The sequence below is a fragment of the Numenius arquata genome, chromosome 32 (assembly GCF_964106895.1).
Source record: "Numenius arquata chromosome 32, bNumArq3.hap1.1, whole genome shotgun sequence".
NCBI classification, from domain to species: Eukaryota; Metazoa; Chordata; class Aves; order Charadriiformes; family Scolopacidae; genus Numenius; species Numenius arquata.
The window spans coordinates 519,506-590,944 of NC_133607.1; the positions used below are offsets into that span (position 1 = coordinate 519,506).

The window sequence follows — 71,439 nt, forward strand, 5'->3', positions numbered from 1 at the left end:
TGGGGTGTTCCATGAGCCCATTACCCACTGGGGTGATGTCAATTTAGAAGTATGAATATACAAGACAGACCGTTTAGGAAACCATAGCGACTTAGAAACTGCACAACTTAGAACTTTTAAGTGCAAGACCTTGTGATTCAATTACACCATTTTATTTATGTATTAGAGAGAGAGGAAGTTAATATCTGTAGCGAGGGGGAAAATAATCTATGAGACCAGACCCTTTGCAAAGAAAAAAGACTAACGAACATCTATATGGGGCTCAATTCCCTTTCACTTAAAGATGAGACAGATTCTGCATACAGAAGTGTCGCAAACATGGGGCAACACCTAGGTTTGAAACTCTGGGGTTCTTTTATGGCTCTCAGCTAGGATCAATCATGTTGCAGAGCTGCCTGTCCCTCCTTTGATTGTAGAGGGAGAATAAGCATCCGGCTGAGATGAGAAACCCCACCTTCAAACAGCCAAGGTCACAGCAGCTTAATTGCACCTGAGGAATCCAGGACTGTGATTTCTTTAGGCAAATATGGTGGATTATCATATCATGAGATGAGTCATAACTCAAACTCCACTCTCTTTCACAATCTCAGGAAAATGATTGTTTGTTTCACATGAAGATTATGTCTGAAAACGCAGACGCCTCTCTCCACAGAGATGGCATTGAGGACCATCCTGATAAATTAATGGAAAGCTAAATATTGACCCATGGAGGTGGGCTCCCATTATCAAAATTTTGACCAAAACCTGAAGTTTTCTGATTATTTGCATATGTTCCCTCACACATGACATCCTCAAAAATATGCCAAAAATATTTCTAAAGTTTCATGTACACCATCTCTATGAAACAGAGAGATGGGAACTTAAAAAGAGGTACTGCTTTCACCAGATGCACTGTAAAAAAAATCTGTAAATGGTAACTTTTTTTTTTTTTTTCTAAAGAGTAACTCATCAGCTGTGGAAAAGAAAATACTGTCTTACTGCCCTGATAACCAAAGGGATTGGTTATTTGCCAATTATGCCTCCAGTGTGCAGCTGCAATTCTCTTACAAAACCAGTCAGCTCATCGTTTCAGAGGCACTACTAGATTCAGCTCACATTAGGTGATATCAAAATAGCAATCTGTTATCTGTGTCTGACAGCTTCTGATGAGTGACATCAAAATCTTCTCAGGAAGTTACATGCTAGTTCAGCAGAAAAGACCTGCTGTCAATATTTCTCCTTGCTGAGCCCAAGCATGAGTTTGCTTTGGTGGCATCTTCTTTTGTTTGGGAATTTGGACTTGTTTTCTCATAATTTGTAATGACAACAGACGGTGCAGTAGAAGTAGTAGAGTTCAAAAGAAACCAGTTATTTTTCTCAAAAATCTGTAGTGAATTATTATATTAAGCATTTAGATTATTGCAGTTTCAACATGTTCGCTGCTGTTCAGCTAAAGGCAGCCCAGCCATTGCCACCTTATGTCTTTATGAAACACATATAATTTTTTTTTTCTGATCAACAAACAAAGTGACTGACAGTTTTCTGTTTAACAGGTTTCCTTTCATACATCACATTTCTCATAATGCAAGTCATGTCTATCAGGAGAATTTGTCAGACCTACAATATTTCTGCCTTAATTTCTTCAAAGTTAAATCAAATTCAGCAGAACCAAGAAGTGGTGCCTACAAGGTCTACGGTCTTTAATCTGGGTCATTAAAAATCTCCCCCAGGCAAAATATTTCATTCCTGGGCATTGGCAGCACCATCCAAATGCAGATGATATGGGGAGTCCTGTTGAGATGCTGGGGTGATCTGGAACACCTTTCCTCCACCTGCATCCCTAAGGAAGATAACTCATGCTTTCTGTTTGCCCATTTTCTAGATGGGGTCATCACCGATGAAGTTGCAAGATGGACCTGTGGAATTCACCTCATCAAGGATGACACCATCTAGGAAATGTCAAGATTCACATGAGAAAGCATCACATTTTGCATTCTTGATGTCATGGTAGGCTTCATCATTCAACAGGTTCACTTTCAAGCAATCTCCTTCTTTCTTCAGTTTTTTCTCTGGAAAGACCATGTTGCAAAATTGTTTCCTACTCCTTCAAAAGTCTCTTTTGCAATGTGATTGTAGGATCTAACACAAATGCACCAGTACCAGATGTCCTAGTATAAAGATGTCTTGGTATATATTTAGTTATCTTGAAGGGTGTTTGAAAGTAGATTCAACTGAGTATTGAGCAAAACCCAACACTGAGTCGTGGGGACATTCTTTCTCTTTGTATCAAAAGTACCACAGGAGGTTCCAAAGAGGTTATTTTATTTTATTTTATTTTATTTCATTTCATTTCATTTTATTATTATTATTTATTTTCCCAGGCAGCATTTCAGCTATCCCAAAAAACACCCCAAAAACCACACCACCCAAAAAAAAACCAAAACCAAAAACAAAACAAAAACCAAAACCAAAACAAAGCATACTATTTTAGTGCCACACACAAAAGTTTCAGGACATCCTTTTTTCAATAATTTTGGGTACAGCCTGGAGGAGTGAGCATTCTCCTGAGAGCACTATTTGCTTGTTCACAGGATGGCCAAGAGCAGAAAAACTGAAGGATAAAAGTGAGAGGAAAGTTGACTGAAATTGTTTTCTTATCTTCAACAGGACATAAGAATAACAGTACAGAAAAAAATCCCAACGATACCAAGATCCAGATATATTTGCAAACAGAGGGAAACAGGTGAGTGTGTGATAGAAAAGAAGTACTGGACTGAATTTTCATGCCATACTTATAAGTCTTACTGCAGTGATTTCGGGCTAAATGTGAACTGAAGAGAGAAGGATTTTGCACTGGAGGATGAGGAGGAACATCCCTACCTTGTTCCAGCGAAGAGTACAGAGAGATGAATTGGGAAGCAAGGAGCTGTTTTGGTCTTGCAATACGAATCTTGGCAGTTACCTTTTCCACTGTCATACTCCCCAATCCTTTCTGATTGGATGTGGAAAATATAATCACAAGCTTCAGTGGTAATAAAGATATGAGGACAAAGGTTCACCACAACCATATTCCATAGAGAAGTCTTAAGGTTCTTACTATTCAGGTAAGAAATTATACGTTTGTTAAATCCATGAAGAAAACCCACTGCATTTACTATGATACTTGAATTAACTGGTATTATTTATTCAGTTGCACTGGCGGGAACGAACCTGCTTGCTGTAGGTGTATTAATGCCATTTTCAGATGGGAATACCTCTCTCTAACAGCGCTTGATTTTATCAGTGACTGGAGATGTGAGAAAAAGCACAGAAAATCAGAGGAAATTAGGAGCTGTTATACCTATAATTAAGTTGTGATGTGCCCTTTCAGCTCATCAGTCTGTTTGAGTTACGTGTCTTTACTGTGAGAATGCTGTGAGTATGGATTAGTTCAGCAGTGAGTTGAAAGCAAAGATCTTGGGAGAAGCTGGAGAAAGTCACACTTGTTAAATCACAAGTTTATCCTTAAAATGTTGATTGTTAAATCACAAGTTTCACTTTGAAATTTTAATGCGAGTCAACAGGGAGATCAATACAGTGACATTGCTCCTGGGAATTTACTCATGAGGTTTTTTGGGTTTTTTTACTAAGAGGATCCTGCTAATATCAAAAGACAAGATGAAATGCTTTAAACTCCTCACTGAAAGAAAAAGTTGCCAGTGAATGTAATAAAGAGATTATTGAAAACAAAGGTAAGGACGGACTAGTGAAGAGAGGAGACAAAAAGTATATTTCTCTTGCAACATTTATGTAGGTAAATTTGACAGGGAGATGAGGAAAGAAAAGATGTCCTGCACTCCTCTTTGCCATTGACAGCATCAAGCCCATTATCTGCAAGTTCATCCATAATTTTGTCTATTAATTTATCTCTGCAATTGTGCTTGTTGTTTTGCATTGAACATGTGAAAAGACTGAAGGAGTCACACAGGAATTTCATCTGGAAGCTTTGCTTTTGGTCCTGTGGATGATTAGGAAGCCTGGATATTGATGGGTTCCCCCATTTGGTGGCTGACAGCTATTCACATACTGACTTTTCAATGTAGATCATGCCTGACTACAGGTAAAGATAGCTCCATTTTGAATATATTTTAATGAAACAGTTTATTTCTGTACTGGTTCACAGAAATGTAAGAGTCAAAACTAATGAGTACACATCGTTCTTCTTTTTAACTTGGATGACATAAAGCATCAAATTAAAACACCACATAAGACCCTGGGGCAGTCTGATATATTTTAAGGTACTTGAGACATCTGCATAGGCTGAAAGACATGATAGGGCTGCAGGAGACTTATAACCCTCTAGACTGGGGAATGGAGGCTGGCTGGGAAGTCCCAGGGTAAGTCAGCACCAGATGGCTAGGTGTAGCCAACTGAACTGTGCCCAAGGTTTTGGATTTGGCTCGCAGATTTAGCTGCCTATGTTTAGCTTCCTAGAAGCAGGTGTCTTCATGCAAGCTCAGCATCTGGGACAAGATTCAGTTGCTCGTGCACTAACATCTACTGCTCTTTTAGATACTTCTTGCTTCTTGATGTTCCAAAATAGAACAGACCTTTCACATAGCCTGTGTCACAGTTGGTCTAGAGTACCTCAGGACATCAAAGATGGATGTTCAAAAAACTTCATCCTACCCAATGACCAGACTCACTGCCGATTGTAGAATGAACAGAACAGACTATTGGCTAAATCTCCACTGGCTATAGTAGGAATGTAGACAATCAATGATTGAACTGGAAGTGGCAAGTCAGTGGCAAGTCTCTCTCTCAGTTTATTCAAAAGTCAAGTTTTGCTTTTAGTCCTCTGGATGATTAGAAAGCCTCGACATCTGTTTTTAGGCTCCCAGTTCTGGACCTTAATCCCACTCCCTGTGTTATTCAGGGGTCTAACCACGGACATGTAGTATCATTGTAAATGCTCCAGCGTGTCTGAGATTTCCTGCTAAACAGAGGTATCAGATGTAACAGAAGAGCAGCAAAGGCCCTTCAGCCTTGATCAGATGCAACACCATATGGTGTAAGAAGTAACATTATATGTTTAGGAAAAGATACTGGAAATATTTCCTCAATGTTTCATGGTAGATTTTTAACTTGCCATAGAATAAAATCAAGTAACCTTGAAAGGAATTCTTTGCAAGTCCATGTTCGTTGCTATTTATTTTGTGATTTCCAAGAGCCTTTCTTCCATTCTGCTACCTTCTTCGGAACTGAAATGAGAATGACTGGTATCAAATGTCCTAGTTTTCCCTTTTTCTCACTTTCAAAGAGATATATTGTGGGCGGGATTCACCTCATTCATCTTTAGAAATATGAAAGCTGCACTTTTAACTTCAATATAGTAACACAAATTCATTAACTTCACCTTAACTTCAATATAGTAACAGCATTCAAAGAAAAGTTCTGGAAGAGAGAGTCATTGGCCCTTTAATGAAGGCTGATTTCTGAAGCTGCCTGTTTCTCCCCTTTCATTGCAAAGGGAACCTAGGACGTCTAGCTGAGAAGTAGATGACCAAATCATTGTACATGTGATTTGGGTGCCAACAAATAAATGTCTAGTGTCCTTGTAGGCACTGCTGTATTCTGGTCTGTTCCTCAGCTGCTCCTTCACATAAGTGCAGATCTGCTGCAGGTCACATGCCACATCTGCCAGCACCATAGGGACGCCTTGCATACCCTACGACGTTTCAGATGATACTAGGTACCAGCGTTTGGGCAATTAAATCCCAACTTTACTTTTTGTTAAATCGATCCTGCATCTTGTATTTGACCTTCTGCAGACTTCTCAGTGTTCACCTATTTTCTATTATTTCTCAGTTGCCATCACTTAATGACCACGAACTTGCCTAAGTTAATGTTCAAAGTACTGACAGATAAACTCCGTGAGCTGCACATGATGTGAACATTACTCACCTAAGTAATCTGCCATGTTATTTTTTTAGTTTTCTTCTACATTCCTCTCCTGCTGATAGTCATATTGGTTCTACTGATTGCCTGATACTGATTTAGTGTCGTGAAAAATGTGATACGGACAAACAGAAACAGCTGCCATTTTATCTTCACACAGGTCAATCTTTTAGCTCTCCTCCTAGTAGTTCCGTCATTGGAGTCATTGGAGAAGGGGTCCTTCTGCCCTGCCACGTGGTAGCCAATAACGTTCCTGAGGTATTCTCTGTCCAGTGGGTATTTCATGAACAGTCTCAAGAAATAACTGTGAGCAGATATGATGGGAAAACTGAAAAGGAGAAACAAGATGAGAGATATCAAGGCAGAACAGAATTCTTCCACAGTGACTTTAGAGCTGGCAACATGTCTCTGCACCTGAAGAACATCAGGAGCTCTGACAAAGGATCATACACTTGTGTGGTCTCTTTCAATGACACATACCATGCTATGTTGATTGACCTGCAAGTGGCAGGTCAGTGGCAATTCTCTCTCTTTTTATCCAAAGACAGAGCTGAGCAGAAACATCTATGTCTGTCACTGACTCAGGGAATTATAATATAGATTTAATATAATATGACACATAAAATGTCTTCATGGGGGGAATGTGTTCGATTTGAGTTAGTTTTCTCTAAATTAATGGCTATAACTGATATTTGAGGTAAGTTTTAGTCTTGTTTGAGATACCTTTATTTAGTCATCTGATCACATGCAGCTCCATGTGACCTGAGAGTATGATCTCCCGTCATACTTAATGAAAGCCCAGCCAGAAAGTTCAGGGAACCCTGCAAGTATTCAGCCGATCAATGTAAAGTTAGATTTATATTTCTTCTGCGTAATCAACCATTACTGAGCTGATTGTCCAGAGTTTCTCTATGGTCAGCATAACCAGTTGGTCCCACCCCGATACCTCACTGCTTACCTTGCTGCTTGCCTGCAGCAGGAGAACAAAGCAGTGGGTGGTGTTCATGGCTCCTGTTTTTAGCTCAGTATGTTAGATACCACATTCACAGGTGGCTTCAGTTAATGTGGTGGGCTTGGAAGTAGACATGTGTTCCTCTGTGTTTTCCCTCCTACTCAGGAAGAAAGTTCCGCTCAGTAGGTATTGTGGCATCTCATATTGCAGCCAAATTATCTCATATTGCAGCCTGAAGATGTCTTCTTAGCTTAAAAATTCCAAGTGAAACACAAGTTTAACACCTAAGTAACACTGTAATTCAGTCTTCTGTAATTCAGAGTATAAACAATACTTATTTTTTCTAACTGTAAACTGGATCTGTACCATGTCAGTAACAATTTTATTTGAAATTATTAGCTGGAGACACTAATATATTCTGTTTCATTAGTTGTTCATAGGCTTCCTGTAATCTGTTAATTGACATAATTATATGGATTTTTTTTTCTTTATTTCCAAAATTCTGGGAAATTCTAGCTCTGTTTGCTGCAAACTCCATTAAATTGTTCCTTATTCTCAACTCTGAATTGCTGACCATTAAGAAACTTCAGGGCCCAAGCCTCAGTCACAGTTTAAATTCAGAAAAGCCTTTCTATGTACTTCCATAGAAATATATATATAAAAGAAATGTTGAATTCAGGATAAACCAGACAATTTTCCATTCTCAGTGCTGGTTGAAATGAAGAATATGTATGCTTTTTCCTAGCTAAAGGTGGTGTGCCTTCTATTTTCCTGAGGAGTCACGAGAAGAAGGGCATTGACGTCAGCTGCCATGCAGCCGGATGGTTTCCCAAACCTGAGGTGATTTGGCTGGATAGCCAAGGACGGGTCCGGAATGAACTATCGACCACAAAGATGACAGTGATGCCTGCAGGTCTATACAGCGTTGTAACTTCCATGAACCTAAACCCAAGCTCTGACATGGAAGTCTCTTGCAGGATAGTCAACAATCTGCTAAATACAACGAGCGAGTCTCGAGTCCTGATCTCAGGTGGGCAAGCTCTGTAGTCACCTGCTTGTGAGATTAAAAAGACAGTCTAAAAAGATCCCATTTTTGTGTCATGAGCTGGCCTGATGATGTATTCCCAGAGTCAGTGTTGGAAAAAAGTTCATGAGCGCTTGAGTCTTCTTCCCCCTTTATTTCTATTTGACTGCACAGCTTTTGATAGTACCTGGTGAATTGGTTTCTCTGTTTAAGAAGGGGTCAGGTAGCATCAAGACTTTCTGAGTTCCCTTCGTCAAATTTAAGGTAGTCAACTTACTGGAGCTGAATGAAAAAGGATTAGGAATGTGACTGTATGCACATGCAAACATGCCTGTTTCCTTAGTTGAGCACTCTAAAAGCTTTCATTACCCAGAAACAGGTCACCAGGCCATTTAATAAGATGTGTGCTGGTGGGTTTCACAGAGCATAGCTGAAAACAAGTTAAAGTGATCATTTCAACATCTCACAAATGGTTTTAGTCTATGTTTTTATCTTCCCTCTTTTTTTATTACATGCTATGCTGTGTAATAGCAGTGTGGGTATTGTCACATCTCCCAGTACTCTGTAGAACCTTACACATTTCTGTTTGCTGAGTATATAGACAAGCATCAGGTAGTCTGAAGCAAGTCCTATAGGCCTGGACCTTCAGAGAACTTCAGAGCCAGTATGGCTGTCTTTTTTGTCACTCAAGAACTGTGGAAACCTGTCTACCTATCTCAGACATCTCTTTCGTAATTCTGAACCCGATATCCAGAGAAAGAGTCTCCCTGGGTTAGTCGTGCTGGGGAGGGCTGAGTCTCTTCTTCAGCAACATTACTAACAAAGTTCAAGTAAAATGCAAATTCACCATCTCCTCAGATGTATTAACTGTATTGTAGGTTATAATTGTCTTTATGTTTTATCATGAATAGAATATAACTACTTTTGGTCATTTTTACAGATATTTTCTTTCCCTACATTTCAAAATGGCTGATTATCTTCCTGGTAATTTTATGTCTTAGCATGGTCCTAATTTCAACTGTATTTTATAAGCTGAGAAGTAAGTATTTCTTCGTGTGCTATCTCTGTCAATATCTAGAAATATCACGCCAGTTCATATCAAATTCCACATCTGCAACAAAATCTCACGAGCAAAATCATCAGTGATTGTTTAATCACCAAACTCAGGAAATGGAACAAAAAAGGGGTGGGAAAGCACAGGGTCGGAACAAGCAGGAACACAAATTGCACGTCAGACTGCTTAAGGTCTGACGAGAGGAGCTCTGTGAGCTAAAGTGTCTGTGCAGTTTCCTATCTATAATCACTGGGGAGATAACCCCAGAGTGCTGGCAATGACACCAGAGCCTAAATGAAAAATCAGAGTGCTGATTTTTGTCAGCATTACTCTATAAAAACATGCAACAAAGGTATTTTTGCTCTTGTTTTAACCAGGTAGTCACAAGAAAACAGAAGGCGTAGGTAAGTAATGAGGAAGACGAATGTGAAGATTATGAAAATTTGTAAATTGGAAAGTTTATCTATATTAAATTACAGACCTAACTAGCAGTTGCATTTGGATCCGAATGTTTTGCAGTTTTAAATTTCATTTTTGCACTGCACAGAATCACAGAATGATATGGGATTGACAGGAACCTCTGGAGATCATCTAGTCCAACCTCCCTGCCAGAGCAGGTCCACCCAGAGCAGGTTGCATAGGAACATGTCCAACGAGTTTTGAATGTCTTCAGGGAAGGAGACTCCACCACCTCTCTGGGCAGCCTGTTCCAGGGCTCTGCCACCCTCACAGGAAAGAAATTCCTCCTCAGGTTTAGATGGAACTTCAAGCTTGTGCCCGTTATCTCTTGTCCTGTCACTGGGCACCACTGAAAAAAGACCGGCCCCATCCTCCCGACACCCACCCTTTAAGTATTTATAGGCACTGATCAGATCCCCCCTCAGCCTTCTCTTCAGACTAAAAAGACCCAAGTCCCTCAGCCTTTCCTCATAAGAGAGATGTTCTAGTCCCCTCATCATCTTTCTAGCCCTCTGCTGTACCCTCTCCAGCAGTTCCCTGTCCTTCTTGAACTGGGGAGCCCAGCACTGGACACAGTGCTCCAGATGTAGCCTCACTAGGGCAGAGTAGAGGGGGAGGATGGCCTCCATTGACCTGCTGGCCACACTCTTCCTGATGCACCCCAGGATGCCATTGGCCTTCTTGGCCACAAGGGCATATTGCTGGCTCATGGTCATCGTGTTGTCCACCAGGACTCCCAGGTCTTATTCCCCAGAGCTGCTCACTAGCAGGTCAGCCCCCAACCAGTACTGGTGCAGGGGGTTACTCCTCCCCAGGTGCAACACCCTACACTTGCCCTCATTGAACTTAATTAGGTTTCTGTCCACCCAACTCTCCAGCATGTCCAGGTCTCGTTGTATGGTGGCACAGCCTTCTGGTGTGTCAGCCACCCCTCCCAGTTTTGAGTCATCAGGAAACGTGCTGAGGGTACACTCTCTGCCCTCATCCAGGTCACTGATGAATATATTGAAGAAGACTAAACCCAGTACTGACCCCTGCAGAACACCACGTGTTAGGGACATCCAACTGGACTCTGTGCCACTAATCACCACCCTCTGAGCCCTGTCTTTCAGTCAGCTTTCAATCCACCTCACTGTCCATTCATCTAACCCACATCTAAGCTTACCTATGAGGATGCAGTGTCGAAAGCCTTGCTGAAGTCAAGGTAGACAACATCCACTGCCCTCCTTTTATCTATCCATCCAGTGATGCCATCCTAGAAGACTATCAGGTTAGTCAGACATGATTTCCCCTTGGTGAATCTGTGTTGACTACTTCTGATAGCTTTATTCTCCTCCAGATGCTTTGAGATGATGCCCAGAACGAGCCTGTCCATCATCTTTCCAGGGATGGAGGCGAGGCTGACCGGCCTGTAGTTTCTCAGATCCTCCTTCTTGCCCTTTTTGAAGACTGGAGTGACATTGGCTTTCCTCCAGTCCTCGGGCACTTCTCCTGTTCTCCAGGACCTTTTAAAGATGATGGAGAGCAGCCCAGCAATGACTTCTTCGAGCTCCCTCAGCACTTGCGGGTGCATCCCATCAGCACCCATGGACTTGCGGATATCCAGTTCACTTAAGTGTTCTCTAACTTGATCGTCTTCAACCAAGGGGAAGTCTTTCTTCATCCAGACTTTCTCTGTTACCTCCAAAGTCTGTGATTACTGAGGGCTGGCCCGAGCAGCAAAGACTGAAGCAAAGAAGGCGTTCAGCAACTCTGCCTTCTCTGCATCCTCTGTCACCAGGGCACCCATCTCATTCAACAATGAGCCCACATTTTCTCTTGTTTTCCTTTTGCTTCCAATATAGTTGAAAAAACCCTTCTTGTTGACTTTGACATCCCGTGCCAGGTTTAATTTCAAAAAAGCCTTGGCTTTCCTCGTTTTATCCCTGCATACTCTAATGGCATTCTCTAATCTTCCCAAGTGGTCAGTCCCTTAATGTGATGTTGTCATCCCCACAATGTGATAAGTTCCTGTATGGGTTTTTTCATTAAGCTCTAGTCATGACTACACAGTGACTGACATATGCTATAATGTCATATATATTCAAGCTTCGCTCAAGAGTTAACTAAATCCCTTAGAAATGAGAGGTGTCTTATTACAAAAAATATGAATTTTTTGGACTAACAAGAAGCCTTGGGAAGTTTATTAGGTTAAATTAAATTAAAGTTTTAACTCCACTTACTTCTGCTTGCACATAAAGTACACTGTTGTATGACAAGGGAAGTTTACAAGAATAATTAACATTATGATTCATTTTCTTTCTCTTTCAGTAAAAGTGAAGATGGAAATAGAAGAAGGTAAAAGTCTTTTGCATTTGAAATTATGCTAATCTTAGCAGACATCTCAAAGACATAAACTCAGGGAAGCAATTTTCAAATGTTGATTATCAATATAGTAATTCCAGGAGTGGCAGCCCTTTATCAATATTAGGGGAAGAGGGACAACCACACATCATACCCCACATGAGATCTGTACTCTAGTGAAGACTGCAGATGTTTATGAGGAAGTAACATGGGCTGGCAGTGACCTTTGTGAAAATTCAAACCAAATCCCTGCTGTTGGATGGAAAGCTTTTAACAAGCTTCTAGCTCTTCTCCTCTTGCTGATGACCGCTCTTCTGCCTTTCTAAAGATTATACAGACCTATCCTTAGTCAGCTGATCAGTCAGCTGTAAGCTCTGTGAACTTTATTCATGGATCTCCACTGGGAACTTGGATGCCTACGGCTCAGTCCACTTATGTATATACAGGTGCCTTGGAGCATTTGTGATGTCCTTGGTCATCCCTCTTATCTCCTAGCTGCCACCTGTGAAGGAAGCAGATTGATCTTTGACTGTACCTGATATATACAATTTGAACTAACAGAGCTTCCATAGGAGATCGGAGATCTTTTAGAGAGTCACCTACATGGCACTTGGGGTCCTCCTGGGTGCCTCAAATGTCCTGGGTGCTTATGCATCTGGATATCCCTCTTAAATGTGGTCAGTTAAGGCATGATCTAAACAGGCTTTGAAAGAAGACCTCTACCAGCAATACATACAAGTCTTGTTCCCACACTGCTTAATAAGTTTTTAAATAATAACTTAATGAGTTATATAAATATAATAAAGTTGAAAGAGTGTGATACACTCATGGATTAGGTTGTTGAATTGGAGTTACATGTACTTAACTCAAAGCAGTTGAGAGTGGAATCCAAGGATGCACTTGCTGTACAGTTATGTGCTTTGTATATTGGTATTGCTGAGCACGTCAAGCCACTCTGTCAAAGATCTTACACTGATACATGTCTTTTCTAGAAAAAAAACAACTGGAGTCAACATTAGGTAAGATGCTTTTGTTGTTGATTGTGTTTAATTGTCTTTGTGCTAAAGCTATGCCAACTTTGGGTTTTTTCTGGGTTGGTTTGCTTGTTTGTTCTGGTCTGATTACTGGGTTTGATGGTACCTTTTAATGTGGTTGAGCATTTAAAGTGAAATGCAAGGCTCAGCTGAATCAAATCATTTTCATGTGAAAAACTCCAGGCACAGTCTATTTAATTTGGGGGGATTTTTTGTTTTGGTTTTTTTTCAGAAAAGAAAGGTTTTAAGTATTGCAGAATTTTTATGTGGCTGCTTAGCTGTAAAACAAACTAATAGTTTTGGAATGATGTGTTTCCTACAAAAGTGACAAAAGTTTAAGGCTTTATGGAATGTCATGGCAGTGACCATGAGATGATAGAATTCAAGATTCATAAGGCAGCAAGGAGGGTGCGCAGCAAGCTGGCTACCCTGGACTTCAAAAGAGCAGACTTTGATCTCCTGAGAGATCTGATTGGTAAGGTAGCGTGGGAAAAAGAACTGGAAGGGAGAGGGGCCCAAAAAAGCTGGGTAGTATTTAAGGATTGCCTCCTCCAAGCTCAGGAGAGGTGCATCCCAAAAAAGAAGAAATCGGGCAAAATAGCCAGTAGGCCGGCGTGGATGAACAAGGAACTGCTGGACAAACTCAGGACCAAAAAGGAGGCCTATAGAGGGTGGAAGCAGGGAAAGGTAGACTGGGAAGAATACAGAGAAGTGGTCCGAGTCACCAGAAACCTGATCAGGCAAGCGAAAGCCCAGGCAGAACTAAATCTAGCCAGGGATGTGAAAAATAACAAGAAGAACTTCTATAGATATATCAGGGATAAAAATAAGACGAGGGAAGCTGTGGGTCCCCTCCGGAAGGAAACGGGAGACCTGGTCACCCAGGATATGGATAAGGCTGAGCTACTGAATGACTTCTTTGCCTCAGTCTTCACTGGCAAGGGCCCTAACCACACTGCCCAAGTCACGGAGGGCAAGAACAGGGGCTCTGGGAATGAAGAACCACCCACAGTACAAGAAGACGAGGTTCGAGACCTCTTAAAGAACCTGAAGGTGCATAAGTCCATGGGACCTGATGAAATCCATCCACGGGTCCTGAGAGAACTGGCGGACGAAGTTGCTAAGCCCCTCTCCATCATATTTGAGAAATCGTGGCAGTCTGGTGAAGTTCCCACTGACTGGAAAAAAGGGAACATAACTCCAATATTCAAAAAAGGAAACAAAGAAGACCCGGGAAACTACAGGCCGGTCAGTCTCACCTCTGTGCCTGGCAAGATCATGGAGCAGATCCTCCTGAAATCCTTGCTAAGGCACATGGAGAATAAAGAAGTGATTGGAAACAGCCAACATGGCTTCACCAAGGGCAAATCGTGCCTGACAAATTTGGTGGCCTTTTACAATACTGCCACAGACTTGGTAGACAAGGGCAGAGCGACTGACGTCATTTACCTGGACTTATGCAAAGCATTTGACACTGTCCCGCATGACATCCTGGTCTCAAAATTGGAAACTCATGGATTCGATGGATGGACCACTCGGTGGATAAGGAACTGGCTGGATGGCCGCATCCAAAGGGTTACAATCAATGGCTCAATGTCCAGGTGGTGGCCAGTAACGAGTGGTGTTCCGCAGGGGTCGGTACTGGGACCAGTACTATTTAACATCTTTGTCCGTGACATGGACAGTGGGATAGAGTGCACCCTCAGCAAGTTTGCTGATGACACCAAGCTTGGTGGCGCAGTTGACACACTGGAGGGAAGGGATGCCATCCAGAGGGACCTAGACAGGCTGGAGAGGTGGGCTCGTGCAAATTGCATGAAGTTCAACCAAGCCAAGTGCAGGGTCCTGCACCTGGGACGTGGCAACCCCAGGCACAAATACAAGTTGGGTGGAGAATGGCTGGAGAGCAGCCCCGAGGAGAAGGACTTGGGAGTGCTTATGGATGAGAAGATCAACATGAGCAGGCAGTGTGCACTGGCAGCCCAGAGAGCCAACCGTGTCCTGGGCTGCATCAGGAGAAGTGTGGCCAGCAGGTCTCGCGAGGTGATTCTGCCCCTCTACTCTGCACTCGTGAGACCCCTCCTGGAGTACTGTGTCCAGCTTTGGAGTCCTCAACACAGAAAGGACATGGACCTGTTGGAACGGGTCCAGCGGAGGGCCACGAGGATGATCAGAGGGATGGAGCACCTCTCCTATGAAGACAGACTGAGAGAGCTGGGGTTGTTCAGCCTGGAGAAGAGAAGGCTCCGGGGAGACCTTATAACAGCCTATCAATACCTGAAGGGAGCCTACAGAAGAGCTGAAGAGGGACTCTTTGTCAGGAAGAGTGGTGACAGGACAAGGGGCAATGGTTTTAAATTGGAAGAGAAGAGATTTAGATTAGATATAAGGAAGAAATTCTTTACAGTGAGGGTGGTGAGGCACTGGAACAGGTTGCCCAGGGAAGTTGTGGATGCCCCATCCCTGGAAGTGTTCAAGGCCAGGCTGGATGGGGCTTTGAGCAACCTGCTCTAGTGAGAGGTGTCCCTGCCCATGGCAGGGGGGTTGGAACTAGATGATCTTTAAGGTCCCTTCCAACTCTAGCCATTCTATGATTCTATGATTCTATGATTCTATGATTCTATGAATGTAGTGTGAAAGTCCACTAAGAAACTTTTAACTTCCAGTTAATATACAATAAGTACTCCGTTAATATTATTTCTTTTATTCTATATGCTGAATTTTCAGAAGAGGAAAAAACCAAACATCGAGCAGGTAAATCTCATTCTCACTGAGAATATTACATCTCTGCACTAGGTTTCTTCTCTCCCTTGTGGTTTTGTAGAATCATTTAGGTTGGAAAAGACCCCAAAGTTCGAGTCCAACTGTTAACCTGGCACTACGAAGTCCACCATGTCCCTAAGCACCATATTTCACCTGGACACAACTGCAAATTTCACGGAATCAAAACTCTCAGCTCAGCTTTCTCTTTCCCCTCTTCTCATGTTACTAAGAAAGAAATGTAGCTGCTTTTACTTGCAAATTTAATGACAGGAATTTCCGACATAAGTGTACACACTTCCCATAAGGAAGAACTAGTGATGTAATTCTAATGTCTTTCTCACAAATGTTTTTTCATTTTTGCCTTGAGTTTTTACATCACTCATTTATGCTATTCCTTTTCAGCAAAGTCAAAACTCAAGAAACGCTTTGGTAAGAAAACACATTTTATGTAAATCTGTCATTCTTGTCAAGTTTAGAAACAATATGACAAGTCTTCAGGTTACTATGGCTATGTTATCCCTGGATTTGAAGCTGAGTAATATAGGGAAATATCAACCTAGTGGAGAGAAATAGTCTCTTATTCCATGCTTGGGGGTTGTCCCATTTTGAAAAACGAGACTAAAAAAGGAAAAGCAAACAAATGTTAGTGACTGAAATGTCTTTCCTTTTCAGCTCGACTGAAAACAGAACTTGGTAAGTGGTTTAAAAATATTAATGATTATGCAGAATGGTGGTATTGGTGGGGGAAACCAAGAAAGGCCAAAACTGATGCAAAATCCCAGTGATGACAGGAAAATCCCTGGAGGTGTTCAAGGCCAGGCTGGAAGGGGCTCTGAACAACATGGTCCAGTAGGAGGTGTCCCTGCCCATGGCATTGGGGTAGGAATTAGATGATCTTTAAGATCCATTCTATGATCCTATGATTCCAATTGGACGTTAGCAGTCCTCTCAGTCTGAGAAGTACCTAACTGCCTTATAAATATAGTAATGCCCATTTTCTTTCCATAGATTTCTGGGAAGCCCGGAGCAATGCAGGCAAGTTGGCAGGATGAAGGGTGTGAAAATGCAGTGTCCATCTGTCCCAGTTATCCTGAAATGACAATGCCACAATGTCAGAGATACATCAACTGAGCTGGAGTCACAGGAATATGCTGCCTTGGTTAACAGGAAAAGGGGCTGGGATGTGGCGGTTTGGGAAAACCAAGAAACAGAGTTACTAAAAGGGGTCAAAATCTCGGGTGGGGTGTGGACGTAATATGTGGGATATAATCGGGAGAGGATGGATGTCACTATGGAAAAGAGAAAGAGAAATTTATGGTAAAGCATGTAGACTTTCACCCTGAAAGAGGACATGGCTGTGAGAGATCCAAGGCGCCTCTCGGTTCATCAGTGATTGCACGCCCTGTTCTGGGGAATGTTTAAATTCTTTGTTGAATTGCACCAGGTGATTGAATTGACCCTCAAACACTTCAACCCATAGCCCCGTGCGGAGGGAAGTCTCCAAGCCTCTCTGCTCATCAGATGATTCTCATTTTCCCCTCCAGTTCCCATTACTGTGAATCCTGAGTGCCGAGTCCTGGAGCTCCAGGTGCCAGGGGTTCCAGATGTGGAGAGCAACGCATCTGAATCTGCTGGCCTGAACACTCCCTCCACAGTCCCTGTCCTGGTGGGGAAGGAAGGCTTTGCCTCTGGGAAACACTACTGGGAGGTGGAGGTGGGCCAGGAGCAGGACTGGGTGCTGGGGGTGGTGAGGGAGAAAGGCAGACAGGAGGAGGAAGGAACCCATCCTAGGGAGGACTACTGGGCTCTGCACAGGTCCCAGGGAGAGATTTTCTCTAGCACAGGAGACCACAGGATTGAGAAGCAGATGAGTTATTCAGTGATCGGTGTGCTTCTGGACTTGGACAGAGGGCGAGTGAACTTTTATGAAGCAGAGCAGATACGCACCATGGTGAGAATGCCTCTAAGGCTTGGAATGGAACCCACAGAAACATTTTACCCATTTATATGCAAGAAGGAGGGGACATACACCCCTCTTATCCGCTCGGTCTCAATCCCTGTCCCTTTGGAGACACTGTAAAGGGAAACTTTGAATCAAATAGGTTGTAGAATCAAAGTTCTCTGCCAAGAGGTTGTGGTCAGAGGAGGAGAGATTAGAATGGCTTAGGACATAAGTAATTATAAAATAAAGGGAGTAGGATTGGGGAACACAACAGGAAAACCTGAAAAAAAGGGGAGAAGCAATGAGAGAAAATGACAGTGTCTCAGAATGGTAAGGAAGTAAGCCCTTTGAAGCAAAATTATTTGTTCTCAACCAAGAGAACAGAGAAAGCCTCTAATGATCCCTTTTTGGTGCAGAATATTCTCAAAGCTCTATGTGAGTTCCAAGACATGTATAAACCATCACCAAAAAAATGCACTCTTGAAACTAAGACCAGGACAAAGAGAAAATATCCTTAATTGTTCTTTCTGAATGATCCAAGAAGAATGGTTACACAGAAGAAAATCAGTGCCTGAAGTAACATCAGAACATCAGAAGAGTTTGATTATTTAGTTAATCCATTCAAATCATTATGATTATTAGGGAATCTAGTTTTTGCCCTGTAGAGGCCCAGATACATTCTCTGTTGTCTCTTTGATTAGAACATGGTCAGGTGACAAGGATACTTTTTTCCCCATTTGAATGTATTTTTTACTCCCCATTAATGCAACCTTGAGCATTTGTGAGACAAATGGATGGAGATAACAACCTCCTGGTCCAGTAGCGGCCTCTCCAGGGAAAGATTGTGAGTTGTTACTCATACAGTTAAGAAAGGAGTTATGGCTCCCCCTCTGAGCTGTTAGATTTCTGTGTTTCTTTTTACATTTAAACGTTGATTCAAAAGTGTGTTCTGTTCTCCGAGCACCTAAATGTGTGATATAACTTTCTAAATGGAGGTTAAAGTAAAGGGATTTGGATTGCTACCCACCTTGAATTTGAGACTGAGCCCTTTTGCTGCCAATAAGTCTTGGCAGAAGTAACACTCAAAGCTGGTTCTAAACAAAACCTCCAGTGCTTTACTTTGAGTTTCTTATGTTTCCCACATCAAACTCCAGCTACTTTCAAGACGTGATGAACTGAAAGGAGCAAAGCTAAGGGTCTGTGGAAAAAATCTGCCAGGGAGAATGGAGAAAAAGCGTGTGACTAAATGCCTGAAGATCTCATCAAACATGAAAATATTACACAAAACCTTTACAATAAATTGTATGTAAACTGATCTTCAAACCATCTGCACTTTCTATTCATTTCATTTCCTGTTTTCACACCTGTTGGTTAAACTTTGACAGGCTGAGGGGAGAACTCTCAGTCTCTGAAGTGTTTGTTCTGAAAAGCATTCAGAGCTGTTATGTCAAAATGGTCAAATCCCAGTTAGAAATGGTACTGGGTTTACATGGCAAAGTTTTGGTAGCTGGAGGCGGGGAGGCTGCAGGGGTGGCCTCTGTGAGAAGAGGGTTGTCGGCTCCAGAGCAGAGACTCCTCTGCAGCCCACGGAAAGTTTGGAAGAATCCGTGATGGAGCAAGTATTTTCCTGCAGTCTCTGGAGACATCACACTGCGTCCCATGGAAAACCCAACTCTGGAACAGGTGGATATTCCCTGAAGGAGCTGAGGTCCATGGAGAGCCCATAGTGGAGCAGGGTTATCCTGAAGTACTGCAGCCTGTGGAGAACCAGCCCAGGAACAGGTTGATCCTGAAGGACTGCAGCTTGTGGAGAGCCTACCCTGGAGTAACTTCTCCTGAAAGGAACTGCAGCCCATGAAGAACCCAAGATAGAGCAGATTGATCCTGAAAGATTATAGCCATGGAGAGGACCCATGCTGGAACAGAAGAGCTCATGTGAGTAGGAAGAAGTGGCAGAGCAGAACGGTTACGAACTTTTTAGAAGACCAAGAGGGGTTGTTATATACATGAAGGGGAACTGTTCAGAATGTAAGGTGGTACAGAGTTGCTTCAAGAGAGTGGGGGGTCACGGTCAGTTGATAACAGTTCTTCTCTGCCAGACCTTCCTCCTCACACATTTCCCCTGTTCCAGCATGGGCTCTCTGTGGGCTGCTGTCCTTCAGGATAAACCTTCTCCCACATGGGCTCTCCCTGGGCTGCACATTCCTTCAGGGAACCTGCTGCCATATAAGGACCTCCAGGAGCTGCAGTGTGGGTACCTGTTCCATGGTGGTCCTCTCCACCAGCTGCAGGTGAATTTCTGCTGTGGCAGCTGGAACACATCCACCTCTTCCTCCTTCTCTGACCTTGGTGTCAGCGGGGTTGTTTCTCTCACATTTTTTTTTTTTTTCTTACCATTGTGCTGCATTTTGCCCCATTATAAACGTGTCTTCTCAGAAGTGCCACCAGCTTCACGGATTGGCTCAGCTTCCGCCTGGGGGAGGTCCATGTTGCAGCCAGCACCAATTAACTGTGTCTAATATGGGAGCAGCCCCTCACTTTTTACTACAGAGGTCGCCTTTGCAGCCTCCCTGCTCCCAAAACCTGGCCACAGACACACAATACACCCAGAAAAGAAGTTTCTTATACCAGACTCCTTGATTTTACTTCTCACCAAGAGGTGAAAGGCATTTCTTATCATTTTCCAAGTAGTGCAGAGTTGCTCCTCCTACTTCAGCAGTAACAAGTCACCTTGTTCCTTCCTGTATTCTTTAAAATCTCCAGCCAAGACACTCCTTCCAGCAGGTAAGGACACGAGGCTTTTTTACTGGTAGAAAGGACACACAATGAAAATAGCAAAAGACTATATTCTAGATGTCTTGTGGGGAAGGTATTTCTATTTAGTACTTCACAAGTGACATCTGAGGATTAATGAATGAGAAGGAATAAAGTGAAGGATATCTTAGTGCAGATAAGGAAGCATTATTTTAATAACAAACCCTATGAGTATTTGTGTTAGTTAATCAGGTACTGTTCTGTACTGTAGTTTTAGTTACTTTACCTCATTGGACTGCTACTTTGTTGATATAGAATGTTCTTCCAATGTGGTTGATTGAAAATGTAACATCCTCTGTTTTGGGGTGATAAACACCTATTGAAATGATCTTTGATATAGGTATAAATATTTAGCATATTTAACATAGAGGGATTTGAAGATTGTAGCAAAGCAAAGGGAGGGGCTTCCCTGGGGATGCCTTATGGTCCTCTGACCTACCTTTCAGGTGCTCGGTATGATGTCTGGTGTTTTCCTGTGCTGTGCTTGCATTGCCTCCCTCTTGTACTCCATGCATTTAGGGTAAATGCTAGACCCTTGCAAGCCACGCTGTGCTCCCCAGCTGCTTCCTTACAGCACTTACCAGTTTCTCCAGTTTTATTGCCCTACCAAACAACTCTTTTTCTGCCCTTCAGCAGTTCACCAACGTTTTCTGCTAAGAGAGGGCAGAGTACAAGTTTGTTGGGGGTTAGATACAGATGAATTGCAGGTGCAAGGTAACACAGCCATAGAGCTAGGGAATGGGGTGCGCTCTGTGTGGGACACACGTGTGCCAGTCACAATTGACTGGGCACAGGTGAGCTGCAGTGTGGCACCTCTGCAGAATACCTTGCTTTTCTCAGGCCTTCTGGGACGGGGCCCTGGAAAAGTTTCCAAGGACGCTGTTGGAGAACCGGACCAGTGCGTCTCTCCCATTCTCTCTCATTTTTGCCCAAGGACCACACCTGCTCATCTGTAATGAAGAAAAAGCAGGATTTTTCTGTGATTCTCTATCACATCCTCATCCAGGGTAGTGTTCTTACCCAGAGCCTTCTGCACCAGGTGCCACACCACTGGAGAACCAAAGTAGGGTGGGAACTATGAAGCACAGCCCAGATTCCCATAGAAATCTAACAAGAGATTCATTGCATGAGAGTCTAGCAATATGCGTACAGGGTTGGCAGCGAGCATCCTGGCCTGCTGGCCTGCCGTCCAAATCAGATTGAAGTCAGATGTTCCTGTGCCCAAGAACAGGGACTGGCAGGGAATGGGAACGGGCAGCTTTTCCTTCAGAGAAAGGAGCCATGAGCTGCTCGTGACCCCAGCAACATGACGCAGCCCCACAAGACCTGAACACAGAGGGCAGAGCCAGGTGTTGCCTTTGTGTTTCTGTCCTTCGTAAGATTCACTAGTCTCTGTTTCATTGCTCCTGGGAATTCTTTGTCGTTTTCACAGTGCATCATCCATTTCCAGGGGGAACAGAAGACATCTGACTTGACCCCATGGAGTACTTGCAAAGGAAGCTTGTACTAGTTCTATTCTTTACTCTTCCAACATGTGTTTTAATTGGAAAGTGGCTTAGAGGTAAGAAATTCCCTATTGTACCCACCCAGCCAGTTTTCCTAAGACACCACACCTGCACTTCAGTTCATAGTCCCTAAAGGAACAAAGGCACTGAAGATGGTATGTGGTATCTGACACCTCCAAGCCCAAGCTTGGGATAACATCACCCATCTTGGCGATGTGAGACACCCCAGTCCTGCTCGGGGGTGCCTGCTATGTCAAGGAAGTGGCGTAGGTGTACTATCTTACTAGACATGTGAAAGATGCATGTTCAGCTTCTCCTGGGTCACAGAGCCAAGTCCTGTGGAGAGTAAGAGCCTGTGGAGATTGCTTTGCAGGTTGTAAACTTGCAGAGAGCATAGGCCATTGCACAGGTCTTTGCACTTTACATATGATTACTCTCTCCTAGCTCAGTGAGTTTGCTTTGTGGTCCTCACACCAGTGTACCTATTATCTTCCTGAATGAATGCCCACAATACCCGTGCATATTTAACACAGATGTTGTGTATAAAGTGAGGAAATCTGGTAACTGTAAAGCATGTCTGTGCCTGGAGGAGGGCAGACCCTGTCCTCACTACTGTAAGGGACTGTGAGACTCTAACCTGGAGCTGAGTTTTCTGTTTTGGATTCAGCTAACACATGTGGCTTTCTTCCCTCTATGGAAAGATTACACTCAGGGGGAAAAGCAGTGCTTTTGCTCCCACCTCTTCCTCGCAGGTGAAGTTCCTGTCTCCATCAGCATTGAACCGTCGGTTGTCCTTGTTGGAGATCAAGTGACTCTGTCCTGCCAGGTGGCAGACAGTGTCCCCTATAACACGAGTGTGCTTTGGCACAAAATGGAAAAGGGGAGGGATGCTCCACTGTGCTCTTCCTCCAGCCTGGGTGGGGTGGTGGTACAGTGCCAGGATGAAGAGGAGTGGAGGATCACGGGACACTGGCAGGGAAGAGCACTTCTTCTGGTTATCCGGCAAGTGCGAGTAGCCGACGAGGGGACATATGTTTGTGCACTGAACGGCAGTGTTGTCACACACAAGGCTACTACTCACCTTGATGTTACAGGTAAGCAGGGAGATGTCCACAGTGAAATGTGAACTGGTATGACCATGTTGAGCTCAGTTCCCATCGTGACTCTGTGCCTCTGCCTATTTCTTGCCAGGCAGCTGAGACCTTGTCATGGTTGAACACCAGTAGGCATCTAAGCATCACATAAGACGCTTGTTCATTCCCTGCCTTGGTGGGGCGAAGGAGATAGTCAGAAGGCTCAAAGTATGAAAACTCATGGGTTGAGATAAAGATAGTTGAGTAGGTAAAGCAAAAGCCGCACACGCCATCAAAACAAAATGAGGAATTCGTTCACTGCTCCCCATGGGCAGGCAGGTGTTTAGCCATCTCCAGGAAAGCAGAGCTCCATCAAACATCATGGTTACTTGGAGAAATGGGGAAACAATCAAAGATGCAGGAAGTAGCTGGAAAGACTTGTTTCAATTCTGAATATCTAAAAGCTGTGCTCTGAGGAGGACAAGGCATGTGGCTTGTCATGTGGGAAAACACATTGAGGTGCTGAACAACCTATAGTTGTTTTCTCTTCTGGGATTATGAATGTTCAGGCTCTCCAGTTAGGGCTGTTTTGCTTTCTAAAATGAAGAATACCCAAGTACTCAGAGCTATTAGGGAGGGTATTCACCAATGTGCAGTGCACATGATATGGTACGGGCCCTTTTTCTCTCCTCATTAGAAATCCTCCATCTCAGAAGACCTGTCCCAAATGCAAACCTGAAAGCACTTCCAAAAAGCATCTTAATCAGATCTAACCTCCTGTTGGACTCGTCCTGCTCTGGAGCTCAGTTTGAGTGCGTGGGAATATCTGCTACCCACAAATCTGACATCAGTCTATTCTGCAGATCAATGGCATGTTTGAAGGACCTTTCCATTTCTTTTCCTTTGATCCTACCATGTGCTAGGCTTACTCGATGCCCCCTGTCTGGTGTTGAACAAGACAGGGAACAATTCCTTGCTCTTCTTCCTCTCCACACCGTTCCTTTTTTATGGACCTGTATCATATTCCCCTCAGTTAAGTGGAGTGTGCTCCTCTATTTGGCAAACTCCCAGATGCTCTTCCTGACCTTTGATCATCCAGGCTCACTGGGGTTCGTTATTTCTCTGTGGTACTATGTCCTAGTGGTCACCATTGTTGGAGTTCAGGTAAATTAACCCTTTGTTCTGACCAGGTATGATTGTTTTTACAAGCTATGAAAATTTGGAGCAACGTACTGAGGCTTTCTGAGTTTTGTTGGTTTATTTTGTTGTTGTTGTAGTAATTTTGCAGCAACCCTAACTCTGTCTCATACTCCTTGACTCTTACAGCAATTGGGTATAAGCCAACATTGGACAGGGATCTGCAAGAGGAGAGTATGTGTCGCTACACATGTAAGTCAAAAAAATGGTACCCAAAGCCTGAAGTCTTTTGGATGAGTTATGGAGGAGACACAGTAAATGTGGATGCCGAGACCAATGTAACCTGGAGTGAGAGAGACCATTTCACAGTGCAGAGCATCATCACAGTGCCTTGTGATAACATAGATGTGGTGTGTGTAGTCAAACTCCTCAAATCCAAGATAAGCCGATCAGGTAGGTCACATTTTCACACCAATGTCTGCTTTGTTGAGGGAACCAGACCCCTCCATTATTGCTAGAAGAGCTGAAATTGGACAGGTCTTGGCACCTTCCCTGAAGCATCCTGCAGAATCTTACTCTTCAGGAGAAATCTTTGCTGTTGGGCGATGGAGGTTTGGGTTGGCCTTGTGGCATCTTCAGGGGCACATCATGAATCGATCCCCCAGGAAAGTGCTGAGAGTGATCTTCTCATTGCTCTGCCTCTTTGGGCCGAGTTCAGCCATGGCTTCAGGAGCTCAGTAGCTTTGCCTTATTTAACAGTCAGAACCTGAGTATTGTTATCTCTTTAACTTCACTTCTGGTTTTTACCTTCTCACCTGAAGCAACAGGCTGCATCAGTTTTGGTTTGGGAAGAGCTCCTTGTACACAGTCCTGTCTGTTTTCATTTATTTCAGCAGTTCTACTCTTCCACAAAGAAAGCTCATTTGACTCTTTCAAGTGTGGAATTGCTAAAAATGAAATGCTCAAAAACCAGATGCTTTTGATTACAGATGAAACAACAACAAAAGTGCACGTGTTCTGTGAGATGTCTTTCAGTGCGGGCTTGGTGTTTCTGTGTTGTGCCAGATGCGGTGATGGTAAATTGCTTCTGTTACAGGTGCCATGAATGAAATTATTGTGCCACAGTCAACCACTTGTACGTACAAGGGCAGAATAAGTGGTTCCTATGTAAAGCCCAAAGTGATGTGGGTTAATCCCCAAGGAGAAGACCTATCTTCACTGGCCCACACAAGCATACTACAGGAGATGGAAAGTGTTTTTACAATAGAAAGCTCCATTGAGATACCCTGTGGACAACCGCCACCTTCTTTTGTGCCCACTGAGAGGGAACACGGTCCACAGACAGCTCAACAGTCAGGTATGCAGCAACTGAGACCTATTTCACGTGCTTTGGCATTCTCCAAGCAAGCGAAGCTACCCCCATTTTGCTTGGTTACCTCATCATCCTCCACCAGTGAGAAGGATGGGCATAGTGCTGTGAATTACTTCACTCAGTTTCCCACAACACTCACAGTTGAATCCATTTGGGAGCACCACGAAAATTTTCAACTGGCCCGTGCTGAGTGAGGAGAGAGGCTCGTATGCAAAGTATAGAATTCCAAGAGTAATTCTTTTTTCATGTGCATGCGGTGTCCCAGCCAAACTGGGAAACCCAAATGTGCTTTTATACATGGTTCTTGTACTTTTCAAGTGTTGAGGTACAACATGATTTGACTAATTGCTACTTAACTCACGCATACTACTGTTTGCAGAGCAGTGATAATTCCATGGTGTCATCATCCACCTACTTCTTTCTTGACACAGATTTCTTGATTTCGTTCTGATTCTGATTTGTCGCTTCTTTCTTGATTTCGTTACTGACATTTCTTGATGGAGTTGATCCTGCTCTAGCTGCTTATCTATGACACCAGACATTGGGAGAGCTTCAGAGAAGTGTTAGAGGCACTAGGATGCTGGCATTATCTTGGTAGTCCAGGGATATCCTTTATCCTTCACGGACAGCTTTAGGATTCTGGGAAGCAAAGGTCCTTATGTCCAGGTGGGGCTGTCCTCCTCCTTGCCATGAGCCAGGCTCCTTTCCTCATGCTGACTTACGCATGACTATGCAGTATGCACTGTAAACGACATATACCTAAAGAAAGCTGATACAATTTCATACTATGAAGACTAAAAGGTAGAATAGTGAGGGGACAAGATTTTGCATATGAGGAGTCTGTTGTTCAATACTTTGAGAAGTCGAGGAATCCACAGTCACAGCACCTCACTCTCAGGACTGTAGATGAAATAGGAAGAGCTTCTGCTGCCCCCAGGACAGGCAGGAAGACAGCGGGCTCCTGAGCTAAAAGTGTACACTAGTCTGTCTCCCAGCATGAACCTCCATTTTTCGATGCTGTCAGAGAAGTTCTTCTGGCAGATCTTCAGACTGTCAGCTGTTGGGATTTGTACCAGTAAGGAGAGCCTTTGGCATTAGACTATTAGAAAGTTATTCTGCCTGAAAGGTGGTGTTGAGCAGCAAGGCTAAGGCTGAGCTTTCCTCTGAAATTGCTTCTTGGTGAAAGCTTCAATGGTCAGCTTGTCTTAAGTGAAAGTATTTCCATAATATCAATTAGAACATCAGTATTTTCTTAAGAGAAAGTGACCTCTTGAATAAAAATAGAGACCAGTTGCAAAGACTAAAAGTAATAAAAAACTTCCCAAGGACGAAAACAAATAGTGCTTCCAAGTTTATGTCAAATCTGATTTTTAGTGTGTGTATGTGGAAAATTCTTGGATGCAAGGCAGTGAATTTAAAATGCAACAATCAGTGCCTCCTTTCAGCTTCCTTTAAGACATTTTTTGTTCCTCATGATGTTTCCCAATGAATGATCTTGCTGAAAGGGTTCTTCTGCCAACGATGTACTAATAGGGCACATTATGTGACGCTATGGCCACTCTCTGTATGTGTGTGCTATACTGCAACAAAACTGATGCCTTTTTTTAAATACTTTTTCTCCGTTTTTTAGAAAACAGAAACTTGATCTGGATTATCTGCCTTATTGTTCTCATTATTTTACTAGGTAAGCTATTTCCCTATACTAAAAATCCCATTGCCCACTTGTTGATGGAAGCAAAGAATCAACCCCACAGCCAGTTGTGGACTGGCTTTGACACTTCCTTTTTGGGGGAACTCTCCCAATAGCTGCTGTGGAGGTACAATTTATGGTGTCTTTGTCTTTCAGCACTCCTTCTGAGGCAGATTGGTAAGTGTGGGTGTTTGGGGCTTGGTGTCCTTCCCTGCCCATGCTGTAAGGTCAGTAGTGGAGACCTCCCAGCTCCAGTGTTGTCCTATTCCTTGGTGCTTAGCTGTTCTCCCAGCCAGGCAGGCATTTGGCAGGGCTGGTGGGATGTTCTCATTACTGGGGAGGGAAGGGGAATTGTTGCTTACTGGGCTCCATTGTGAAGGCTCTGTGTCCTGGATACTGAGTCAAGGGGAGAAGTGGTAGCCCAAGAGAGAGAATCCATCACTGGGGAAAAGGAACACCGTCTTCTGGGAAGTAGGAAACTGCCAGGATGAATTCTCTCTCTGTGGTGCTTGGGGTTCTGGTGCTAAGCAAGTTGTTCATTCTGCCCCCTCTTTTCTTACAGGAAACCAGAAGAAGATTGGTGAGTGTCACTGAACCTCTGGGGGCCGTTTCTGTAAGCAGATCGTAATATGGGGTGCCAGGGTGGGACAGCAGAGGGCAAGTCACCCTTAACCCCACAAGATATTGCCAGGAGAGCCACCAGTGTGAGTGTGACTGGTGTCAGGAATAATGACAAAGAGCTGGGTTGGAGGCAATCTCTCCCTGCTTTCCCTCAGCTTTATTCAACCAAATGTCCCCGAGGAAGGGACCTCTAGTGGCAGCCATTGTCCTTGCAACCAGTGAGATTTGGGGTTGCCATTGTGGGTGGCTGCTGGTGTCCAAGCTCGTGGAGATTTGGTGCAAGCAGGAGCATGGGGGAAGAAGGTGTTGAGGGAAGGCCGAAGAGATGTGAAATCCTGGGTCTCTGGACAGCCCTGGGTCCTGGTAGGGATGTATGTGTTTGTGGATGGTGGCGACAATCCCAGTGAGAGCCCCACAATGAGTAGTTCCAAGAAGGGTGAGCCACCTACCACGCCAGAGGAGTTTTTCATCCCTCCCTGGGGGGACAGTACCAGAGTGGACTGGCTTGCAAGGACCTTGTGGATCTTGCCCTGACATTGTGTCTTCCTCTCCTGTGACCACGGTGACTTGGCAGAGGAACTGCATGCAATGAACAGTGAGTCTTTCTGTTTGCCCACGTGCCTTCCCTGCTGGAGTAGACACCTCGGGCTGGGGGAGGAGGGACGCTCCAGCAAGGCCAACTGCTCCACAGGTGCCACATTGAGAGACTCTAGCAGGGCCCAAGGCTCAACATGGCAGCTGGTGCTCCCTGATTCGGGCTTTGCCCAGGCAGTGCCCCTTGGCCAGTTGTGGGCTGGTTTCTGGCTCTTCCTCTTTTGAGGGGTTGTCCAATAGCTGCTGTGTGGGTACTATTTACGGTGTCTTTGTCTTTCAGCACAGCTCCAGAGACAGATTGGTAAGTGTGGTTGTTTGGGGCTTGGTGTCCTTCCCTGCCCATGCTGTAAGGTCAGTAGTGGAGACCTCCCAGCTCCAGTGTTGTCCTATTCCTTGGTGCTTAGCTGTTCTCCCAGCCAGGCAGGCATTTGGCAGGGCTGGTGGGATGTTCTCATTACTGGGGAGGGAAGGGGAATTGTTGCTTACTGGGCTCCAATTGTGAAGGCTCTGTGTCCTGGCTGCTGAGTCAAGGGGAGAAGTGGTGGCCCGAGAGAGAATCCATCACTGGGGAAAAGGAACACCGTCCCCTGGGAAGGAGGAAACTGCCAGGATGAATTCCCTCTCTGAGCCAGAAAGAAGGGGCAGGGAGGTTATGTGACAGGGGTACTGCAGCTTCTGGCTTGGCAGGTGCTGGCAAACAGGAGGTGCCGTGTCCCTCAACAGCCGACATTTCAAATAGAATATGTGGCTGTCATGCCAGTAGAGGTGGCAGCAGTGCAGGGTGTCTGTGCCAGCAATATGAATTACCATGACATGAAGGGAGTGGGTTAGAGAAACAGTGCATGTCAAGGATGGCAGGTGATGGATGCTGCTGTGCCAGAGTCAAGTGTGCCCCGGTCTCTGCTGCCAGCAGCATCTCCTACATGGACAACCTTCATTCTCCCCCTACCTCTTATTTGCAGAGGAGCTCCAGTCACAACACAGGGCAGAACGTGATGCAGAGAAGGGTGAGTGTAAGCAGCACACTGCTGCCATGGCTCAGTGCCCAGGGAAATCTTGGCTAAGTGCAGGTCTTCAAGGAGGCCAAGTCTGCCTTGCTGAACACTTCCTATGCTGTGCCAAGAAGGGACAGAGTGGGAGTGGTTCAGCACGGGCGGCCAGGCAGGGAGGGTGCGCTGGGTCTGGCTCCAAAGAATGCCATGAGGCCAGTACACATGCGCTCTGAAAGATGGAGGTGCTGTGCCTTTGTCCTCCCTTCTTCCTGGTTGAGGACTCATAGGGCAAGACTTCCTTGCAGATGGCAATGGTGCTACGAGAAACAAGGACTTTGTTCTCCTGTCCCTCATGTGGTTCTCTGTGGATGATTTTGCCCCCTGTCTTGCTTGGAGTTCTGGTGCTTAGCTGTTCTCCTGGCCAGGCAGGCAGAGGAGCCATGGTCTCCCTCAACACCTGACATGTCAACAGGGACATGCGGCTGTCATGCCAGTAGAGGTGGCTGTGGAGTTGCTGTGTCCCTCAGCTCCTGACATCCTAACGGGTGCATGACTGCAATGCCAGTGGAGGTGGACAACAGTGCAGGGTGTCTGTGCCAGGAAGGGGCATTGCTGTGAGGCATGGCGATTAACCTGGAGGCCAGTAGTTCTCCACCTAGCACAGGGGTTGGATGCTGCTGTTCCTAGAGCTGAGTTTGCCCCTGTCTCCACTGCTGGTAGCAGCTCCTACCTGGACAACACTCATGGCTCCCCCTTCTTTCTCCCTACCTCTTATTTGCAGAGGAGCTCCAGTCACAAGACAGGAGTGACGCAGAGAAGGGTGAGTACAAGCAGCTCACTGCTGCCACAGCCCAGTGCCCAAGGAAGCCCTGGCTGGGTTTTTTTTGTGGAGGCTGAGTCTGCCTTCCTCAATAAGACCCAGGCTTTTCCCCTGGGCTTCTTTGGACTCAAGATGGCGTTTTAAGCAAGTTGTCATCCCTTCCTCCCCTCTTCTTGCAGAGAACCTGAAGAAAGAGATTAGTGAGTGTCGCTTTTTTCCCTGGAGGTCGTGTGAGACAGCTAATTGTGAGGTTTGGTGGTCTTCATAGTGTGTTGCTTGCGGGTTCTGGCTGCTTGAGGCTTTGGTGCTGGCGGGAAAGTGAGGGAAAGGTATGTGGAGGTAAGGCTGAGATGGGGCTGAAGGGGCTGGAGAACCTCAGCCATCAACCAGCCCTGGGGCATTGTGGGAAAATGGGTGACAGTGGAGTATTGAAGAGATCCCTGGCAGAGTCAGAAGCTTGTGAGATGCAGCTCCAAGGAGCATTAGTCGTTCACCAGGCCAGATTTTTTGTTGCTTCCTTGGGTAGAATGTCCCAAAGTGGACTGTTTTGTATGTTATGGTTCTTGCCCTGACTTGGCTTTCTTGCCCTTCTTCTCTTGCTGCCCACGGGGACTTGGCAGAAAAACTGCATGAAAAGGATGGTGAGTCTCTCTGGTTGCCTATGTGCTTCCATGTTTATTGTTGTTGAATGTTGTCTATACTTTTGCCTCCACGTTCCTTGGAAATATGTCATCTTAATCTTCACGAAGTTGTTTCCATTATGAAGCCAAACCCAATCCATGGGAAAAACTCACAGTAGCTCAAATGATCATTTTACATGCTGTATTCTTCCCATGTCCTTTGATACATTCAGCTTTAATGACCTGGCTATACTTTTCTGTCTGTTGCCCTCTGTTCAAAAGATTACCTCATATCACTTGTGACTCCGGCTTTCTAGTTGGAAAAGTTCTTCCTTGTATGCACAGGAAGAACAAGAGCCCATTTAGGAATGACAGTGAATGTCACGTAGGTGTCACTGCATGGAAACCTGTGGTGACTCCAGAAATAGCTGGTTAAAAGATGGCATTTCAGGAGATGGCTGACCTTTGATATTAATAGTGTTATTTGTATCCAGAACCATCCTCTAGCGCTACCAAGTACTGACGTCTAATACATAGTAACCTTTTCTTTCTATGTGTTTCTCTTGTTTGCAGTGGATCAAAGGAAAGAAATTGGTAAGTCATTATTGTCAATTAAGTCCTTATACCTATTGAAGGGGGAAGACTGAAGAGAGGAAAAGGGTTCTTGTTTTAAAGGGCAATTAATTTAGAGCTTGTAAACTCCTGGGGATTCAAACCCTTCCCTTTGTGCAGTTCCAAGTGCATATCTTACACCTGTATGTTCACGTGCTCAGACGTTTGTCCAAAACTCGATGTTTTTCACATACAGATGACTACCTTTGAGCTAAACCTTTCACATCTCAGAACTTCACAATCCTACAGGGACCCCTGCTGAGTTGTCTTTTCATCTTTCACATGTAAAACCACAAGTTCAGCTGATTCTGCACTGGAAAACAGTTAATATTGACTTGTCTGTTTTGACTTCTCAGCAGCTTAGTTTGGACAGTGGACTCTCCACCCGCCACATCTTCTCCACCATCCTTTGCTGCCCAGCCGCTACTGCACAAAGCTGTCATGGTTGCACATACCCAGAAACTCACTGGGAAGTGCACTCCCTCCTCCCTTCAGAGCATTAGGGAAGATTCACCCAACTTATTTCTTTGTATGCGCCCCCGCATGACAAATGCACTAAATGTGGATGAAATTTATTGCCATGAGTGTCACAAAGGGGACTCTTTCTGGGTCCCTGGAAATGTCAAGGTGAGATCCAGGCAAACTGGGACCTGAGAAAGAAAGTAGTCCTCAAGCACGAAACTCATCCCAGCGTCAGATCCACCTCCAGACCTTGCAGGTAATCGGAGGCCTTGAGAGAGCAAGAGGGAATTGAGTATCAGTTGACCGGCATAGTTCAACCTTAGACTCAGTCTGAGATTCCCAAATTGGAGCAGGGAAATATTTTCAGTCAATGTTTAGACTTTGGTTTTTCTTACTTTTTTTTTTTTCCTCCTTACTTGTTTTCAGAATTCAGAAAGGCTCGTGGCAATGCAGGTAAAATAATGTATTTACTTATGTCTGTACTCAATGGCTTGAGACCTGTGAACACTATAGAAGCAGTTCTGAGCGTGAAAAGGACTGTGAGTCTGCAAATTACTTGTTCCAGGGATATGGAGATATTTCACTTGGCAGTGAAATATTTGAAAGTTGAAGTGTAATTTACATGTCTGAGTGCAGTCTTTCTTCACTCCAGGCTTAGAGGTCTTCCTAGACTAGATGCGGGGAGCTTTTCAGAATGAAATGCAGTACAGTACAGCATCCTTCTCTTCTTGTATATTTGCTTTAGAGGACAGTTCATAAAACCCCAAATTTCTACTTTTTGTAGATGACATCAAAGTTGATGGGGACACAGCCCATCCAAACTTATCTATCGATGTGGACAAGAAGAGGTTTACATATAAATCACATGCCCAGAAAACGACTCAAACTGAAAGGAGTTTTGATTCATCTGTCTGTGTGCTTGGCTCAGAAGGTTTTTCCTCTGGGAAGCATTACTGGGAGGTGGACGTTGAAAAAAGCAATGACTGGGACCTGGGAGTAGCTGGAAAATCTGTTCAAAGGAAAGGAGTCATATCTCTGTCACCTAAAGACCGATTCTGGGCTCTGGGCTTAAGTTTTAAAAGTTACTGGGCGAGAACTGATCCATGGACACGGTTAGCAGTGCAGAAAAATCCCAGGAAAGTTGGAGTTTACCTTAATTGTGAAGAGAAAACTGTGACTTTTTTCAACGTTACTGACATGTCTGTGATGTTCATGTTTAAAGACTGTGCATTCTCAGAAGAATTGTATCCCTTCTTTAAAAATTCACACAAAGAATCAACCCTGAGAATTTGTTCAATTAAAGAGGAATAATTTTTTTTAAATATGGTAATCTGTCTGCGAAATGAAAGATCATATCATTTTCTTAGACAAATTTAATGCTTGGTTGCAATTTTTGTATTACACATTCTACATTCTTGATCACATCCTATGTTATGCTTAGTTTAATACCTCAGTCTAAAAGATTTTCCTTTCCCCTGCCTTTTTCTGTATGCATTTTGTCCTCCACCTGCAGCATGTGTGCAGACAAGAAGAGTCCCATGCCACAATTTGATACATGATATGTTTATCTCAAGAAAGAGAGTTGTGATCAGCAGCGCAGTGTCTAGTTGGAGGCATGTCACTAGCGGTGTTCCCCAGGGGTCAGTACTGGGTCCGGTCTTGTTCAATGTTTTCATCAATGACTGGGAAGAGGGGACAGAGTGTACCTACCTGAGCAGGCAGGCTAGGAGGTTCGTTGAGTATATGGAATATAACTTCCTGACACAACTGGTAGGAGAGCCTACCAGGGGAGGCACCTCACTAGATCGACTGTTCACAAAGGAAGAAGGACTAGTGGGAGATGTGGTGGTCGGAGGCCATCTTGGACTTAGTGATCATGAAATGGTCAAGTTTTCAATTTTTAGTGAGGTAAGGAAGGGGGTTAGCAAAACCTCCACCTTGGACTTCCGGAGGACAGACTTTAGCCTGTTTAGAACTCTGGTTGGGAGAGTCCCTTTGGAGATAGTCCTAAGAGGAAAAGGGGTCCTGGAAGGCTGAACGCTCTTCAAGAAGGAAATCTTAATGGCCCAGGAGCAGGCTGTCCCCATGAGGCACAAAATCAAAGGGTGGGGAAAATGGCCGCCCTGGATGAACAAAGAGCTTTTGATGGGACTTAGGGAAAAAAGGAAGGTTTACCATCTTTGGATGAAGGGACAGGCAATTCAGGAGGAGTACAGAGATCTTGTTAGGTTATACAGAGAAAAAAATAGGAAGGAAAAAGCCCAGCTGGAACTCAGCCTGGCATTAATATAAGGGACAACAAAAAAAGTTTTTATAAATACATCAACAAAAAGAGAGCCAGGGAGAATCTCCATCCCTTTCTGGATGTGGGGGGGAACATTGCAACCAAAGACGAGGAGAAGGCTGAGATACTTAATGCCTTCTTTGCCTCCATCTTCAATAGTCAGACCAGCTACCTCCAGGGTGTTCAGCCTCCTGAGCTGGAAGATAAGGATGGAGAGCAGAAATGCCCACCATAGTCCAGGAGGAAGCAGTTAATGATATGCTTATGCACCTGGACACGCATAAGTCTATGGGGCCGGATGGCATTCACCCAAGGGTACTCAGGGAGCTGGTGGGAGAGCTCACCAAACCTCTCTCCATTATCTATCAACAATCCTGGTCAACAGGAGAGGTACCAGATGACTGGAGGGTGGCCAATGTGACACCTGTCTACAAGAAGGGCTGGAAGGAGGATCCGGGGAACTACAGGCCTGTCAACCTGACCTCGGTACCGGGAAAGATCATGGAGAGCATCATCTTGAGTGAGCTCTCACAGCAAGTGCAGGGCAGCCAAGGGATCAGGGCCAGCCAGCATGGGTTCATAAAAGGGACGTCTTCCTTAACCAACCTGATCTCTTTCTATGACCATGTGACCCACCTTCTTGATGCGGGGAAGGGTGTGGATGTTGTCTACCTGGACTTTGGTAAGGCCTTTGACACTGCCCCGCACAGTGTTCTTTTGGAGAAGCTGGCGAATCATGGCATAGACAAGTGTACTCTTCACTGGGTAAAAAACTGGCTGGATGGCTGTGCCCAGAGAGTTGTAATTAATGGGGTGAAATCCAGTTGGTGGCTGGTCACCAGTGGTGTCCCTCAGGGCTCAGTTTTGGGGCCAGTCTTGTTTAATATCTTCATTGATGGTGTGGATAAGGGGATTGAGTGCACTGTCATTAAGTTTCCAGATGACACCAAACTAGGTGGGAGTGTTGATCTGCTTGAGGGTCGGCAGGCTCTACAGAGGGACCTGGACAGGCTGGATCAATGGGCCAAGGCCAACAGGATGAGGTTTAATAAGGCCACATGCCGGGTCCTGCATTTTGGTCACAACAACCCCAGGCAACACTACAGGTTGCGGGAAAGCTGCCCAGCAGAAAAGGACCTGGGGGTGTTGGTGGACAGCTGGCTTAACATGAGCTAGCAGTGTGCCCAGGTGGCCAAGAAGGCCAACGGCATCTTGGCCTGTATCAGGAATAGCATGGCCAGCAGGAGTAGGGCAGTGATGGTGCCTCTGTACTGGGCACTGGTGAGGCCTCACCTCGAGGGCTGTGTTCAGTTCTGGGCCCCTCACTACAGGAAGGACATTAAAGTGCTGGAGCGTGTCCAGAGGAGAGCCACCAAGCTGGTGAGGGGTCTAGAGAAAAAGTCTTAGGAGGAGAGGCTGAGGGAACTGGGCATGTTTAGTTTGGAGAAGAGGAGGCTGAGGGGAGACCTCATTGCCCTCTACAACTCCCTGAAAGGAGCTTGTAGAGAGGTGGGTGTTGGCCTCTTCTCCCAAGGGAATAATGACAGGACCAGAGGGAATGGTCTGAAGTTGGGGCAGGGGAGGTTTAGATTAGATATTAGGAAGAATTACTTTACTGAGAGGGTGGTCAGGCACTGGAACAGCCTGCCCAGGGAGGTGGTGGAGTCACCATCCCTGGAGGTATTTAAGAAACGTGTAGATGTGGCATTTCAGGGCATGCTCTAGTGCCCAAGATTGTTGGGGCTTTTTTTTGTGTGTGTATAGCTGGACTCGATGATCTCAAAGGTCCTTTCCAGCCATGAAGATTCTGTGATTCTGTTTGCTGAGGACACAAAACGCGGAGGCATGGCTGACATGCCAAAAGGCTGAGGCACCATTCAGTGAGATCTGGACGTGCTGGAGAGTTGGGCAGAGAGGAACATAATGATGTTCAGCAAGTGTAGGGGCCTGCACCTCAAGAGGAATAACCCCATGTACCATTACAGGTTAGGGGCTGACCTGCTGGAGAATAAGATCTAAATGTAGGTGTCTGTGTATAAACTAGGTATCTATGTTACCATGGATGAGGATGTGATAGAGAATCACAGAAAAATCCTGCTTTTTCTTCATTACAGATGAGCAGGTGTGGTCCTTGGGCAAAAATGAGAGAGAATGGGAGAGACGCACTGGTCCGGTTCTCCAACAGCGTCCTTGGAAACTTTTCCAGGGCCCCGTCCCAGAAGGCCTGAGAAAAGCAAGGTATTCTGCAGAGGTGCCACACTGCAGCTCACCTGTGCCCAGTCAATTGTGACTGGCACACGTGTGTCCCACACAGAGCGCACCCCATTCCCTAGCTCTATGGCTGTGTTACCTTGCACCTGCAATTCATCTGTATCTAACCCCCAACAAACTTGTACTCTGCCCTCTCTTAGCAGAAAACGTTGGTGAACTGCTGAAGGGCAGAAAAAGAGTTGTTTGGTAGGGCAATAAAACTGGAGAAACTGGTAAGTGCTGTAAGGAAGCAGCTGGGGAGCACAGCGTGGCTTGCAAGGGTCTAGCATTTACCCTAAATGCATGGAGTACAAGAGGGAGGCAATGCAAGCACAGCACAGGAAAACACCAGACATCATACCGAGCACCTGAAAGGTAGGTCAGAGGACCATAAGGCATCCCCAGGGAAGCCCCTCCCTTTGCTTTGCTACAATCTTCAAATCCCTCTATGTTAAATATGTTAAATATTTATACCTATATCAAAGATCATTTCAATAGGTGTTTATCACCCCAAAACAGAGGATGTTACATTTTCAATCAACCACATTGGAAGAACATTCTATATCAACAAAGTAGCAGTCCAATGAGGTAAAGTAACTAAAACTACAGTACAGAACAGTACCTGATTAACTAACACAAATACTCATAGGGTTTGTTATTAAAATAATGCTTCCTTATCTGCACTAAGATATCCTTCACTTTATTCCTTCTCATTCATTAATCCTCAGATGTCACTTGTGAAGTACTAAATAGAAATACCTTCCCCACAAGACATCTAGAATATAGTCTTTTGCTATTTTCATTGTGTGTCCTTTCTACCAGTAAAAAAGCCTCGTGTCCTTACCTGCTGGAAGGAGTGTCTTGGCTGGAGATTTTAAAGAATACAAGAAGGAACAAGGTGACTTGTTACTGCTGAAGTAGGAGGAGCAACTCTGCACTACTTGGAAAATGATAAGAAATGCCTTTCGCCTCTTGGTGAGAAGTAAAATCAAGGAGTCCGGTATAAGAAACTTCTTTTCTGGGTGTATTGTGTGTCTGTGGCCAGGTTTTGGGAGCAGGGAGGTTGCAAAGGCAACCTCTGTAGTAAAAACTGAGGGGCATGTTGGACTCATTTGATTGGTGCCGGCTGCAACATGGACTTCCCCCAGGTGGAAGCTGAGCGATCCATGAAGATGGTAGCATATCTGAGAAGACACGTTTATAATGGGGCAAAATGCAGCACAATGGTAAGAAAAAAAAAAAAAATGTGAGAGAAACAACCCTGCTGACACCAAGGTCAGACAAGGAGGAAGGGGAAGAGTGGGGTATAAGAGTTTTGCTACAATGTACAGGCGGCTCTTTTCTCTTAATCGAATGTCTTGTCTTCCCAATCATGCCGAAGTTTGCCTCCATCCACCCATCACACTGGTGATGACATAGTATGCAATGGGTTTGTGACAAAACGGGAAAAAGGACTTCACTGAGAGGTTCAAATTAACAATTTATTTGGACTTCACTCACAGGTCCAATACGTCATTATTGCAAGTTCTATATGTACAATGGCAATTACACTATTGCAATTTAAAAGAAATTTGTGGAATACACTATTGCAACCTACAAGTGATCCAGAAAAGTAACAACACAAACCACAAGCGCGCTAGATATTAATACCTTAAAAGAGTGCACAAATCACGATCTTAATAGCATGCCTTATACCATACGTACGTTTCTTTATCACTTACCCTTTCTCTCAGGTAAGGTCGCTCAATCCCTGGGAAGTTACCCTGTACAGTGTCCTGGACAAGGGGGGGATGAATCTCCTACAGGCCAGCTGTATCATTGGAAGATTCCCCCTTTTTCTCCTCAAACCTTGCGGTTTATATTTCCTGATTCTGTGGGGGTGCAGGATTATGCCTGAGTGAATTACACTGTCTGGGATATTTACCTCTGGTGGTGTGATGGCCAAGTCTCTGTTGCCAATTTTGTGATGTCTAGCACTCAAAGTCATGGGACTAGTGGTGGGATGGGACTCGGGGCATTTTATTCGTTAAGATAGTTAAGGCTCCATTCAGTTTTGGTTCTTATTGTGAAGCAATCTTGAGACAACCCTGGGCTGAACCGTTTTTGCAGCTCCCCCCCAAGTTATCTCTGCATAAACAAGGCAAGGTGGAGATGAAGCTGAGTCAGATGACAACTCCCTGCATCTCACCTATTGTGCTCTGAAACCGGTTTGGCTGGGTGCTCCCGTACAGATTAAAACCACTCTGCATTTGATAAACTCCTTTCAATGTTTAAATCTGTTCTTGGACCAACCTTATGCCTGATGCACCAGAAGGGAACACATCCATTGGACACCAGCATCCCATCGGGCAGGCTTCTTGCTGCCCCACTCCAGAGGATGAACACATTGGAAAATAAGGAGGCATTGGGCTGGAGATTTCAACTGGACATATACTTACACTGAATAAAGCCTAAGTTGAGGGCACCTAAAGTGAACCAACTCTGTACCAGCCTACTTTCTGAACAGTTCCCCTCCATGTATGTAACAGCCACTTTTGATCTTCTGAAAAGTTCTTAACTGTTCTGCTCTGTCACTCTTCCTACTCACACATCTCTCCTGTTCCAGCACGGGTCCTCTCCATGGTTAGAGTCTTTCAGGATAACCCTGCTCCACTATGGGCTCTCCATGGACCTCAGCTCCTTCAGGGAATATCCACCTGTTCCAGAGTTGGGTTTTCCATGGGACGCAGTGTGATGTCTCCAGAGACTGCAGGAAAATACTTGCTCCATCACGGATTCTTCCAAACTTTCCATGGGCTGCAGAGGAGTCTCTGCTCTGGAGCCGACAACCCTCTTCTCACAGAGGCCACCCCTGCAGCCTCCCCGCCTCCAGCTACCAAAATTTTGCCATGTAAACCCAGTATCATTTCTAACTGGGATTTGACCATTTTGACATAACAACTCTGAATGCTTTTCAGAACAAACACTTCAGAGACTGAAAAAAAGTTTTATTCTCCCCTCAGCCTGCCAAAGTTTAACCAACAGGTGTGAAAACAGGAAATAAAATGAAAAGAAAGTGCAGATTATTCGGAGATATCTTTACATTCAATTTATTATAAAGGTTTTGTGTATCACAGCATTGTAGGGGTTAGACGGGACCTTTGGAGATCATCTAGTCCAACCTCCCTGCAAAAGCAGGTGCACCCAGAGCAGGCTAGACAGGGATGTCTCCAGGTAGGTTTTGAATATCTCCAGAGAAGGAAACTCCACCACCTCTCTGGGCAGCCTGTTCCACGGCTCTGGCACCCTCAAAGTAAAGAAGTTTTTCCTCATGTTTAGATTGGAACGTCCTATGTTCCAGTTTGTGCCTGTTACCTCTTGTCCTGTCACTGGGCAGACTCTTAAAAGAGTCTGGCCCCATCCTCTGGACACCCACCCTTAAGATATTTATAAGCATTGATAAGATCCCGTCTCAGTCTTCTCTTCTCCAGGCTGAACAGCCCCAGGGCTCTCAGCCTTTCCTCATCAGACAGATGCTCCACATCCCTTGGTCATCTTCATAGACCTGTGCCCTTGTGGAGAGGAGCCCATGCTGGAGCATGTCTTCTGGCAGGATCTGTGGCCTCATGGAAAGGACACACACTGGAACAGTTCATGAATGACTGTAGACCATAGGAAGGACTCACATTGAAGAAGTCCAGGAAGGACTCACATTGAAGAAGTCCTTGAAGGACTGTTTCCAATGGGAGGAAGCCCATGGTGGAGCCAGGAGGAATGCAAGAAGGAAGGTGCAGCAGAGACAATGCATTAAGAATTGACCACAAATCCCATTCCTTGTCCCACCGCTCAGGGGGAGGAGGTGGAAGAGTCAGGAGTGAAGTTGAGCCCAGGAAGAAGGGAAGGGTAGGGGGAAGGTGTTTTCTAATTCTAATCTGAATTGATTGGCAATAAATTGAATTAATTTCCCTAATTTGAGTCTTTTTTGCCTATGACAGTAATTGCTAAGTGATCTTCCTGTCCTTATCTCAACCCACAAGCCTATTGTCAAACTTTCCCCTTCTATCCTGTTGAGGAGTGTCGTGGTTTTGGCTGAATTTACCAAAACCGGACCGGCAGATGGCCCTTCCCCCCCCCTTCCCCCCCCTAAAAGAGGAGAGAGGAGGAGAAAGAGATAAGGAGATTCAGAAGTTTAGAATGAACTAAACTACTTTAATGAAAAATTAATATTAAAATAAAAATAAAGAAGAAAATAATGAAATAGATACAATATATACAAAACCGTATCAAGCTCCCAGGATGACAGTCACATCACCGGCAGGCACTGGGGAAGTCCCAGACTGGACTCAGTGACGAATGGGAACTGGATTCCAGCTCTGGAGTCAGGAACACACGGATCGGGATCAAAGGCAGATGAACAGACAGAGTCCTCTCTGGACGTCGGCCATCGCAGGAAGGGGCTGACCCTTTGATCCCTCAGCTTTTATACTGAGCATGGGGCAGATGGGATGGAATACCCTAGTTGGTCAGGTTTAGGTCACCTATCCTGTCCACTCCTCCCCACCGATGTGACCCCTCTACGTTTTTCCCGTTTCCGACCCTCTAAGGGGGCAAATAACGAAATTGGCTGACCTTGGTTGTTATAGCAATAAGTATAAGCAAGGGCCTCCCTGCATACCATTCCTTGGCATGGAGCACAAACATTGGTCTTATCACTCTGAGAACGAGCAGTTTTCTCCACAATATGCCGTTAATTTCAGAGAGTTAGAGGAGGCCTAGCTAGGATGTAAAGTTACAGAACAGAAAATTGGTTCGGTTTTACTTCAAACCGGGACATTCCACCCCTTATTCCATACCATTTGCATCATGCTTAGATTACAACTACTATCATCCATAAAATCTATACATACATACATATATAGATAGATATATGTAAATCACTCAGTTATAATTTATCTCTATATACAAAAGCTTAAGTCCATTTCACAGCAGATCAGGTTCTCAGGGTAGGAAAGACAGTGTGAAATTCATTGTGGTTCGTGCCCATGGGTAACATGTCCATCTCAGAGAAGTTTTACTAGACGCCACTTGATCAATCCAGCTAGGTTTAATCCTGAAAAACACTTATAGAACACTGTTAGTATTGTAAACAACTAACATCATACTCGGAATTAAGTATTCTCACCCAGGGTCAAATTCCCTTGAGGTACACATTGAACTTCTCCATTCTTCAGCATCACCCACCAAGTACATCCAGGTCCTTGAGCAAAAACAGTCCCACGAATGGGTTTGCCTTTGCCCGAGGCAGGAAAAACCCATACAGTTTTCCCTAGCATATTCCTTTCATGCACCACAGGGACTTTATCCCCTTCTACAATATGTAAAAGGTCTGATTGAGCAGGACCACCTCGATTGATGGATCCCCTGGTATTAACTAACCAAGTAGCTTGCGCTAAGTGCTTGTCCCAATTTTTAAAGGATCCACCACCCATCGCTTTTAGGGTAGTTTTTAACAATCCATTGTATCGTTCAATTTTTCCAGAAGCTGGTGCATGATAGGAAATATGATATATCCACTCAATACCATGTTCTTTTGCCCAGCTACTTATAAGATTGTTTTTGAAATGAGTTCCATTGTCAGACTCAATTCTTTCTGGAGTACCATGTCGCCACAAGACTTGCTTTTCCAGGCCCAGGATGGTATTCCGGGCAGTGGCATGGGGCACGGCATAGGTTTCCAACCATCCGGTGCTTCCTTCCACCATTGTAAGCACGTAACGCTTACCCTGGCGGGTTTGAGGGAGTATGATATAGTCGATTTGCCAAGCCTCCCCATACTTGTATTTCAACCACCGACCTCCATGCCACAAAGGTTTTAACCTTTTAGCTTGCTTGATTTCGGCGCATGTTTCACAATCATGGATAACCTGCGCAATAGCGTCCATGGTTAAATCCACCCCTCGGTCACGAGCCCATTTGTACGTTGCATCTCTTCCTTGATGACCTGAAGTGTCATGGGCCCATCGAGCTAAGAACAATTCACCTTTATGTTCCCAGTCTAAATCTGTCTGGAAAATCTTAGCTGCTCGGTCCACTTGCTGATTGTTTCGATGTTCCTCAGTGGCTCGACTCATAGGTACGTGGGCATCTACATGGCGTACTCTCACGACTAGTTTCTCTAGCCGGTCAGCAATATCTTGCCATAATTCAGCAGCCCAAACGGGTTTACCCTTGCGCTGCCAGTTGCTCTGCTTCCATTGTTTTAACCATCCCCACAGAGCATTTGCCACCATCCATGAGTCAGTATAAAGATAGAGTATTGGCCACTTTTCTCGCTCAGCAATGTCTAGGGCCAACTGGATAGCTTTTACCTCTGCAAATTGACTTGATTCACCTTCTCCTTCAGTAGCTTCTGCAACTCGTCGTGTAGGACTCCATACAGCAGCTTTCCATCTTCGATGCTTTCCTACAATACGACAAGATCCATCAGTGAACAAAACATACTGTTTCTCATTATCTGAGAGTTCATTATATGGCGGGGCTTCCTCAGCACGTGTTACCACCTCCTTTGGTGGCATTGTGAAATCTCCGCCTTCGGGCCAGTTTGTGATCACTTCTACAATTCCTGGACGATTTGGATTTCCTATTCGAGCTCGCTGTGTGATTAAGGCAATCCACTTACTCCAGGTAGCATCGGTGGCATGATGAGTAGAAGGAACTTTACCTTTGAACATCCAACCTAACACTGGCAATCGAGGCGCCAGGAGGAGCTGTACTTCAGTACCAATTACTTCTGAAGCAGCTCTAACTCCTTCATACGCTGCCAAGATTTCTTTCTCAGTCGGAGTATAGTTGGCCTCAGAGCCTTTATAGCCTCGACTCCAAAATCCCAGGGGTCGACCTCGAGTCTCCCCTGGTCCTTTCTGCCATAGGCTCCAGGTAGGGCCATTATCTCCAGCTGCAGTATACAGCACATTTTTAATGTCCTGTCCTCTTCGGACTGGTCCAAGTGCTACTGCACGCACAATCTCCTGTTTAATTTGTTCAAAGGCTTGTCGTTGCTCAGGACCCCACATAAACTCATTTTTCTTTCGAGTCACTTCATAGAGAGGTTTCACAATCTGACTATAACCTGGAATATGCATTCTCCAGAAACCCACAACGCCTAAGAAGGCTTGTGTTTCCTTTTTGTTAGTAGGTGGGGACATAGCTGTTATTTTGTTAATCACCTCCATTGGGATCTGGCGACGACCATCTTGCCATTTAATTCCCAAGAATTGGATGTTTCGTGCAGGTCCCTTGACCTTACCTCTTTTCACAGCAAAACCTGCTTTCAGAAGAATCTCAATTACCTTCTTACCTTTCTTGAAAACTTCTTTTGCTGTATTACCCCATACAATGATGTCATCAATGTATTGCAGGTGTTCTGGAGCTCCACCCTTCTCCAGTGCAGTCTGGATCAGTCCATGGCAAATAGTAGGGCTGTGTTTCCACCCCTGGGGCAGTCGATTCCAGGTATACTGGACACCCCTCCAGGTGAAAGCAAACTGTGGCCTGCACTCTGCTGCTAAAGGAATAGAGAAAAAGGCATTAGCAATGTCAATTGTAGCATACCACTTGGCTGCCTTCGACTCTAGTTCATATTGCAGTTCTAGCATGTCTGGCACAGCAGCACTCAGTGGTGGTGTGACTTCATTCAGGCCACGATAGTCTACTGTTAGACGCCAGTCACCATCAGACTTGCGCACTGGCCATATCGGGCTGTTAAAGGGTGAGCGAGTCTTGCTGATCACTCCTTGAGTCTCCAGCCGACGAATCAGGTTCTGAATGGGAATCAAAGAATCACGGTTAGTGCGATACTGTCGTCGATGCACCGTGGAAGTAGCAAGTGGTACCTGCTGTTCTTCAACCTTCAGCAATCCTACCACAGAAGGGTAATCTGAAAGGCCAGGTAAGGTAGACAGCTGTGTAACACCCTCAGTCTCTACAGCTGCTATACCAAAAGCCCACCGATACCCTTTCGGGTCTTTGAAATACCCTCTCTTGAGGTAGTCTATGCCAAGGATGCACGGAGCATCTGGGCCAGTCACAATAGGATGCTTTTCCCATTTATTCTTATTCAAGCTCACTTCGGCCTCCAGTACAGTCAGTTCTTGAGATCCTCCTGTCACTCCTGCAATAGTGACTGATTCTGTCCCTTTATGGTTCGATGGCATTAGGGTACACTGTGCACCAGTGTCCACCAGGGCTCTATACTTTCGTGGCTCTAATGTGCCAGGCCATCGAATCCACACAGTCCAATAAACTCGGTTATCCCTCTCCTCCTCCTGGCTGGAGGCAGGGCAACCCTAATGCTGAGGACAGCATCTCCAATTGCAAGGTGAGTTCCTGTCTGGACAGGGGCAGTGCATATTCTGAACTGGAGCAGCCATATTCATGTAACCATCCTTTCTTCTGTTTGCTTTACCTTGCAACTCAAGCACTCGTGACTGTAGGGCTGAAGTAGGTTTTTTATCCCATCTCCTCATGTCCTCTCCATTATTGCAGAGGCAAAGCCACAGGAAACCTCGAAGCGAGTCCTGTTTCCCTTTGGTTGGTCTCATAGGAGGGCGTTTTTTCTTAACAGCTGCAACTCTGGTCTTAACTGCAGCTTGGGTCTGAGCAGGCACCTCAGTCTGAGCTGCAACTTGGATCTGAGCAGGAGCTTGAGCCTGAGCTGCAACTTGAGCCTGAGCTGCAACTTGAGTCTGAGCTGCAACTTGAGTCTGAGCTGGAGAAGAGTAAGATTCTCTCCCAATCTCAGCAAGTTTTTCAAGCAGTTTGTGAAAAATTGTGTCGTTTTGCTCAACTATTGCCTTGGTCATTTTCTCTATTGTCTCATTCTGTGTCTTATTCATATTCTCTATGGCCTCAGTCTGTGTTTTATTTTGTTCAGCCATTTTCTCAGTTTGTTCAGCCATTTTCTTAGTTAGGTTTTCTATTGCTGCAACACCGATGGGACGAGAGAGACTATCTTCATACTGTCGCACCCTATCAGCAACCTCATTTACAGTTGGGGTATCAGTATCAGATGCTCCCCAGACCATTGTTGACAAAGTGTGGGAATACACTGATGGTGCACTCTGCACAAACTTTTTCAACAAAGGTCGTTGACATGGCATTTCATCAGGATTTATAGTCACTTGCCAATCACCATAAATCACTTCTCGAATAGCCAGTTCTCTCAGGTATGTAATACCTTTCTCCATGCTGGTCCATTGCCTTGGACGGCTTTGGATATCATCCTTAAAGGGATATCTGCTCTTTACAGCTGATAACAGTCGCCTCCAGAGACTGAGAATCTCTGCCTTATTCCCAATCGCTTTATCAATACCTCCCTCTTTGGCCAGATTTCCCAGCTGGCTGGCTTCTCTACCATCTAAGTCTATGGAATTAGCTCCACTGTCCCAGCATCGGAGCAACCAAGAGAGAAGTGGCTCCCCATCATGACGAGTAAAATCCTTCCTTAGATTTCGCAAATCCTTTAAGGACAAAGAGTTAATAATTACATCTACATCTGAGGCATCATCCTGTATCGAGGCTGGCTGAGAAGGACCCTCTCCCCTATCTACCTGAGAAGGAACTGTTGACTGTGTTGTAAGAGGGTGCTTTCCTTTATCTACACCAGACGGGCCCTGTCCTGCATCTTCATCAGAGGAACCCTCTCCCTTGCTGTCTGGCTTGGGCATGTCCTTGTCGTAAGGGGCAGGGGACGGAGCCAACCTCTTTTTCTGCTTCCTGGTCACCGGAGCAACTTGTGCCGGTTCTGCTGACGCTGGGGGAGCGGCAGGGCTCGGTTTGGGAGCTGGAGCAGTGGCAGCGCTGGCTGTCGGGGCCGGAGCAGCTGGTGCAGCTGCGGGCGTGGGAGGGGCTGGCGACGGAGATGTGGGGGGTGCGGGCGGCGGAGTCACTTTTACCGCCGGCTGCGGAGTGACCGGGGCCGGGACGGGCCGGGGCGTGGCTTTCGCCGGGGCCGGAGCCTTGGCTTGTGCCGGTGGCTGTGGGGGAGCAGCCGATGCCGTTGGCACCGGTGTCGGCGTGGCCTTGGCCGGTGCCGCTGGCTTGGCTTGGGCCGGGGCCGGGGCTTGGGCTGGTTCTGTTTGTGTCTGCACTGAGACTCTCGCTGGGGCAGCAACTGTTTGCGTCCCTGCTGTGACTGTCGCCGGGGCTGGGGGAGCAACTGTTTGTGTCCCTGCTGTGACTGTCACTGGGGCTGAGGCAGGAACTGTTTGTGTCCCTGCTGTGACTGTCACTGGGGCTGGAGGGACAACGGTTTGTGTTCCTGCTACGATTGTCACTGGGGCTGGGGGAGCAACTGTTTGTGTCTCTGTTGTTTGAGTAGCGAGGTTGCCTATCACACGATGCTCATTCTGATATTCCTCAAGTCTAATAAGATCTAACGCCTGCACCACATTCAGTGTCATAAGTATCAAAATCAGGCCCACATGACAGAGACAATCATAACAATCTTTCTCTGTCCAGCCCGTAGGTTTTCCACCCCTTAGTTCAATTGGTAACATTTTTAAATAATCATGAACAGGCAAAGTAAACTTTCCCCAGGCAAAGTCAAAAGTGTAATTAGCGGCAGAATCTATTATGCGATGCCCGAAACATGAAGATACCCTACCAAATGCAAATCTCAGATTATACACCTGAGCACCAGCCCACACCAACATAGCACGCCTATACCACCGCATCCAAACACAGAACAAATATAAACCTACCTCAATACAACAAGTCAATATGTCCACCCAGTTAAGCACCACTAAATCAATCAACTTCATAAAAAAGTCTCTAAAAATATCATATACCATATCCTGTAGGTACAACATGGTGAAAGCAAACTGGAATTCAAACTATTCAGGCAATCTTAACAGACCACAGTCGTCGAGCCCCACGTTGGGCGCCAATAAATCTGTCGTGGTTTTGGCTGAATTTACCAAAACCGGACCGGCAGATGGCCCTTCCCCCCCCCTTCCCCCCCCTAAAAGAGGAGAGAGGAGGAGAAAGAGATAAGGAGATTCAGAAGTTTAGAATGAACTAAACTACTTTAATGAAAAATTAATATTAAAATAAAAATAAAGAAGAAAATAATGAAATAGATACAATATATACAAAACCGTATCAAGCTCCCAGGATGACAGTCACATCACCGGCAGGCACTGGGGAAGTCCCAGACTGGACTCAGTGACGAATGGGAACTGGATTCCAGCTCTGGAGTCAGGAACACACGGATCGGGATCAAAGGCAGATGAACAGACAGAGTCCTCTCTGGACGTCGGCCATCGCAGGAAGGGGCTGACCCTTTGATCCCTCAGCTTTTATACTGAGCATGGGGCAGATGGGATGGAATACCCTAGTTGGTCAGGTTTAGGTCACCTATCCTGTCCACTCCTCCCCACCGATGTGACCCCTCTACGTTTTTCCCGTTTCCGACCCTCTAAGGGGGCAAATAACGAAATTGGCTGACCTTGGTTGTTATAGCAATAAGTATAAGCAAGGGCCTCCCTGCATACCATTCCTTGGCATGGAGCACAAACATTGGTCTTATCACTCTGAGAACGAGCAGTTTTCTCCACAATATGCCGTTAATTTCAGAGAGTTAGAGGAGGCCTAGCTAGGATGTAAAGTTACAGAACAGAAAATTGGTTCGGTTTTACTTCAAACCGGGACAAGGAGGGAGATGATAGAACAGCCTGTTGGGCACCAGGTGGCCAGCCAAGGTCAACTCACCACCCTGCCTACACATGAGCATGAGTTTTTTTCTCCAGTTCCAAGTAGTAGAGAACAGGATGTCATTCACTTGCCTGAAGACAGACATCTATTGCCAATTGAGATGCCATGTCACATCTTCCCTCATCTTCAGCTGCTGCTTTAGGAGGGTCTGAGAATAATCCCAGAAATCCCATGCTCTGATAGCCCTGTGGGAGCTCAAACTGCATTAGGCTTCCACATTTGGGCAGCTGAATCTAACTTTTGACTCCCATTCCTTAAGTTAAACTAACTCAACCATCTGCTTACATATAAGGAATTGTTCCTGAGTTTTACGTGATCAGTGGAGCTCACCCTTCTCTCTTAACATCTCTAATAGCAGATCTCCAAAAAGGCTACTTGCATTTCATAGTTCACAATGTGATTGCTATTAATAGTTTTCTGACTTCGTATAAAAATTGAAATTTGTATTTGTACTCTTCCTGTTAAATCATTCTGATGGGTTTATTATTTAAAAAATGAATACAAAACAAGTGCAACAAAACCTGAAATAAATCCATGTTTGTTTAGTCCAGGTAGAATGGATTAAAATTGCAACATTTAACAGATCTGGGTTTTTACAAAATTAGTTCCTTAGTACAAGATGAATCTCTAAGAAGTACTTCAGAGACTATTTTCTTCTTGAACATGGTTTTAAAAGCTGATATTAGTTTTTTTCCTTCCTCTCTTTCACATCCTCTGCAATTCACTACATTATTAATTTATTAATCTCCTCCTCGCCCTGGGGAAGGATGTCACAGAGAGGGTAATCTGTTTTAAGTGTATACAGGGCGTACTCCCAACCATTTGCCATCAGAGCCTGGACTGAAGAACGGGTACAGATTCCCAGAAAGCTCCAAAGGGAGAGACTTAAGAAGGCACTTTTCTTCAACATCAAAAAATGAAAGCGTGCCAAATTCAAAATCCAGGAAAACACCTACCACACTGCAGGGCTTGCAATTTCTTACATCGATCCCACCAGTTAAGGTGTATTCTCCCTGAGAAAACCGCAGACTGAGTAAATTCCCCTTTGGGAAAGTATTCCTTGTGCTACTACTCAGTGTATTTCTAATTTCCTCACACACCACACCCAGCTCCCACTCTGATTTGTCTCCCACCTCCACTTCCCAGTAATGTTTCTTTTCTGAAAACCCTTCCATAGCTACCACCATTGCTTTGGGGAGGATCTCTTTCTGGGTGGAGGACATCACTCTGTTTTTATCCTTAATGATGAGGCTGGGATGTTTGCACTTCTCATCCAGAGTGATATTAACTTGAGAAAGGAAGGAAAAAAAAAAAAAAAAAAGAGTACAAAGCACCAAATTATTTCTGATTTTCAGGAGAACAAACAGTAATCTCAAAGGAAGTGAATAAAGGAGAGAAATGGTAAAATAACAAAAAAAAAAAAAATTACACCAAAAAATCAACCCAACAACTAAATACCCCAGGAATATACAGTGTGCTTTTGTCAGACAAAAACTCAATAGCAGAAATAATATCCAGCAGGACATGCCTCTTCTCTGGCTTCACTGTGTCTTTACTAATTGATCTTTGCTCTGACTGAAGGGATCCAAGCTCTCTGGTCAGACCAATCTGGCAGAGGGATTTTTTGAAATAAAACACAAAGCTGAATGTCTCAAAGACAGATAGCACGTAAAAAGGTCCTAATTGGTACAGAAACAATTCACCCCAACTTGTGACACTGAGAAGTGTGTAGACAGAAGATGCATAAGAAAACCTACTTCCCTCTTGCAAGCAATGGGCTTCAAAATCTCCCCAAATCCTGACAGCCTGTGAGTTTTTCATGACACAAGGAATAGACTCTGGAATGTGCATGAAAGAATATGAGGTTAATGGCAGGTGAGACTTGACTTACCTGCATTGCTTTGAGCTCTTCTGAAATCTGCAAGAAAAGATATGATTAATTAAAATTAGTGCAGGATGTTAATATACCGTATTTTACTACAATATAGGGTCAGCAGGGTGCAGATTTGATAAAAAGTTTTCAGCTTTCAACTCACCTAGTTCATTCTGGACATTTTCTGAAAAGGACATAAAGTTATGTTATCCTCATGCATGGCAAGGCTCTTCAAGAGGGTGTCTGTGAGTATTTCTGACACTACTTTACTTAAGTAGTAAGTACTTAAGGCCTATCTGGCCTAGGATTTGGGAAACGATGCTAGCTTAGCCTTGAAGGGCTAGAGGTTACCTAAACCCAAGCTACTTAGCTGGGCTCTGTGTAGAGTCAGGAGAAAGAATGGAACAACAGAAACTGTTTCTTTGCTGTTTCAACCACCATCTGAAACTACTCTTTGATGCCTTCATCTCTCTCTGAGGGAGCCAAGAATACTGCATTAGCCTTGATACCCAAAATGTAGGTAACTAGTTAGGCGAGCTGAATCACCTGCAGGTACGTAGAACCACAGAATATTAGGGGTTGGAAGGGACCTTTGGAGATCATCTAGTCCAACCTCCCTGCAAAAGCAGGTGCACCCAGAGCAGGCTAGACAGGGATGCCTCCAGGTAGGTTCTGAATATCTCCAGAGAAGGAGACTCCACCACCTCTCTGGGCAGCCTGTTCCATGGCTCTGGCACCCTCAAAGTAAAGAAGTTTTTTCCTCATGTTTAGATTGGAACGTCCTATGTTCCAGTTTGTGCCTGTTACCTCTTGTCCTGTCACTGGGCACCACTTAAAAGAGTCTGGCCCCATCCTCTGGACACCCACCCTTAAGATATTTATAAGCATTGATAAGATCCCCTCTCAGTCTTCTCTTCTCCAGGCTGAACAGCCCCAGGGCTCTCAGCCTTTCCTCATCAGACAGATGCTCCACATCCCTTGGTCATCTTCATAGCCCTCTGCTGCATTCTCTCCAGTCCCTGTCTTTCGTGACCTGGGGAGCCCAGAACTGGACACAGCGCTCCCAACATGGCCTCACCAGGGCAGAGGAGAGGGACAGGATGACCTCCCTTGACCTGCTAGTCACAATCTTTTCAAGGCACCCCAGGAGACCGTCAGCCTTCTTGGCCACAAGGGTACATTACTGCTTCCTGGTCAACTGGTTGTTGACCAGGACTCCCATGTCCCTCTGGGCAGAGCTGCTTTCCAGCAGGTGAACCCCTATCCTGTACTGGTGCAGGGCGTTATTCCTCCCTAGTGGCAGGGTTGAATACATACAGGACCCATGGCCATGCTTCCAGACCCTGTCAGATGACAGGCAGGAGTTTGATATGGCCAACATGACAAAATGTATATAAATTTTTATTTTTTTTTACTTCCTTTCAAAAATAGGAATAGGAAAATCTGTTTTCTACTCAACTACAGCAAAAATTAAACCCTTAAAGGTCTGAAAAGATGTTCCTTTGTTATGGAAACAGGTGTTTTGGAGTCCCCAATTGTGTCAGATAAACACTGGATTTTAGTGGCAACTAAGTCTGAGTGTGGAAGAGAACTAAGTGCTGCAATAGCCCTCAAACAGTGGCACAGTTCAGTTCCAAAATGGTATTTCTGATCTCAAATAATTTAAATAATTTTTAAGGACTAAAATTAACTTAATATCCTTACCAATTCTGGCCAACATATCTTGATTTTCTACAAAGAAACAAAATTAAAAGTTAGGATGATTAAATCAGGGCAATTATGGTACACTCAATATGCATTTTGGAATCCTAATATATAGGTTATGCACATATATAGGATTACTCTCCTTATATGTCTGTTTTTATATATATTAATATATATAGGATTAATCTGTTTATCTTTGCAGAAGAATAGGCATGACATATAAGTTTTTCTATGGTATTAAATAATGTGTCGCACAAATATTTCAATATTCCTGCACACAAGGTATGACAGAATAAACAAAGGAAAATATTAGATGCAATCGGGGAGTGATTCAGAACAAATAGTTCCCAAGGATATTTACAGTTCATAGAGGACCATACGAATAGGAGAGTGAAACCTCTCTCAATACCACAAAGGTTGAGAATACATTTGTTTCTTGTACACAAATAAAACCCAATGTCACCATTTTATTGTTCTTAGCTTCACCTGTGGACAGAGCTCTTCACAGTTGCTTTTTGAGAACTCTCTTATTCTCAGTGTTCAACAGGAATTGCACTGGGATTTTTCCCATTATATTCTTTTTAATGCTGAGATCAGATGCTTTAGTCATTACTTTGTGCTGAGACACAGTCAATAAAATGTTCCACTTAGCTATTTTTATATATATACAATTTTTTTCCACTGCTTGAAAATATTTATATATACTCTCCATTTATAGATACATAGATAAACACCTATAGATAAAAAGGGAGAGACTGTGTGTACACATACACAGCTTTTCAATTATCTTTTTGCGATAGGGGAGTTAATCTTCGCAAATGTGAAGTTCTGAGAGCATTTTCCAGCTCTAGTACTCAAAATTGTATAAGACACCACTGTTTTCTTAGAACAGTCACCTGCAAAGCATCTTTCAGGGTATGGTTAAAAGAATAGTGTATGGGACTAAATGCAAAGTAGAAAAAAAAATGTTATTTTACCCTTCTGAAATCTGTCCTTCTCCTCATCTGAAAAACAAAGCAACAAACACAGAAACAGCAGAGAATGTTACATTTTTCAAGAGAAAAAAACCACAAAATGTGAGTGAGAATTTCAGTGTTAAAGAATGTTTTCATTTAGGAAACTAAGGCTTGGCATTAAATGAAAAATATAAATTCAAAATAGGTGGGGGATGAATTGTCCTCTGAAGATTCTCATCCCATAGAAGGAAACCTAGATTATCAGCTTAGACTAGGTATGTAAATTTCATTGGCTAAAATCAGGTGACATTGAAGATAGTAATACTAGACATTATTAATTTAATTGAAAACCCCAGCTTTAGAATAGAATGACATTTCCAGTATGGGTCCTCTTTCATGATATTATAATGTTTTTAAATATAGAGGATTATTCTAACCAAAGGACACTCAAAACTGACATAAAGTCAAAACATGTTCTTACCCAGCTCCTCTTTGAGATCATCTATCTCTGCAAAAGATTATGTTTAAATATTAAAACACCTTTTCCTTTCTGTTTTTAAAAAACAAAAAAATACAAAAAACAAACAAACAAACAAACAAACAAAACCCACCCCCACAAAAAAAATCCCAAACACAAATACGTTGAATTTTCTATATGTTCCACTGCGTTCTGTATAGCAAGAGAAAATGAAACCGAGCTTCATAAAGATGACCGGATGCTCCCCAGCTATAAGGCAGCCAGAGTTATTGTCTTCAATACGCTGGTACCTTCCCTTAAGGTGGGAACAAAAGAACAGGTGAAGAAATTCCCCTTCAGTAGAATGAAGTACTTCACGTGACTGAACTAAGGGGAAAAACCCAAACTGATATTTTAATGAGGGTGTGATTGAAGGGCCTTAGCACACCCACGTGCGGACAGCTCTTAGTACTTACCTTGAAACAACCAAACCATGTCCAGATAATATTAAACATGGCTTTATAAATCTGTAATGGCTGTTTCTCCATGGTACCATAAAGACTACTGCAAGTTTCAAAATAGTTTACTGGATACTGTAAACTGTATGCTCTGGCATACCCAGCTCACTTGCTCCTCACAGTAAAAGCAATCTTCTTGTTCTACTTTTGTACAATGCAGTTCTAACCAGTCTTTATAAAAAGATCAGAAAACTATTTTTTATTTTATTTTTCAGACACTAGAGCTTAATTCTTTCATTACAGACTGAAATTCAGCATGAACCACGATCCCAAAGTAAGAACACATTAACTCATCCAAATTAACTAACAGAACAATTTGCAAGCTCAAATACTGAGCAAAAAAATATCAGCCCATAGATCAAACTTCTCCATGGAATTAGTTCTCTTCTTCGAAGTAGGCATCGATTATCTTTAAATGTTCAATATAAAAGCAATTTTTTTTTTCATTTTATTTTATAAAAGCAAAACATTCATTAATATTTCCTGAGATTTTATGTGGTTCTGAAGGATCAGAGAGATTCATAGATAGAAATCACTGACAAAAATAGATAGAAATCACTTACCTTTTTGTAATTCCTCTTGTGCATTTTCTGTGAACAGAGAAATATTTCAATATCCTAAACATAATTCTTCAAGCACTTAACATTCAGTTTTAAAGACTACACAGAAGTGATGAAGCCACAATTTGTATAGACTCATAGAATCATTTAGTTTGGAAAAGACCATTAAGATCGAGTCCAACCGTTAACATTGCCAAGGCCACGTCCCTAAACCATGTCCCTCAGCACTATGTGTACAAATCTTTTAAACACCTCCAGGGATGGTCACTCCACCACTTCACTGGGCAGTCTGTTCCAATGCTTAATAACCCTTTCTGTGAAGAAATTTTTCCTAATACCCAATTTAAACCTCCCCTGGCACAACTTGAGGCCGTTTCCTCTTGTCCTATTGCCTGATCCTTGGGAGAAGAGACTAACACCCCCCACCCCCCACCCCGCCACTCCACCCTCCTTTCAGGGAGTTGTAGAGAGCGAGGTCTCCCCTCAGCCTCCTTTTCTTCAGGCTGAACACCCACAGATCCCTCAGCATCCCCTCACAAGACTTGTGCTCCAGACCCCTCACCAGCTCTGTTGATATTCTCTGGACACACTCCAGTGCCTCAATGTTTTCTTGCAGAGAGGGGCCCAAAACTGGACGCGGCATTCAAGGCGCACTGTCACCAGGGCCAAGTACAGGGGGATGATCACTGCTCTGGTCTTGCTGGCCACACTATTTCTCATAAAAGCCAGGATGCTGTTTGCCTATATATATATATAAATATATGTATACACATATATATGTAGTTGTATGTATGCACTTGAATGTATAACAAGGCTGTGTGTGGTTACCACCTTGGACATATGGATGAAGAATTTAAGCTTGTCGGAGATGTTATAGCCAAGCTGATTAACCTGTACAGTCAAGGCAAAATCAAGCCCAAAACAGACTCTGTATGGCCCTTTGATCAGGTGGCAGATGCCATGAGGCAGATGCAAGAGAAGAAGAATGTTGGAAAAGTCATCCTGGTTCCTGAAGTACCCAAGGAAGAATCCAAAATAGAAGAAAACTAAGGAGATGTGTGCAGATTGTGAATTCATCATTTAATTCCCATTTAATACACATAAGTTATTGGTTTTATTTGAATACTAGGTAAAAACTAGACTTCAAAAGTAAACTATTTCTTATAGACTTAGTTTAAACAAGTGTGGTATAGGCATTGACCAAAACAAAAATAAAACCCTTTTCTCTCAAGTTAAGCCATTTTGTTGCAACATTAGAAACAAACATACTAGAGATTAAGCACAAAACACCCTGTGACATCCAGCCTTGTTTTCTCTGCTGTTACAAACTCTCAGCCATTTAGGGACCATCAACTAAGATCACGTTTTAGAGTCACAGAAGAGTTGAGGTTAGAAGGGGGCTTCTTGAGATCCATCTAGTCCACCCACCCTCCTCAAGCAGGGCTGGCCCAGGGCTGTGTCCAGTTGGGTTTTGAATGTCTCCAAGGATGGAGACTTTGCAACCTCTCCAGGGAAGCCTGTGCCAGTATTCAAACATCTTCACAGCAAAAAGCCTTTCTTCAGTTCTCTGATAATTTAGTACATACTCAGTTTTACTTCAAAAGTCATACTGATATCATCTGACGGGTGGCAAGGTCTGAGAACTGGATCAGAAGTGTTTCAGGGATGCCTGGATGCAAATTTTAATAAAAGTATCCATAGGTCTGTTCCCACATACACTGTGGGATTTTGGGGGTTTTTTTGTTTTTTTTTTAATTTTAAAATATATTTTTTTATATGCAATTTTCTGAGTTCAGTTTCTGGGCAACAGTCCACTCCCTCAATTATGGCAAAGGGACGTTTTCTTTACTTTAAAGTTACCATCAGTATAAAACAGCCACTAGATATGTTTTTCTTATACAAGTTAGAATTCCTTAAAAAAAAAAAAAAAAGCTTCATCTCGAATATAAAACTGTTCAGAAATTCATGTAAATATTCAGACAAACAATCATGTTTTCATTTTTAAAAATGAAAATAACTTCCTAGTCTGTGGTATTTTTCAAGCAGAATATGTTGGATTGTCCAGAAGTGTACAAAGGCTATCTTTAGCCCAGGAAACTTCTTTTTTTTTTAAATTGTTTCTATAGTCATCAGAGATCAAAAAACCTCCTTGCACAGTTGAGAGGAATAAGCTGAGTTCCTCCTCTTAACTGCATCCTGATTTTCTTCATTGCTGGTAAGACATGAAAGATGCAAGCTATCTAAAAGAAGCTATATAGCTTTGTTTTACATAGGATTTTTTTTTTTTTAAATACAACAAAAAATTCTAGAAAAAAAGTGTTTTATAAGTACCTCCAATTTTCACATGAAACAAAATTTTGTATTGAATATTTTGCATTGAAACTTTTGCCTCTACTGAAAGGTGGAGTGGGTCTTGGCAGGAAAAAAACTGTTCTGTGGACACGCTGAAAAAACTGGGGACTGTCAAAAACTCATTTTTCTGGAAATAAAAAAGTTTTAGATAGACAGGTTAGGGGCAAGAAAAGGTGAAGGTTTTTGCACAAAAGGTGACCCATACCAAAAGCTTATTACCATTTTTTTTTTTCCAACATCTGCAGGCAGAAAAGCCAAGGTTAAATGGGATGCAAGAATTCCCTCATTTCTCATCAGGAGCAGGAGTCAGCAGTAGGACAGTCTTTCTGTGTTGGCTGAACATAAGGTGACTTTTTCCCAAAGACACCCTCGCTGGAGCCTACAGGTAGATAAGGTCAAAGTCCCAATCTCTTGAAGTCTGTCATAAAACCACCTTAGGAATACAACTATTTATGCCCATGGTTTCTGTCACTGGTCAACATTTCTAGTGTTGCACATGTCTTTCAAGATGTTCATGATGAAATAAGTATTAATATGACTTTTAAATATAGTAATAATATGACTTACTTTCACGAGTAGTCATCTTACTGTTCTCTGAGAGAGAGAGGAGAGAGGCAGAGAGAAGAAAAATGTTACAATAATTCTTGCTTGTTGGTTTTCAAATGAAACTTCATATTTCATATTTTATTTTTAAAATATGTTGATTTGCATTGACTTGTATCTTTCATTAAAATACTGAGAAATCATACAGAACTTAATGAATAAAACTAGTAATACTGAAAGCAGAAAAAAATGCAGACTTGACATGCTGTCTTGGCAACAGATTTGTGTTGTAGACCCATCTTAGTTAGAAAATAGCTTATAAATCAATAAAATGACTTACAAATAAATTAAGCCAGTGAGTATATTTGGATACATGAACATACTTCAGTTACTTGCAAGAATTGCTTATTTCAATAAGGAGGTTAATTTGCAACAATAATTTCACTACAGCAGTATGTCAGTTCATTTTGGCAAATGTGATTGTACAGGTTTATGCCCCAAAATACTGGAGTAATTAAGAGATGCTTAAAAATGAATATGCAAAGAAAGCAAAAATACAGTAAAAATCCATGGTTGGAGAAACACAAATATGATTGTTCATTATCCTGTACCCTTCTCCCCAGACAATTCTGGACATGGCGATGTTGCCTTTCAACTCGATTGTATGAAGCATTCATCACTTCAGCATTGAGTGGAACTTACTTCTGAGTTTATAAATTGCAGCAATAACCAGGAATACGCCCAAGAGCAGGATCACGATAAAAGCCGCCAGCCAAGGGGAGGTGGCAGGAAAGAAGGCATCTGCAAATTATTTCAGATGATCAGTTATAAACTTCCATGAATAATAAACTTTATACTTTGATTACATCGCTAAAGTGAAATAAAACTAACTTGGACCTAAATTTCATGCCTAGACACCTGCCAGAGCAGCTCACTGGGACTTTTACATCCCTCGACTATTTCACAAAGTGCCAGTGATTTGTGTAAACCGCCGTGTTAGAACAGAATAGAATATTAGATGTTATAGTAGTAGAAATAGAAAGTGGAAGAAAATGAGAGAAAGAGAGAGAAATGGAACAATGCAATCTCCTTGCAATTGAGAACAAGCACCACTCGATAACAAGATTTCATTTCCCCCAGATGGTATTACCCCCATGGAAGTGAATTTTTACTATTTATATTTTGACAACATTTGGGAGTTGCCCCTGGAAACTAGTGGTGGTTCAGTGTAAAGATCAAGATATATCACAGAAGAAAACTTCTGTGAAAACTGATTATTCTGTTCCCCAAGAAATTTGTGTTCCTGGGGCAATCTGCCCTGTATGCAGCAGCTCACTGTTTCTCCCATGACACAAGGACACAAGCTCATACTCACTCGCAATGACAACTGAAGATTCTGTTGACGTTTTCAGCAGTTTATCAATTATTTTGCAGGACACAGAGTTTCCAGATCCTGGTTTCAGAATGATGGAGCTGCTGGCATTAGCAGTGGTGGTGTCGGTGGTGAGAGGAGTCCCAGTGAGATTATCTCCTCTACCATCTGTCCACAACACCTGAACTTCAGAAAACAACCTCACAGAGAAACATTTGAGTCTAATACCATCATCCTCATAACCATCCAAGACAAGCAATGGATCATGGCCATCACCTACAGAAGAGAGAGACAAACGGGTGAACTGTGGTCAGCAATCACAGTGGTGGAAGGGGGAAAAATCTGTGAGAAGTTCTGCATGTATGATGCTCTGTAAGTGCTTTCCTCACTGAAATTGCAGCCCTTGTCCCATGGCATTTGCACGTCCTCCCACAGCTGTGATCAGTAGCAGCAGCTGCAAATTTGAGGATGAAGAAAAGGAAGAAAAGCACATAGATGCATTTGAAACACAAGTCATTAAAAGCCTTCCCTATTTCAAATGATCGGCATCCAACACATCATACAAGTCAAAATTACTACCAATTCCCTTTGTAATGTTGACAACATTAGGTTATCTAGATACGTTCATCTCACCAGACTTTAACCACCTACAAGATAAGTATCTCATTGGGCCAATCATCTTGTAGAGAAATCGTGGAGCAACTGCATTCCCTACAGAGCGGTTCATTCTCTGGGAAGATGGGAATCTGGGATACATCAGTTATGTTATGCTTTGAGAGGGCCTGTCTTCTCCTACTGACTTCACAGATACCTTAGATAGATAGTTCTCAGGTAGGTGCTCAGTTTTAATGCCTAAAGTTGAGCACACTAAATCCCAGAACATGCATCTGTGTTCACATGAAATCCAAAGAAATCATCTAAATCTGGACTTCCTTCAGTGGAGAAGAAAGTCATAAGGGCCATCAGTTCAGAACTATTCATGGTCTCTAAAATGGATTAAGTACAGAGTGAAATTAATCCTTTACAGAGCAAAGTTACCTGCAGTGAGATGGTGTGTAGATACCAATACGAAGATGAAGATGACGGCTGCCAGCTTTCCCATATCTACATGAAGACAAAAGTCTATGTTTGAATGCAAAATAAATGACATGGGGTCCTACACAGTTGAGTTACATCATACCCAGGTTCACTCTAGCATCTCATTGCCTGCTTATGTGCGCTACCCACGTTCCTAGTGCTCCCCAGATGAACTTGGGGAGTGATCCAGCAGCCAGAGAAGTCCTATGACTGTTCTTATGGTCTGTAAAGAGAACCTCCAACACTAGTTACTGGTTATGAAGCTCAAATCCTCAACTGGGCACACGTGTCTCATTAGTAGCACCAGTTGCAGACTTGAGATGGCTCCTTGGAGTTAAAAGGCAAAGACAACACAAGGTAGAAAAGCCCAGAACATAAATTCTGCCTTAAAAAAAACCAAACCAAACCAAAAAACCACCAACCAAAAAACCCATCACCAACACAAACCCAATGAAAAAAAAGGACACATTGGTATTTTGGAAATAACCATTTTTTTTTCCTCAAATATTTGCAATGAAAATAGAAAGAAAATTTTCTAAATTAGCCAGGATTTTAAAGCAGAAGTTTCCAAGATTTATGTAACTAAAACCACCCTTTCTCTCTCTTTATATATGTAGATATAAAATGATATATAAATATAATTCAAATACAAATGTTTCACTTTGGCAATAGTAAAAATTAATTTTTTAAAAACCACAATTAAAAAAAAGGAAAAGAATTTCCTTTGACTTTGACCTAGCAAACACAATAAGCTCTGCACCACGTGTCCAGGTAGGTCGTGGATTTGCTTCTCTCCTCCCCACCACACACACTCCTCTTTTTTTGCAATACGAAATGGAACCTCTCATTAGTTAGGGCCCATCCAAACTTCCTGAAGGATTTACTGAGTTTTCACTGGTCATAATAACTAAGACGACTAAAAATTCTCAACACATACTTTCACGGGAGGAGAAAATGTATCATGATCCAGAGGTGGCTGTTTTAACTCACTTCTGATAAAGGGAGACCAGGAAACGAAATTATGTTAGAAGCCTAACACTTAGCTAGCTAATGATGCATAGTATGAGCCCTACTTCTTTTCTCTTTTTGAGACACAATATAGTCCATTACTATAGCCATTAAAAATGTGAGATTTCAACATATTATTTGTTCTCATAATTTCCTCTTTTTTGAGCCTTCACACACCATCTTCAGGTCTTCCTCTGCTGCCAGGATAACTAGAGAAATTGTTCCACTTTGATTTTGTATCACAGCTGAGTCATAGAGCTCCAAGAACTGAGATGCTTGGGATTCAAGGAAATAGGAAAGGAAAAATAGAATAGAATAAGCACAACATACCGTGAAACACATAGGAAAGAAACCATGAAAACAAGAGGAAAACAAGAAGAAGCTTCTTTACGGTGAGGGTGACAGAGCACTGGAACAGGCTGCCCAGGGAGGGTGTGGAGTCCCCTTCTTCGGAGATTTTCAAGACCCACCTGGATGCAGTCCTGAGTAACATGCTCTGACATGCTCTGGGCAATCCTGCTTCGGCAGGGGAGTTGGACTAGATGATCTTTATGGTCCCTTCCAACTCTAAAAATTCAGTGAAATTCAGTGAAACAGCAAGGCTTAAGCGCCTGCCAGGTGCTCTGTTAGGACTGCAATGCCAACACTGTAGTAAATGCAAAGACTGCAACAAACCCCCTGAATGGGAAAAAAAAACGCTGCACACTGAGCACAGCAGCTACAAGCAGGGGCAAAGAAAAGGATGAACAGCAAAAATGAAAGTAATACATTATACCATAGGAAAAAAAAAAAAAATAAATGGAGAGGTGGAGTTAGAGATCTGTGGCCATTACATGATACCGATGCTCATTTGGGGCTTTCCAAAGGGTCTGTACATCCACATCTCACTGTCAGAGCATGGATTTCTCTCCACTAAATCCGACCCTCCTCAGCCCCAAAGCCAAATCTAACACTATCCGTGGCTTCAGGGTAGACAGATATAAAGGTATCTGTGGGGTTTTTCTCTCTGTCTCAAGCAGCACTTCACCATGCAAAAATACACACACAGCAGAGCTCAGCAAAGATAATTCCCAGATCTTTCAGGACAACACCCAAACCAACACAACATAAAGCCTTCCAGCAAACAGAGGGCTAAGAAAACATTCAGAGCTCTTCCCTATGGAAGCAGCCAAATAAAGCACTGCTTTGACAGAGAGAAACACAAACCTGGATTTCCAGAAATGCAGATGCTCCTTGAAGAAGTCCACATGCAGGCGCTTACATCTGTTGGCGATGCTCAGAAGGCTGCTGGTACCTTTGGACCCTCTCAGCCACTGCAATCCTGACTGTAAAACTATCCCTTTTATTTCCAAAGGTTAGCTATTAACCTTTACAATGTAGTACAGTGAGAGTGAAAGAAAATAAAAGTGGGTGGGGCTGGGGATTTATACTATCTGTGGTGAATTATTCTATGATAATTTAAAAGTGTAAAGAGACCTTAGAAAATATCAGACTGTGGAAGCTTTCTATAATGCTGTGGAAAATGGACCCCAAGATATTGGTAGGGCTGACCAATAAATTAGAGTTAATCTAAAAGCAGAATAATTACTGGAAAAAAGAATGACTGCTATTGACTGTGCCGTAAAAAACACGTTGTTTTACCGTTGCAGTAGTTACCTGATGTTTTGCCATGCCCCAAAGTGCTTGTGCAGGAACAGGTTTAGAAGACCTGGAGGTAAAGCAGTGGGGTGGACTGTCTCCCATCTCGAACTACTTTTAATACAAGGACAAAACATGGTGAGGAACGAGGAGAAAAGGGGGCAGGGGAATATTAGGTTTTGCTAGGTGACAAGGGTTGCTTCACATTGGATGTTGTTGTGGTTTGGGCCGCATTGGACAATGACAAGACAACGGATGCTCTACCCCACCTTCCACTCTGAGGAGAGGAAGAAGAGAGATGAAGAGATTTATGAGTTTAGAAAAAACTAAACTAATGAAATATTTGTAATAAAATAGAAAAAAAAAAATTAAATAGACACAATTTATACAAATATACACAAAACAGTACCAGGCTCCCAGGGAGATGTCACTGGCAGGCACTGGGGAAGTTCCAGGCTGGACTCTGTGACGGATGGGAACTGGATTCCGGATCTTGACTCAGAAACACACAGGTCAGGATCAAAGGCAGGCGAGCAGACAGGATCCTCCTCAGATATCAGTCATTGAAGAAAAAGAGCCAACCTGACTCCACTGTCCCCTCTCCCGCTCAGCTTTTACACTGAGCACAGCAGATGAGATGGAATCACCTATTGGTCAGTTTAGGACACCTGACCTGTCCACCCCTTCCCACAGGTGACACCCCTCCATAGGGTAAACAACCAACTCCGCTGACCCTGGCTGTCACAGCAACAAGGATAAGCAAGAGCTTCTCTCACTGAGCAGAAAGTTGGCTCTGCTCCACCTCAAACGAGGACAGATGTGCTGGAGGAGGTCTCTTGCTAGGGAGAATAAAGGCCTTCCTACTTGCATTCTGGTATCTATGGACTCACTTGTCTTGATGTTCGAAGATAAAATACATGCCCTCCCCAAACTGAAAGCATTGTTTGTGCATAAATCAATGTTAAATATTTTGCATAAAACCTCCCCCTCTGGAAATCTTGTATTCTTCTGAAGCTATTTCTATGAACCAAAAAAAAAAAAAAAAAAAAAAAAAAAATTAAAAATCTCTCAATGAAAATGTGCACACGCTGCAGTGGGGGAGTTTTACCAAGTGAAAGGGCAGGGGGAACGGATGTCAAACAAAAACTCATGCTGATGTGCCTGACGAAATACTCCATGAAAAGACAGCGTCATCCCACCAGAGGGAGTTGCGACTTCAGCCGAGCTACATCAAGTTTGGTGTGAGCCAAAAAGCAAGCCCTACTTCTGCCAATGCTTCTGATTTTAATGGATCTGGAAACCAAGAAGAGCCTCCTTTTCCTTCTACAGGTCATGGGAAGCTTTTGGATGTCTCTGGCAAATGACATGTTTTCCCTAGAGATGTGCAGTTCCCTTTATGAACTGTTCAATTCCATCCCCCAGTCACTACAACTGCACATCCCCAATGACAATAACAGTAAATATTATTTTCTATAAAGCATGAACTTTGTAGAGTGTCTATTGTTCCATGATCAAATGTGCTTTTGGAATTCTGTTACCTGCTCCAATAAAGCCCTTAGTACCAAAAATTATGACAATAATTTTTGTGTCTCACCATTATTATTATTATTATTTTTAATGCTACAAAACACATACACATGTAAATATGCTGACAAGGGAAGTTGGAAAAATGAGCTGTATCTGGGCATGGACCTGTTGGAGCAGGTCCAGAGGAGGACCATGAAGATACTCAGAGGGCTGGAGCACCTCTCCTATGAAGGCAGATAAGAGACAGTTGGGGTTGTTCAGCCTGGAGAAGAGAAGGTTATGGGGAGACCTCATAGCAGCCTTCCAGTACGTAAAGGGGGCTGCAGAAGAGATGGGGAGGGACTTTATACAAGGGCATGTAGTGATAGGACAAGGGGTAATGGCTTCAAACTGGAAGAGATTTAGATTACATATCCTGAAGAAATTTTTCACTAATAGCATGGTGGGACACTGGAACAGGTTGCCCAGAGAAGCTGTGGCTGCCCCATCCATGGGAGTGATCAAGACCAGGCTGGATGGGGCTTTGAGCAACCTGGTCTAGTGGGAGGTGTCCCTGCCCAGGGCAGGAGGTCTGGAACTAGGTGATCTTTAAGGTCCCTTCTGACCTAAACCTTTCTATGATTCTATGATCTGAGGAGCTTCTTGCTCTTCAGCTGGAAAAAATACTTAGGCTTCTTTCCAGCGTGCAAAACCTTATTGTGAAGGACTGCGTTCATTTTGCATGCAATACAGCCTAATAGAAGATTCCCATTAACATAGAAAAGCGTCAGTCAAGACACAGGGACCTCCTAGAAAGTCTCTGCAGCCTTGGGAAAGCTCATCTCATCCATGACCAGGCTACATATGCCTGCCAAAAAGCTTGCCTTTGGGTGATGCATCAGCCAAGAGCTGGAGCACTCCATTTCCACTACCGTACAACATAACCACTTGTGTGCCTGCTGTGACCCCCTCCCATGACTGTTTTTGGATGTCACTCAGAGAAGAGAGGGATCACAAGTTGATGTAGAAAAAGAGGCAGAGACCTACTAATGGAGTCTGGGAATTAATGAGTTGGTGGACAACAAAAGCACACTGTTGAAGTGATGGATGGTCTAGACACACCCCAGCCAAACATTATCCCTCACTATTTGTCCAGGGCCTTTCTTCAGTGCTGGCTAAATGTTTTACCACACCCCAGTACCCATGTACCTTCCGGGTATCATCTTCATCATAGATTGAGAATGGGCTGTTGTTTGCAGAGAGATATTTCTAAAGGTTTGGCAAGAGCTTAACGGATGTCTCCTCCCCCCTCCCTTTTCCATCTTGCAGATCTCACAGGTGAGTTCTCACTGTCTCCATCAGAGGAGACATGTGACATGTCATCCATGAGACATTACATGATGTAACAGCTACAATACAGAGCTTCTCGTTGCTGGACTAGTGCAGGACAATAGAGATGGGAGTGACACCATGCTGGTCAGGATGGCCCTCCAGGTGCTCAGAGGAAAAAAAAATTAAACAGATTTCATAGGTACAGTTATGTCCTTGAACTGTTCCTTACTGGCAACTTTCTGCTTCTTTAGGTTTGGCCCCTATTTGCTATCACCCAAACACAACCCCAGGAAGAAGCCGACTATGACTCCACAGTAGCTATTCCTTTGAGGATTAAACTTCTCTGAGCAAAAGGGGAGAGGAGTTTTGCTGTCACTGCTGGAGGTCTATGCAACAGAAGCCCCAGAGCCTCACCCAAAGCAAGGTGCTCTTGGAAAAAGATGTGGCACTGTTGATTTCTTCCAAGATACGCTTCACAAATGAGGAACCCACCTTGTTTCTGTAGAGCTGGTCTGTACTTGACAAAGATTTGCTTTGCTTTAGTCCTTAGTTGGAAGGTTTCCAGGAGCTGTAATGAATAACGACAGGTCTGTCTTCCAACAGAGAAAGCCTGAGGCACCTCACCAGACTGATGCTGGGAGAACAGGGAGGAATTCACACGCCGTTCACCTTGGCACAAAAACATGTCTTTCTTTGAGCACCTGAAATGATACTCTCTACTGCAGTTCTACTCTCGAGAACTTAAGGCAGCAGGAAGACACCTCAAGCATATCAAGAGGAGGAAATGCTGTCTCATCTGAGAAAATGATGAGCTTCTGGGTAAATGTGTGAATATTTCTTTAAAGAGAACGTGGGTGTGGTAGAGACATTTGAAGCAAATTCAGCAGCGGGACTAGTGGGAAAATGAGTTTCAAGTAAAAGAAGAAACTAAGAGGTGTTAATGCTTCAAGAACTGGCAGTAACAGTTGAAGAGATTAAAAGTTATGTATTTGAAGTGAGAACTAAAGTTATTAATTGAAATAACTTACACTAGAGACCTTTTTCAAAAAGATGAGCAATTTATTCAGTAAGTAACTTCCTCAAGTGGAAGAAAAGATCAAATATTAAGATAATAGTATTTGCCTGCATAGCAATCTATTGCATTATTTTGTATGTAAGAAGATGACTGCACTTGAACTTAGAAGAAAGATGTCAGTCAACAAAACCTGGCCACAAATATCACTGAACAAATGTTTACAACTGAAAAAGCAAATGAACTTTACAGCCCTAAAAAAACCCCCACCCATAATTATTGATACCAAACTTAAACAACTCGCAAGAGTTGGGCCATTGTTAGCCATTGGCAAAGTTGTACTGTTGCCTTATCTCAGGCAGCAATTAAACTGCCTCATCAAAATCTAGTCATTAGCAAACAGCACATACCTCTAACAGCTGTAGATTTGGTGATCAGTTCCTGTGCCTTTCATCACCCTTACAAACTGATGTTTATAGAGAAAATCCTTTCCTACTTTGCCTGAGGGATATAAGAAGTCTTCAATGACTGATGCCAAACAAAAACGTGTGTGCATTAGAACATGGTGGTTCTGTATGAAGGATCAAGCATTTTGCACTAATCAAACTTCTCTCTGGGCAAAGAACAGATTTGTAAACAAATTAATGTCTACTTAAAGCTATTTTTGCAATTACATGGTAGAACTTAACTCTTTCATGTGCTATTTAATGCCTCAAACTGCCAAAGTTGCAGAACAAGTAAAAGTCTTAACTATTACACAGCGTGCCCAATTTAAGGTAGCTAAAGCCTTCAATGAAATAAATTTACAGGTATTTGTCCCTAATGAAAATGTTTTCTAGAATTTTTTGGGATTTGTTTTTTTTTAAACTGTCGCAGAAGCTGCCATGATTTTTCCATGCAAGGCTTCAGTTTGATGCGGGTCAAATATCACCAATGCTAACACCTTGCTACTACATACAAGAGAAAAATATTGCCCTTGGTAGACAGCAGGATTTTGGTGCACCGCAGCGGTGTGACTGGCTCTCTTGCATGCGAGCATCGCTGAGCTGCCCGGCAGCTCATAAGCAAAAGCCAAGCAAGAGAAGAAGAGGTTGGAAGAGACCCTTAAGATCATTGAGTCCAATTATTAACCTAACACTGCCAAGTTACCACTACACCACGTCCCTCAACACCATGTCTACACACATCTTTTAAATACCTCCAGTGATGGTGACTCAAGAAATTCCCTGGGCAGCCTGTTCCAATGCTTGATAATCTGTGTTAGCTATCAGAAGTAGTCAACATGGATTTACCAAGCGGAAATCACGTCTGACTAATCTGAAAGCCTTCTACAATGGCATGACTGGATGGATAGATGAGGGGAGGGCGGTGGAAGTTGTCTACCTTGACTCAGCAAGGGTTTCGACACCATCTCCCACAGCATCCTCATAGGTAAGCTTAGGATGATTGACATGGACAGTGAGGTGGATTGAAAGCTGACTGAAAGACAGGGCTCAGAGGGTGGTGATTAGTGGCACAGAGTCCAGTTGGATGTCCCTAACATGTGGTGTTCTGCAGGGGTCAGTACTGGGTCCAGTCCTCTTTATTTTTTTTATCAATGACCTGGCTGAAGGGATGGAGTGTATCCTCAGCAAATTTGCTGGTGACACAAAACTGGGAGGGGTGGCTGACACACCGGAAGGCTGTGCTGCCATACAGCGAGACCTGGACAGGCTGGAGAGTTGGGTAGAGAGGAACCTGATAAAATTCAACAAGGGCAAATGTAGGGTGCTGCACCTGGGGAGAAATAACCCCCTGCACCAGTACTGGTTGGGGGCTGACCTGCTGGAGAGCAGCTCTGAGGAGAAAGACCTGGGAGTCCTGGTGGACAACACGATGACCATGAGCCAACAATGTACCCTTGAGGCCAAGAAGGCCAATGGCATCCTGGGGTGCATCAGGAAGAGTGTGGCCAGCAGGTCAATGGAGGTCGTCTTTCTCCTCTACTCTGCCCTGGTGAGGCCAAATCTGGAGCACTGTGTCCAGTTCTGGGCTCCCCAGTTCAAGAAGGACAGGGAACTGCTGGAGAGGGTACAGCAGAGGGCTACAGAGATGATGAGGGGACTAGAACATCTCTCTTATGAGGAAAGGCTGAGAAAATTGGGTGGTTTTAGTCTGGAGAAGAGAAGGCTGAGGGGAGATCTGATCAATGCTTATAAATGTTTAAAGGGTGGGTGTCAGGAGGTCTTTTTTCAGTGGTGCCCAGGGATAGGACAAGAGGTAACGGGCACAAACTTGAACATAGGAAGTTCCATCTAAACATGAGGAGGAACTTCTTTCCTGTGAAGGTGGCAGAGCCTTGGAACAGGCTGCCCAGAGAGGTGATGGAGTCTCTGTCTCTGGAGACATTCAGTACTCACCTGGACACGGCCCTGTGCAACCTGCTCTGGGTGGACCTGCTCTGGCAGGGGCTTTGGATTAGATGATCTCCAGAGTTCCCTTCCAGCCCCATATCATTCTGTGATTCTGTGATAACCCTTTCTGTGAAGAAATTTTTCCTAATATCCAATCTAAACCTCCCCTGGCACAACTCGAGGCTGTTTCCTCTTGTCCTATTGCCTGATCCTTGGGAGAAGAGGCTGACCCCCTCCCCCCCGGCCCCCACTCCACCCTCCTTTCAGGGAGTTGTAGAGAGCGAGGTCTCCCCTCAGCCTCCTTTTCTCCAGGCTGAACACCCCCAGATCCCTCAGCCTCTCCTCATAAGACTTGTTCTTCAGACCCCTCACCAGCTCCATTGCCCTTCTCTGGACACGCTCCAGAATCTCAGTGTCTTTCTTGTAGGTAGGGACCTAAAACAGGACACAGTACTTGCGGTGGGGCCTCACCAGTGCTGACTACAGAGGGGTGGTCACTGCCCCAGTCCTTCTGGCCACACTATTCCTGGTACAGGCCAGGATACTGTTGGCTTTCTTGGCCACCTGGGCACACTGCTGGCTCATATTCAACCAGCTGTCAACTAACACCCCTAAGTCCTTTTCTGCTGAGCACCTTTCCAGCCACTCTTCTCCAAGCCTGTAGTATTCATGGGGTGTTCTGATCCAAGGGCAGGACCCGGCTATTGGCCTTGTTGAACCTCAAACCATTGGCCTTGGCCCAGCCATCCAGCCTGTCCAGATCCCTCTGTAGAGCCTTCCTACCCTCAAGCAAGTCGACACTCCTTCCCCACTTGGTGATTTCTGCAAACTGACTGAGGGTGCACTCAATCCACTCATCCATGTCATTGATAAATCTATTAAAATATATTATTAATTATATTTTAAAATGTTATTATAAAGATATGTTTCCAGTCTCCATGCGGCAGATGCTGAGCTCCTTACAAAGCCTTCACACGTGGGTGAACCAGTGAGGGCAGGCAGGCTGAGCCCTGGCTACCACAGTGTCCAAATGACAAACGTCCCTGTCAGCCTGTGACCATAAAGCTATGCATTAAATCAGCAAAATCCACAAGGAGACTGAATTTATACAAACAAATAAGTATTTCAGTGAAAGGTCAGGATGACCTCAGCAAGAGAATAGTAGACTAAGCCAAGCCTCAGCAGCCACCTCAAATTTGGCTGAAAAGTTGGGAAGCAAAAGGCAGAAGAAGCAACCCAACACAGAAAAGCTGAGGAAAAGTAACACCTGCCCTGAAAGTTTCAGATTCCAAAGGAGCCAGCAGGGACAGTTGAAAAGGGTGGGCAGAGGTTTCTGAATGCTGAAAAGGTGGGCAGAGGTTTCTGAATGCTCCAGTCACCCTGAGCTGTGCCACAAATAGCTGTGCATGGAGGGACACTCCAGGAGCTTGCCTGGCTGGAGGGGTTTAGAATAGAGGCAGACGAGATCTCAGGCAGCCTTGACAGCACTCCCAGGTTGGAGCAAGGGAGCCCAGACCACCAGAACAAGCAGAAGAGATCATGGACCTGTAGGAACAGCAGTCGTCAGAGAAGCTCCTTACAGATTCCATGAAAGAAGACAACAGCAGATAGGATAGCTCAGACAATAAAAATCAATGGTGCAAAACCTCCCTAAGGTTAAGTGCCTAGGTGTCTTTATTTTTTATAAAAATAAAAAAGAGGTGTTCTCTCCTTTGATACTAGAATATCCTCTCCACTTCCTGAGGCAAGAATGGGAACTCTTCAAATGCACAGGACCTATCCAAGACCGACATGCATGGTCAGCTCCAGGGCCAGGGGTGCTGTACAAGCATTTAGGAAAGGGTGTGCAGCGTCCCATTGCGCCTCTCTTGATGCAGCCTGATAGAGCTGAAACCAGGTGATGGGTTTCAATGAAGCAAGGCCATTTGTGCAAGACACGGTGGGATTTAGAAGCACAGCCTTGTCCTAGTGTTGAGGTGTAGTACAGGATGGCATCTCCCAGGTGACCGCTGCCAAAAGCATTACAGGTAATCAGACTTCTACCAGATTTAGATGATTATCCCCACAGAGTGGCTTTGAGGAATTAAGAAGGTGAAGGACCTTTGTGGACTTTGGCCAAGAGATGGCTCTGTGGTTTGTGTACCCCTGAGCCTCCCACAGAGCCCGCAGGGAAGCCCAACTCCTTGCAGTGATGCAGGTGCCAAAGTACTGCTTGTAATTAATGACAGCTTTATTTCCTGATAGAGACAGCCAGAGACACCAGAGGAGGCTCCAGGTTTGGAAAGGCGTTGTCCAGAAAAGGAAAGTTGTCCTGGGGCAGGCAGCAATGCCTTCCCTCCTTGTCAGTGAGGCTGTCGCATCCGTGTTGAAGTTTTGAACAATGTCACAGCCAGAAGATGACCTGACTTAAAGAAAGCCTTCTAGCCTTATTGGCAGTGAAGTCCAGGCACCTTTATTGCGCATCGACTCACGGCCAACACATTCTGCCCAACAACCACCAGGTCAGGAGCTAAGACATAATGAGAGAGATATAAAATTGCAAGGTAAAACCACTAAAATCAGAACAATTTTTTTTTTCTTTTATTGTCAGGATGCTGAATACATTAATAGGCCTTAATTACCGTGAGCCTGGAGCCTACACGTGCACCCACATCCTCTGACCAGGGGCTCCATTTAAGCTCAGGGTTGGAAATTAGATCCTTACTTGATCTTTGTTGTAATTGTGCCTGTTCCCAGCCTTGTTGCTGAGTTTTTGCTTGGAGTTCCTGGTCTGACCTTGGTACTGGCTCATTATCTTTTCTTCACCTGATGATTGTTGTACTGTTGGTAGGTCCCATTGCTATCGTTATCCTGCTCTGCTCTTCTGGTGCTGTGGGACTGTTCCCTGTGTGTGAGGTCATTGGTTTGCCTGCGTGGAGGCTGCCCTCAGCTCCGGTCTTTTCTTTCTATAGAGAGCAGCTCTGTTCTTACATACTATAGTCAAATGCCTTCACTCATGTGCTGTGCTCCAAATGTCCGTGTGCTATATTCAAACACTTCCATTCAAGCTGCATG

The 71,439-nt window shown here is 44.0% G+C and overlaps 3 protein-coding genes across 3 annotated transcripts; 2 read left to right on the forward strand and 1 right to left on the reverse strand.

The window, feature by feature from the left end:
* Window positions 1-4,064: 4,064 nt before the first annotated feature.
* Window positions 4,065-17,625, forward strand: LOC141476421 (butyrophilin subfamily 2 member A1-like). The gene is made up of 8 exons (XM_074165099.1): window positions 4,065-4,078; window positions 6,090-6,427; window positions 7,614-7,898; window positions 8,833-8,931; window positions 9,324-9,350; window positions 11,716-11,742; window positions 16,554-16,580; window positions 17,090-17,625. Exons 1-8 carry the CDS (start codon window positions 4,065-4,067, stop codon window positions 17,623-17,625), a joined length of 1,353 nt encoding a protein of 450 aa, XP_074021200.1.
* A 1,775-nt stretch (window positions 17,626-19,400) lies between these two features.
* LOC141476423 (butyrophilin-like protein 2) lies at window positions 19,401-27,672 on the forward strand. The gene is made up of 6 exons (XM_074165100.1): window positions 19,401-19,422; window positions 22,559-22,900; window positions 24,206-24,469; window positions 25,113-25,373; window positions 27,019-27,072; window positions 27,641-27,672. Exons 1-6 carry the CDS (start codon window positions 19,401-19,403, stop codon window positions 27,670-27,672), a joined length of 975 nt encoding a protein of 324 aa, XP_074021201.1.
* A 21,203-nt stretch (window positions 27,673-48,875) lies between these two features.
* On the reverse strand, window positions 48,876-59,521 carry LOC141476424 (butyrophilin subfamily 2 member A1-like). The gene is made up of 11 exons (XM_074165101.1): window positions 59,458-59,521; window positions 58,423-58,695; window positions 57,750-57,848; window positions 57,072-57,098; window positions 54,156-54,182; window positions 53,099-53,125; window positions 52,639-52,665; window positions 51,649-51,688; window positions 50,324-50,334; window positions 49,976-50,002; window positions 48,876-49,372 (listed from the first exon to the last, which is right to left on the reverse strand). Exons 1-11 carry the CDS (start codon window positions 59,519-59,521, stop codon window positions 48,876-48,878), a joined length of 1,119 nt encoding a protein of 372 aa, XP_074021202.1.
* Between the last annotated feature and the right edge of the window lie 11,918 nt (window positions 59,522-71,439).

Coding starts and splice junctions, on each gene's coding strand:
- LOC141476421 (XM_074165099.1), top strand. Junction 9,351..11,715: donor CAAGAAAACAGAAGGCGTAG/GTAAGTAATGAG, acceptor TTTCTCTTTCAG/TAAAAGTGAAGATGGAAATA. Junction 11,743..16,553: donor GAAGATGGAAATAGAAGAAG/GTAAAAGTCTTT, acceptor TTCTTTCCATAG/ATTTCTGGGAAGCCCGGAGC.
- LOC141476423 (XM_074165100.1), top strand. CDS start 19,401: ATGCTGGAACAGAAGAGCTCAT. Junction 19,423..22,558: donor GCTGGAACAGAAGAGCTCAT/GTGAGTAGGAAG, acceptor TCTTCCTCGCAG/GTGAAGTTCCTGTCTCCATC. Junction 24,470..25,112: donor ATCCAAGATAAGCCGATCAG/GTAGGTCACATT, acceptor CTTCTGTTACAG/GTGCCATGAATGAAATTATT.
- LOC141476424 (XM_074165101.1), bottom strand. CDS start 59,521: ATGGGAAAGCTGGCAGCCGTCATCTTCATCTTCGTATTGGTATCTACA. Junction 54,183..57,071: donor TAAGATGACTACTCGTGAAA/GTAAGTCATATT, acceptor CTCTGTTCACAG/AAAATGCACAAGAGGAATTA. Junction 53,126..54,155: donor ACAAGAGGAATTACAAAAAG/GTAAGTGATTTC, acceptor AATCTTTTGCAG/AGATAGATGATCTCAAAGAG.